This window comes from Lissotriton vulgaris, chromosome 9, assembly GCF_964263255.1.
Source record: "Lissotriton vulgaris chromosome 9, aLisVul1.2, whole genome shotgun sequence".
Lineage (NCBI taxonomy): Eukaryota > Metazoa > Chordata > Amphibia > Caudata > Salamandridae > Lissotriton > Lissotriton vulgaris.
In genome coordinates this window covers 517,962,714-518,034,802 of record NC_141697.1, presented here as the reverse complement: position 1 = coordinate 518,034,802, position 72,089 = coordinate 517,962,714, and the positions used below count along the sequence as shown (strand labels likewise).

The window sequence follows — 72,089 nt, the reverse complement described above, 5'->3', positions numbered from 1 at the left end:
GTTTTGTCACATAAACTGTTGGTGCTAGTACCCCATGCGGTTGATGCCCTTTTGAATCAGACTAGAACGCAACATTTAACTAGTGCGAGTTGAAACTGTTAGCCCCTCACATTACATTGAAGAGATGTGCCACTCTGAACCCAGCTACTTTATTGCCATATCCGGCGACTCAGACTCAGTCATAGGAGTGTCACAATTGTATCTTCCTTACTGAGGAACAGACAAAGGGTTGCGTCAATTTGCAAGATACGCCCCTTTCAGATGTAGATGGGGAATTGTGGGTTGATGGGTCTTGTTTGAAGTTACCAGATGGCACGACTTCAGCTGCATATGCAATCTCGACACTTGAGACAGTAGGGGAGACAGCTCGTATACAACAGAAGTGGGCTCAAGCAGCTGAGTTAATAGCTTTGACACAAGCGTGTGAACTTAGCACTGATTTGTGTGTGAACATCTATACGGACAGCTGCTATGCTTTTAGAGGGGCTCATGATTTTGGCTTACTCTGGAAGGAAAGAGGCTTTCTAACATCCCACAGGATGCAGATAATGCACGGAGAACTGGTGCATAATCTTTTTACTGCTCTTACATATCCAAGAAAGTCATTGATATGACATGACAAGGCAACGCCTTTGCAGATTGCGTAGCTCGTGAGACTGCGATGCAACGAAGCACTACATCCATGTACGTAGTGAAATCACAAGCTGAGCGTTGGCATGATGCTAGAGAAGAAGTATTAGATATACAGTGATCTGCCTCTATGGAAGAACTTGAGCAATGGTCTAAAGAAGGAATGTTAGTCGATGAGGGCTGTTGGCGCAACAAAGAAATGGATAAGTGGAAATTACCTGCCACTTATTTACAGCCTATGGTTCAAATGGCACATGGGCAGCACATTTTGGAGCTCTAGCGATAACGAAATTGCTCACACAAGTCTGGGAGCATACAGAGATTGCCGGTACAGCTAAAAGAATAGTACAATCCTATTTGATGATCTATTGGCAGTATAATCCTGGAAAAGGGACACTGACTCCTACAGGAGGGTTTGCTACACCAACTGCACCTTTTGAAGTTTTGCAAATGGATTACACCCAACTTGAACGCTGTAACAACCTAAAGTATGTTCTAGTAGTGGTATGTGCCTTCAGTAAATGGATAGAGGCGTACCCTACAAAGGATAATACAGCTCTTACTACAGCGAAGGTGCTTTTAAAAGAGTTTTCCCCTAGATATGGTGTTTGCAAACTTTTGTGGCGTGACAACAGACCTAATTTTATTGGGCAAGTTGTTGAGCATGTCCTGAAAGGATTAGGAATGAATCAAACAGAAATTCCATGCAGTTTTCCACCCTCAATCAGCAGGATTGGTGGAAAGGTATAACGCTACGTTGAAATTGAAATTAGCTCAAATACTTGCTTCCACGTCTCTGAAATGGCCAGATGCACTACCTTTGGCATTGTTGTCCATAAAACTAGTGCCACATTCACGATCTGGGCTTACTCCATATGAAGTGGTATTTGGAAGACCGATGAACATTTGGGGAGTTCCAAAGCCACGCCCTGTACATGATGTACCTTGTGTTCTGATGAATGATTATTTGGCACAGTTAACCGACAGTTTGATCTCTATCCATCAACAGGTTTGAGAAGCTCTTCCTGACAGATCTACAGGTGAGGCCCACAAACTCCTGCCCGGTGACCATGTGATGGTCAAGGTCTTCGAGAGATCAAACAGCTTGGAGCCGAGGTGGCCAGGACCGAAGCAGGTGCTCCTAGCGACAAGGACAGCAGTTCGAGTGACGAACAGGAAGACCTGGGTCCATAGCACTCACTGTAAGTGAGTGTCACCTGCCTTGGTGGAACCTGCTGTGCTGACTGATCATCGAGAGATCTTGGAAACGGAGAAGGGCCATGCTATCTCACCTGACGAATCTGAGGGAGTTTTTCTGGACCACGCGATTACTGGAGTATCACAATACCAACTGAGGCAGAGGAAAGAATCTGCAGTGCTGAAAAAGACTGGTTGAGCAACCACCCTGGGTTAGTAAAACGGAGTGCCGATGTGGCAAGGGGGGGGATCAGTCCTGCGAAGTGACACCCGTCTTGACCCTCGGTGAAGAAATCAACGGCTGCCCAGGGATAAGAGCTCCAATGATTGTTTTCAACAACAAAGTGATGATGGCTGCAGAAAGATCAACTGTTGCTAAGATCTGTAGTAAGAAGATCATTTGTGCTATAGGATTTGTTGTTGCTATGGTGGCTATGGCAGCAATAACTTGGGTTGTTGAGAAAGTGGCTCCTGCTCGACAATTGCTGATTGCCACTACTTCTGCACCAGTTAAGCATTATTATTGTACGCTTCCCTACCATGAGCAGAAGCATCGACAATCCTACCTAAATAACACCTTCATCCAGATGTTGCATCATACGCATAATGCCACAAATCCCACCGATTGTTCGGTGTGTGGCATAATACCTGCTCACCAAAAGAAAGGGGGTACACCTTTTATTCCTCTTCCCTTTTCCCATAACGGTTCTTGTCATGCTTGGTTTGCGCTTTTGATTGCTTCAAAGAAAGCGACAGTCGGAAGGATTAACTATCATCTTAATAAACCCTGTTACCCTGATGAAGATCGTTACCCGCAAGCTAAAGGAACTAAATGGGAATGGGAGGAGTATCGACCGGACAATAACTCTATACCATATGTTTTCACAAACACTAGAACTCTAAAGAACAATGGACCATTTGTAATTTCTGTGACCAGAGCTAAAGCAGATTTATGTATAGAAAGTATTGGGAAAATTCCAGTGGGAAGGAGCGAATGTAATGTGACATTAACTATTGAAGGTTCTAATAATAGTAGTTTTACGTCGTCACATAATACGTATTTTGTATGTGGTAATAAGTGATAGTATCAACTTCACATTGGATGGTCTGGGGTGTGTTATGTGTCATTTCTGTTACCCCCTGTGTTCCTAGCTCCTCCATCGTATCACCAAGACTTGAAACTGTACAACAACATTTCCAAGAACAGATACAAAACAACAATAAGTTCAGATGAGGATGATCAGACTGACACCACTTTGGAACAATATCTCGACTTTAATGTGGGCTTGTTCTTCTTTGTGGGTGCTGCATTGAACAGTAGAAAAATAAGGAGATTAACTTGTGTAGTGGAAGCTGTTACCAATCAGACAGCAATGGCACTTGGGAACATTACAGAAGAACTGCAAATTGCAAGAATTGTAGCACTCCAAAATCGTATGGTTCTTGATTTGATTTTGGCTGATCGAGGTGGTGCATGCCGCATCATCGGTAGCAGCTGTTGTGTATTCATACCGGATCACTCACCTTCAGTGTATGACGCAATATAAAAACTGCATAAGATTGCTGCAGAAATTCACCCAGAGACTGGTACATGGTTCTTGACACTCTTTGCCACTTGGGGCTGGAAACTACTGACTATCTTATGTATAATACAGGCAATACTATTTACATGCTGTGCATGTATAAAATGTGGTCCTATGCTTTGCTCTATGTGCATCACTGCTTGTACAACTACTAAGAAAAATGTTGCAGAAATAAAAGCACACCAAATGCTGAATAAAGAGGTCACTGAGATGATGAACATCAATGTACAGGATACCTCTTTAGATTACCCTAGATGAACGAATGTCTTCAGCTAATGCTAAAAGGGTTGCCTGTTGTAATTTGGCAGCGAACTGGGTTAGCATCTAGCTGAAGCCATCTTGGTTTTGACAGCCATCTTGTATGCCATGTGCTACCACGTGCTCACCATGTGCTCTGTCCTACCTTTCTGTCGTCTGCCCTCGTATTCTACCTAGTGAAAAGGTATATTTAACCTCTTCTGCTTTGCACATGATCAGATGTGTTTACTAAAATTACCCACTGTTAGCTCCTCCCACTTCTTGATTGTACATTTTCTGTATGACCTTTTATGTGCCTAAAACCTTCTTCTTGTACTTGTACCGCCTTCATTTGAGCCCCTGTGTGGGTATAAAAGGACCTTGCTCCTTCAGTCCAGTGTGCCACTTCATACACTACAGAAGGGTGTTGTGTAAATGTGCTTTCACCTCATGAGGTTAATAAAGTACTCTGTTTTATATTCAAGTTTCCGTGCCAAGTTCTTTCCTATTGGTCTGAGGACTCTGTGCAGAGAAGGGCGAACCCCTAGCACTCGTGGGCCTTGCTGAGACCCACCACCACAGTTTAGCCAAGATTTTGGCCTCCACAGTTAACAGGGAAATGGGTCGGTATGATGTGCACTCGTCCACAGACTTACAGGGTTTGCAGATGACCACAATGGTGACCGCGCGGATATCGGCAGGGAGGAGGCCAGTCTCGTAGCATTCATTGTATAGATTCAGTAAGTGGGGAGAGAGCTTCATAGCCATGGGTTTCATCAGGTCAATCAGAAGCCCATTTGGGCCCATCGCTTTACCAGCCCGGATGCCTTGAATGGCTTTATGAATCTCTTCGAACGAGATATCTACGTCTCGGGCCTCCCTGTCTTGTTGGGAGACAAATGTTACCTCGATAGTAGCAAGGAGGTCTGCCGCCCATGGTGCTTGTGAGTGCTGTGTTGTGGTGTAAATTTGCTCATAGTATTTCGCGAATGTCTCCGCAATGCCCTGAGGGTCAGTGATCAGAATGTCATCAGGCCCTTTATTCACGCTCACCCACCTTGCCGACTGTTCCTAGCATTTCAGCCACGCCAATAGTTTGCCGGTTCGCTCGCCCTGCTCGTATATTCTATGACGGATGGCGAGAGCACGCCTGTTGGCGTCCTCTAAAAGCAGTTGTCTATAATCCTGTCTCTTAACATTGAGGTTATATTGGGTATCCTGATCAGGGTCCTGCAAGGTGGCGCGTTCACAATTTAAAATCTCAGTTTCCAATTCACGCACTCGTTGGTTGCATTCTGTCCTGTGGCCCACCCTCATAGACCATGCTCTCCCCTTTATCACTGCCCCATATGTGCCCCAGAGCATTATCGCTGACTTCACAGACCCCATACTCTCCTCAAAATAGTAGTCAGTGTCCTTCCGTGAATTATCTCTAATGTGTGGGATCTTTAGCAGCAAAACACACAAGATAATGGACGGAATGTTGCACAATGGCAAAACTTTCAACCCCAGTCACAGATCTGGGTTTAATCCATCGTTATTTTGTTAACCAAGCACCCCAGTTCAGACATGGCCATATGCAAATCAGTCTTGACCGTGTGCCTGATGGGAACAGTCCAGCCCGAACTGCCAAGCCATATCTTCCCTGGACCGGAATCAGGCCTCCTAGGAGCGGTTTCTGGCTATCAGCCGTCTTCAGCCAGGATAACTTGACTCCAGGGGCTTAGTGAGCAAGGGACCCACGTCTGGGCATACCCTTCCCACATAGGGTGAACAGCAAAACACACAAGATGATGGACGGAATGTTGCACAATGGCAAAACATTCACCCCCAGTCACAGATCTGCGTTTAATCCATCGTTATTTTGTTTACCAAGCTAGCCCAGTTCAGACATGGCCATATGCAAATCAGTCTTGACCCTGTGCCTCATTGGAACAGTCCAGCCCGAACTGCCAAGCCATGTCTTCCCTGGACCGGAATCAAGCATCCTAAGACCGGTTTCTGGCTATCAGCCGTCTTCAGCCAGGATAGCTTGACTCCAGTGGCTTAGTGAGCAAGGGACCCACGTCTGGGCATACCCTTCCCACATAGGGTGAACAGCATGACCCTGTGGTTAGCTGGGCTGCTTGCACTGTTTCCTTAAGTTCTAACTATTGCAAGGACCACTGCACCAGGAAGACAACCATACCAGAATAGATCTCCTAGACACAAGCGTGTCTATTGGCAAACGCCTGTTCTACATAACCGTGTCGGAGTCTAACCGCATTACCCGAAGTCTACAGAGAATACCATTCTCTTTTTGACAAACAGGAAGCAGCCCAACTACCCCCACACCGAGTTTATGACTGCTGCATCGAGTTGATACCTGCAGCCCATATTCCTTGCAGTCGAGTGTACGCACTGACAGAACCCGAGACACGTTACCTAAAAAACTACCTTGAGGAGAACCTGCATCTGGGTTCATCATGCATTCCTCTTCACCTGCCTCGTCCCATCTTTTTTTTATTCCTAATAAAGACTGTGACGAGTTGAGAACTTGTATTGACTATCGAGAGATACATTTTGTAACAGTAAAAAATCGCTACCCTCTACCCGTGATTTCTGTACTCTTGGACCAACTCAAGGGAGCTCGTTATTTTACCAAGTTGGACTTGAGGGGGGCATACCATCTGGTAAGAGTGAAAAGTGGAAATGAACGGAAGACCGCCTTCCGGACAAAATTCGGGCTCTTTGAATACCGGGTGATGCCCTTTGGGCTCTGCAACGCCCCGGAGGCCTTCCAATACTTCATGGATGAGGTGCTACGGGGATTGCTGGACACGTTCTGCGTGGTCTATATTGACGATATTCTCATCTATTCGCCCAGTCTTCAAGAACATATCACACATGTCAAGGCAGTGTTAGACCGTCTTCAAAGTCATTCCCTGTATGCCAAGCTGGAAAAATGTTTGTTTCACGTCCGAGAGGTAGCCTTTCTGGGTTACGTAATCAACGCTCAAGGCTTCCAGATGGATACAGGCAAGGTGGAGGCAATCACACAGTGGAAGACCCCACATCATGTGAAATCTGTACAGAGCTTCCTGGGGTTTGCTAACTATTACAGGCGTTTTATAAAAGACTTATCGAGGATAATACACCCCATTTCACGACTGCTGAGGAAAAACACCCCTTTTGTTTGGGAAAAAGAGGCTGAACAGTCATTTCAAGACCTAAAAAACAGATTCACACAAGCTCCCATTTTGTGGCATCCGGACCCTCTTCTCCCTTTTATCCTTGAAACAGATGCTTCTCAGTACTCCATAGGGGGTTGTTGTCACAATGACACCCCAAGACAGTACAACTACACCCTGTAGCATATTTCTCTAAAAAACTCCCCCCCAGTGAAGTGAACTATTCTATTTCCGACAAAGAATTACTGGCGATTAAAAGGGCTTGCAAGGAATGGCGACACTACCTCTTGGGTGCACGCCATACCATTGAAATCTACACAGACCACCGGAATCTATTGTTTCTAAAGACAGCTAAAGCCCTCACTCCAGGACAACTACGATGGACACTGTTCTTCTTTGATTACGACTTTATCATCAAGTACCGACCCGGACCACAGAACGGGAAGGCAGATGCCCTGTCACGCTTTGAAGACCCCGAAGATAATATAAGACAAGAGGATTCAGATCCTCCCTTGATCTTAACTGAGGGTGCTATCCAAGATACGTCCATTGCACTACTCACCTCCAAGGATTTCCTAGAGGACATCAAGATATCTTTAGCCAACGTCGATGCTTTGGCCTGGATACAAGAAGACCCCGAACATCGAGTAGAGAAAGAAGACCTATTATACCATTATCATGCGATTTACGTACCGACCTTTGATCTGCAGCTGCGAGTACTATCATGGTGTCAAGGCCACTTCTTTTAATCTTGCGCAGGAACAGAGATACCTATCTCCCAACACCACCTCCATGGAACCACCAACGCACCACGAATAAACAATACGTTTATGTTTCCAACAGGAGGGTAGGGGAGTGGATAAAACAACAAAGAGAGAGAAGAGACTGCTGTTGGACTCTGCTTCCGCTCCAATCTTTTACTGCTTTCCTTATCTTAAATGGAGCTACTGGAGACTAGAAGATAACAACATTCATAAGAATCTCTCCTATCTGGTATCTTCTCTTAATTTAATATACTCTATTTATTCTGGGCATAACATGCCAGCTTCTCCTACAGCCTGTGCGTCTCTTCTATATTTGTAGTGAATTAATGTTCTGTTTCAGTCTATTCTTTTCTGTCAGAAAAAACATCAATATCGTAATTCACATTGCTTAACTGTCTGCCTCTTTGATGTTATGGGCCTGGGAGACCCTCACAAGAGGAGGCACCTATGAGCCTACTTAGGCAGGCACCACGTACACATAGCCATACTCCAAGAAACGCACACTGCCACTGTAAACAATCCTACATTTGCTGCGCGATGGGCATCACATAGGTATTTCTCATCATACTCAGCCTACTCGCAAGGGACTGCAATCCTTATAAGGAATAGCATGCCATAAATTGCAGAGGGAGCTTTAAATGATCCACAAGTGAGATATAGTGTGGCATGGGGAAGGATGGCATTGCAATCGGTCACATTGCTCAACTGTTACGTCCCAAGCATAAATGACTCATTCTTTACCACAATGTGAAGAGTGGTTATCAATATAGGATCCACACATATTATCTGGGGAGGGGATTTTAACCTTACTTTAAAACAAGACCCTGACCGCTCTCACCCCAACCACACCATTATACCAGGGCTCAACATCAGATGCAACAGATTATCGAGGACCACGGATTAGTAGATGCATGGCGGTTTGCTCACTAGACATGCAGGAAGGGGACATGCCACTCCACGGTACTCTCCAGCTGGTCACGACTTGACTTTTGGCTGGTATCCAGGGGAATGGCAACATGGATAACAGATACATGACATCTAGCACAAACATATTCGGATCATTACCCTGTATATCTACAGATCACCCCTCTGAGGAACCCATTAAGGAACATGTCCTGACGTCTCCCAGCACGATTGCTACTTGACGTCCCCTTTAGAACTGAGCTGGGACAGGACGTGGAGGATTTCCTCAAGCGTAACATAGATTTGAGGACCTCCTGGGGAATAGTGTGGGAGGCACTGAAAGTAACCATGAGAGGTGTATGCATAGCCAAGGCAGGGGACGTACTAAAAGACATCATACAAGCTCTGGGGAAATTGGAAGGGGAACTCCGAGACCTGGAAGGCGTACTTCACACTGACAAGGATGGGACAACACCAGCAAGAATAAGAGACACACTCACTGAGTAACAAAACACAACTGAAAGTGAATGCCTCTTTCATGGAAAATATGACAGGGCCATGAACTACGTGGAAGGGAAAAGGCCAGGAAAAGCTCTGGAGGAGCTAACACATGCTCCCCGATGCTCCAACTATATTATGAAAGTTTGAGATGCAGAAGGGGAGCCACAGAAAGACACAGATGCAATAATGCAGGCCTTCAGGGAATATTAGTCTCTACTATACACCACTCGATGATCTACTTCTATAGAGGCAGAACCTTACCTGAACACAGTAAAGTTCGGATGGCTAAGTGACTCGCACCGAGAATTTCTCGCGGCTGAGTTTGAGGAAGATGAGATCAGAGCTGCCATCATGCAAATGAGAGCGGGCAAAGCCTCAGGTCCGGATGGTCTACCGGCCAAATTCTATAAAGCATATATTGATATACTGGTCCCCTTTCTCAAGCAAGTATATGAGGCGGTACTGCAGTGCAGAACCCTACCGCACACCATGCATGAGGCCCTCATTATCTCTCTCCCTAAGCCAGGCAAACCAGCTGACAGCACTGAATTCTATCAGCCTCTATCTTTAATAAATTGTGATGTTAAAATACTTGTTAAATGGTTAGCCAACAGGCTAGGCCTACTCATGGTCAGCCTGGTACGCCCAGATCAGTCTGGCTTCATACCAGGCAGAGCCACATCGCACAACTTGCGTACGCTGTTTTCCATCATTCAAGACATAGATCCAGAGCGTAATGCTATGGCAGTTCCCTGTAATTGAGACTATTTGATGGTGGTACTAAGATGCATGGGCTTTCCCCCACAATTCATTCCGTGGGTACGGTTATTATACCACACACCGAAGTCAAAACTACTGATTAACAGCACGCAATCTCCCACAATCGCCATAACCTGGGACACCAGGCAGAAATGCCCATTTTCTCCCCTCCTTTTCGTCCTTGCGGGGGAACCATTGGCAGCAATCCTTCAGCAACATCATAAGGAGTGGGCACTGAGGTACACATCCTGCCATATATTAGTGTCACTCTATGCAGATGACATAACGCTATACCTTATAGAGCCCCAGATCAGCCTTAATGATACAATCAGTGAATGTATTAGGTTTGGAGGGATATCGGAATCCCAATTAACTGGGAGGAATCTCAAATCCTCCCACTCACCCCGAACACCCCCCTTCCAGTCAGAATATCCATTGAAGTGGTGTGAAACGGAACTTAAATACCTATGCGTAGTAGTTACCAGAAACAAGAAAGAACTGCTGATTGGCAATTATGGTATGATATTAGACTCCATTACCAGTTGGATGGCAATGCCTCTGTCCCTTGCCGGGTGCATAACGCTAATGAAAACGGTTATCCTACCTTGATTGTTGTATCTGTTCATGAACATACCATATACCACGGGGTTCCAGTTTTTTAAGAGCCTGAGAACCCAGCTGACTTGCCTGGGGGGGGGGGAGCAATCCAGAATCAAATGGGATACCCTCACGAAGCCCTTTGCTACAGGGGGATTTGAAGCACCAGATCCAGAGCTATATTATCTAAGTGCACAAGAACATTAAGCAATATATTGGTATAATCTCCTTTCCTTCATGCCGCACCTGGCGGTGGAAGAGGGGCACATGGCACCTATACCGCTCACCGGTTTTCTTGGTGTGGACCGACGGACAGCTGGAGGAAAGGAATCCACCGTCACATACACAAACGAAACATGGAAACGCATTGCGAAGAAGCTGCAGGCGTCGTTGGTGTATTCCCCAGCATTGCCACTGGAATACCAACAATCTTCCGGTAACGTATGAAGCATTGTGCTGCTGCATGCTACGCCAACATAACTTGCACACATGGGGAGCGCTTTATGTTGAGCGAAGGTTTCGAAATAAGGAGGAATTCTTTGGGGACAACACTCCCTTACCACTTAAGAGCCTTATGTGCATATGGCTAAGGTAGGACGTTAAAGCGGCTACCCCAAACTTCCCTAACGAGCCACCTGTATGAACCCCATGGCATAATATGCAACTGGCCGACGGCCCATACACGCAGTATCAAGACTCGATAGAAATTTCCTCACATCGCAAGGGGAACCTATAGTGAGGCCAGACTGGGTTGGGAAGGCAAATTGGGGCACCCACTAGAAAGCACGCAGTGGTCATATTGCTGTCAGCAGACCAAAATATTAATGGCTAGTAGCAGATTAAGGATCATCCATTTTATAATTCCTACACAGGGTGTACTACACTAAAAACCACTGATTGCTGTGACAGGTGGGGGAGGAGGTTGCAGACTTTCTTCATTCAGGTGGACGTCCAGTGTGGTTGCTAAGTACTGGAGAGAAGTAGGAGAAGCCTTGTCCAAGAAGGTGGGCACGCAAATAGGCCTTTCCCCAGTTACTGGGCTACTAGGATTTACAGAAAAAATTGAAATAACAACAAGACATTTGTCACCGCTTGGGTTGCCATGGCCACACGTAGGACGGCATGTTTATGGGGAAGGGGCAGATTCCCTAAATTTAAGGAATGGTTGCGAGATCTGATATTTTGCCAGGGTCAGCTCAATGCATATGCAGAACTATTTCCTCTGAATTCCAGAACCTGAGACATATGGGAACCTCTCAGGTCATACCTTCTGCAATATCCAAAGGCAATAAGGAATATGTTGGGACCCCTTCCCCCTGCTACCCCCCCCCCCCCCCCAACACACACATAAACAAAAAAAGTCAAGAATGCCCAGGCAGTCTAACGAATGGCACTACATCATGGCTGACAGACAGCCTCAGCATAGAAATGCCGACACATGGGTGCATGTCTTTAATGTGAAATATACGAAATGTGGAAATGATATACAAAGAATGTTACTGTTCTTGAAATATGACAAACGACATTTACTTGCTAATTCGCTTGTGCTGTATGTTAACAAGTTCTTAATGGTGAGAATGCAAATAAAAAGAAAGTAAACAAAAAAATGTTACATGAAAAATAGGAGTTGCAGCAATCATGCGGTTAAGTTATGAAAAGGGGGGGTAGAGGGTAGTATCCGTGGCAGCCCTTGCCCACAAGTGCATTCACCATAATGCCAAAAGTAGAAGAGAAGGTTATGGAGCTGCCACAAGAAACCTGAATACCTCAATAATAGTGTGGAGCAGCAATTAACAAAGAATGAACACCCCACTATTTTCCACATGAAAGCAAAGGAAAGGACCAATGACTGCTAAACTATAAATAATCAAAAGCAATAGAGGCTAGCCTGGAGCAGTCTCATGGTCTCCAAGCTGCAAACAGACACACAGTACTCTACCTAAAATTAAGAGAGAATAGAAAATCTATTATAAGGGAATTGAAGTTTTGTTTCCCAAAAAGAACCACAAGTATTGTGGTTCTTTGACTTGAGGTTACTGTGTTTTTTAATGTTTTAAGATGGCTGATGTTTAATAAAGGCAAGGAAGAACATGCAGTCTGCAAAAAGAAAATCCTGAGCACAGGCCTCAATGAGCATCAGATCACTCACTAAAACGGTATGCAAACTGTCCCTCACGAACCTAGCACACCAAAATAACCACAGAGTGCAAGGGAAACAAAATGATCAGCTCGAGGACTCTTCCCTAGAAGAAGAGGCTTTCCTCATCTCATTAACAAGAGAACTGAAACGTCGCACGAGACCACAACCGACATGTGTCGTGAGTGGTGGGATCGAAAGTGAAAGCCATCATGGACACCTGAGCCTCTGTCAATGTAATGGGGATTCAACAGTACAACTGCCTTCGACCCAAACCCCAGCTGGTGCCGTCACATGCAGGGGCGGCTGGTGACATTTGAAAGTGGTGGGCGCAAATATTTTGCCATACTGCACTGCAGCAAACTAGCGTAGCAAGCAAGCCTGAAAAACCTACGACGGGTTCGGGGGGGGAGGGGTCTTCCTGAGAAAATTTTGAAAAAAGAGTGTATAAATGGTACATTACAAGCAAATTTGAGGAAGCAGGAAGGTTAATAAAGCAGTGACAGGCTGCTACAGTTTGTCGCAAACCCTTGCACCAGCTTCTCGAATGGTCACAGGAAGGTGGTCAAAACATGCTGTCCATCTGCTCTATGACAATCAAATAAGCACAGCTTCTCGTGATCAAGCCAAGGAGGTGGTGTTACGTTTTGCCTGACTTTGAATTTCATCGCCAAATATCGAAGTATACAATGAGTGGCAGCTCTAAAGTTGAACCCAAACACATAATGCATAAAAGCTGTGAAGGAACAGTAAATTATTAAGTTCACCCAAAAAAACATCAGAATGCAAGATCCAATCCACACAATGTCCTGCCAGACAGAATTGACACAGATGCATGGTGGATTGACTGAACTATAGCCGACGGTTCAAGCAAACAAAATCTTCAGAGTATTCAATACCACAGTAGAGCCACTCACACATGGTGTGTTGCAATCTTATAGTACGCTCAACAGTAAAATGGTGATGCAAGAAGTGCACACACCCTTAATTGTCTTCATTCAAGTGTGCTAGACAACTTGGGTTGGAGTAGTAAATGTCACTGTATATGTTTCCTGTATGCGTACACATGCCACTATGTCCATGTATTTTGTTCATACTCATCAATTAACTAATTAATCAAAGAGACCTGCACCACTGGAATACCACTTAATTAAGTTTCACCCAGTGACTCACACTCCTAACAGCAGCTGAAATCTTTCGGTGAAACACCTTGGGCATATGAGAAATTACCAGTGGAATTAACCTAGGTATTCCTGATTCCCACAGTAATTCCTCATTTGTCAGTAGACCCCGGGGTTCCACTTGTACTACTTGAGAATTCTGTACGCCCAGAATAAGCAGCACCTTAGTATTTCTAAACTGAAAGTAGAGCGCAGAGTTACCGGGTGAATTACCATGGCACTGGGAATGTGGCTCTTTGCAGTCCATCTAACGGTCCAGCTTGTCTGTACTTTTTCAGCAAAGTCTTTTTCCTTTTTTTTTATTTCAGTAATTTTTTATTGAAGAAAGAAATGTATATATACACAAGGCACAGCATACAGGGGTACAGTTATCAAACGCCTGGCATAGCGAAATATGACAAGAATTTGTGGGCCGGTTCGGTTACATGCAGCCTTTTCCGTAAACCTGGCGGTCGTTGTCTGTGTCCCCCTCGGCGGTGAGAAAGTAAAGATAGAAAGGAGGAAGAAAAGGGTCTCGTGCTGGGTCGGTCACACTATTTGCAAGAGTTCGAGTCGGTTGGTCAGGTCTAGGTCTTTCCTGCCTGCTTAGCAGGAGGGTGTGGTTGGCCTTGTGCTTCCCCTTCTAGGGTGGTTTGTGTGAGGACAGGTAGTTGCCTAGCTTGAGCCACATTTCGCCCTTTGTGTGCGTCCTGGGTGAATGGTTGAACGTTATTGTGTCGGCTCCCCGTAGGAAGGTTACCCGATTAAACCAGGCTTTGAAAGAGGCTCTCCCTGTGTCTTTCCAGTTGCTCAGGACCGTCTTGACCGCCGCTGTGAGTAGGAGGTCTATGAGGTCCCTGTCTTCTCTGGTCTGTATTGATGGTGACATGAAGGCTGTGGCCAGGCTGTGGAAGTCTAGTTGTAACTTGGGGATGTCTAGTGTATTGTTTATGAAGTCACTTATTCTGTTCCAGAATACTTTAACTCTTAGAGAATTAAAACTTCACTGAGCTCCATAAGCTCTTCCTGGTAATATGTTGTCAGTCAAAACAGACTACATTAAATGCCCATCTCCGAAGACAATTTATGTTAGCCTAAGCTTTGAACAATTGTGTATGTGGAATATCTTGAATTTATGAACCAACTTAAATCTCTATTGATAGGTAATGTGAATTTCTAAGAAATGGATGAAACCACGAAACTATGTAAGGTCACAAAGGTTGCCACATTGACCTGTGCTCACAGGAGTTCAGAAAACCCAACCTACACCCTAAAATTTAATGATGGGTGCACAGAAATGATAAAATCGGTCTTCAGACAGTCAAAGATCAGAACACACATGTATTTTTTTCTTTTCAGCAACAAGTTCCTGTGACTTGCAATAGCGTTGAAATGAAAAACGATTTTTGGAATAAACCAAAATTAACGCAAGTAATGTATAAGTAAGGTAAAGTCACTTTGCTAGTAAAAAACAAAATAAAGCACCTCCCTCCGATAAAAACAAACGACAAGGCACATTTTAAACTGATTCATCAGCAGCCAACACCCTGCGGTGAGACATCTAAGACAGTCATTGTGAAATGTACACTATTGACGAGCCAGGAGTATAGAGAAAATGCTTTTCATATCCATTGACACCACTGATGCAAAACCTCTTAACAAAGCATGCTCAAGACCATTCTAATATGTACCCCCTATCCCTTCTTCCTCTTTTCATTTCTAAGTGCACTGAATGCAATATCCGAAATAAGCCTCTCTTTCTTCTGTTTTTAAGAACTTGACAGTTATACATATCTCTCCTCCTCCCGCATTATTACGGTGCATAATTTATAACCAACAAACATAAAAACATACCACGCCAGGTAAACAGAAAATGTAAGCAACTTTGGCTCAAGTGTATTTTTTTGTTCTAAGATGCCTCCCGCCCCTGCTTCCTTTTGCGGGCCCCTTCGACCCCCACCTTTGATTCTTCTACGTCCAGCTGTCATGTCTCGATAGCTGACCCGGCGCAGTAAACTCAGCAAGCCTTCCGTCCTGCTGGGCCATTCATGCCAGACATTCACCAGTCCTTTGAGGGAGCATGCACGTGTTATCTTCTGCCCACAGCTGCTCCCTAGCTCAGTGTGGTGTGAAGTGTGAACGGCTCTCGAGATACAAGGCGGCCACGCGACGTGGCCCACAGCTGCTGCTTGCGTTTACAGCATGGCATACTTTCAGACAGAACTGATACAACCTTATTTTGGTGAAATCATTAGGACATTTCATAATCCTCATACCTTTTTGGAAGACGACACGTCCTAGGTGGTTGGGGTGAGGAGTCTCTAATGGGAAGTGCATCAGAAGAAGGTGTCACATCTGGACATGATGGAAACATAGATGTATCACCTTGAAACTTCACCAATCGAGACATACTCCACTTACCACCATTGTGAACAGTGACAACATTCTTGTATACAGCAACAATGACAAAAGGTCCCATGTAATCAGAAATACCTTTCTTGTGCAAGCTTGGTCTCTTGACCCAAACCCATTCTCCAAATTCCCATTGTATAGTTCTGGTGGAGTTTTTTACATCAAACCTTTGTTTATACAACTCTTGATACTTCTTGATCTTACCACTCACCTCCTCTTCACTCAAAATGGGACCCTCAATAGAAGGTGACCAATTTGGATTGAGTTTAGACGAAGCAACCCTGCCACGTAGTATCTGAAATGGGGACCTTTGCAAAACACAGTTAACAGCAGTACGATGAGCCCACCATGTGTCTCTCAAAATTCCTTTTAGAGGAGTCTCGATACTACAGCTCTTTGTACACATGCCTTAACCACTCTGTTCATTCGTTCAGCCAATCCATTGGCTTAAGGCGAATACAGAGCAGTCCTTTGATGTACTATGCCATACTCATTCAAAAATGTATGCATTTCCTGCTAAACAAATTGAAGCCCGTTGTCAGTGACAATTTACTTAGGAACTCCTTCAGTTGCAAACTCATCTTTAAGAAAATCAATTACTGTTCTCGTGTTCACTGAACTGACACACCTGGTAGAGACCCATTTCGAAGAATAGTCCACTAACAGGATAACAAATCTATCTCCAGGGCTTAACAGATCAAAGGGACCCATCAAATCTAAACCTAGCCTTACCCATGGTTCCTTTGGAACATCAACAGGAGAAAGTGGGGTATTGTTAACAATCCAAGATTTATCACAAGTACATTCATTGCACTCCTCAACCACCTTTTCAACTTGTCCATCCATTCTTGGCCACCAATATCTTTCTCGTAAGCGAGACTTAGTAAGATTCCTCCCCAGGTGTCCTTCATGAGCTAAATTAATTAGCTTAGGTCTAATTCCATCAGGAGGAACTACTCTTTCCCCACGCATGAGTTGTCCATGAAAAAGAGTGAGTTCACACCTGACTGCCCAAAAAGGAAGCAGGTCAGGATCTACTGTTTTACTGTCCAGCCAACCTTCAACAATAAAACGTGTTAATATAGGAAACAAAGGATCCTTCGACCTGTAGCTCTCCCATTCACTTTCAGGTATGGTGGATTCCTTGACCCAAGCAACACTGAAGGTATCACTGTCAACCAAATTCTCAGTGTATTCAACAGGTAATCTTGACAAGCAATCTGCCACCTTATTGGCCTTGCCAGGAAGATACTCTACAGAAAAGTTATACCGTACTCTTCAAGACCTTCACTCCATCTTTTTAATCTCGGAGTAAGTCTTTCACTCTCTGTAGAGGAGAATATCTGTACTAAGGCCCGATGGTCAGATCTAACCAGAAAAGGGAAGCCCCATAAATAAAATTTAAAGTGTTTGATGGCCCACACTATGGCTAAGGCTTCCCTCTCAATACAAGAGTATTGGTGTTCCAGTTTCTTTAATGCCCTGGAGGCAAATGCCACAACTTTTTCCTCTCCACACTCCACTTATGAAAAAGTACGGCCCCTAAACCACTCAGACTTGCGTTAGTAGTAAGAACAGTTTTCTTCCTAGAGTCAAAATGACCCACGGTTGGCATTTTAGCAATGGTCTGTTTGAAAGATTGAAAGCAATTCCTGTTAAAATCACCAGACGCAAAAACATCTTATTGAAAACACAATAGTACCTTTGAAGTATTCATATGCTTATTTTCAAACCACCCCATCAGGAACAATGTCATCTTGTAAAGTTATCAGAGAGTCATTACAAGTCATCCTCAGATCATCAGGAATAATGACACCTTCTGAAGTCTGTAGAAAAAATGACCAGCAAGGGATTTTGTTTTTTAGGATCTTTACAGCACCTTTAGGACTTGTTATTTAATCACAGTACCCAAACAAGGTACTGTGATTAAATAACAAGTCCTAAAGGTGCTGTAAAGATCCTAAAAAACAAAATCCCTTGCTGGTCATTTTTTCTACAAACCTTGCCCAAGCCCGCAAGGGTATATTGGGTTGCTCACCCTTTTGTATACCTTCTGAAGTCAGCAGATACTAATTTTCAAGTCCTCCTTAAATCATCACGAATAATGACACCTACTAGAGTCATCAGGTACTCCTTTTCAAGTCATCCTTTAATCATCACGAATAATGACACCTACTAAAGTCATCAGATACTAATTTTCAAGTCATCCTCAAATCATCAGGCAGAGCTTCTGCAGCTTGCTGATGACTTCAAGAGCTTGATGATGTCTGATGCAGTGTAAATGACTTCTAAGGTAGTTGGATGATCATCCAATGACTCTGGGATGGCTTCTAAAGTAATCCTGTTTGACCTGGGCTAGGAGCACCAGGATGTGGATACACGACATCCTCTGGCCAAGCGGGTTAAAATAAAAGTAAGTGGACCACTTGGGGTCTCACTCAGACACCGAGACATCATGTGCATGTGTTGTGTGTGAGCTCTTGAAGCGGGGCGCATCCAAGTGCAGGTCGTGCACTAGGCCTGCACCTTCCAACGCCACACGACTCACAGACGTATTACTGAATTGCAACTTTGGATTTATACATACCAAAATGTTTTTTTGAACTGCCAAACCGCGAAATAGCGGTGTACATCTGCGCCCTAAACCCTTGTCTCGTAATTATGGCGAGCAATGAGGCAGAGAAATGTTATTGATTATCTTGGTAGCGCTTGCTTGCCCTGAGCCTAAATTGTAGCCTCAAGGATTTAGTCAATAGCGTTTGAGCCCCGGCGCATGCGTGTGCCTGCAGATACTACTTCTCCGGCGCACGTAACCGCCTCCCGCCTGTGGGCGGGTTTTCCTAACGTGAGAACCAAGACGTGTATTTTTTCATTGGATGACTTGCTCTTGCCCTGAAACCAGTGAGCCTTATGTCGCGCTGAACAAAACAGGAAGATTTAGTGGTCTGTGGATGCGGGATCGCTGCAGGTGAGAAGACGTTCTCCAGGAAGATTCGGTGTAATCAGATAGTGTTATAGTCGAGGCCCAGTACGAGCGGAGGACGGTGGTTACACTGATGGCCACAGGCACCCGCTTTATACCCACGTGACAACCCACTGGACGGACAGCATGTGTAGACGCAGAATGTCCTTGGCGGTTGCCATCTTAGGTTGGGAAAACCATCAATGTGATAACCGGTGATCTAGTTGGGCTGCCGCTTCACAGGTTGGAGTGATCTTGCAATTCTGATAAAACCCTTGTAATCTTCTAGCAGTTGGCACCGCTCGATGTAGAAAAGTAGCTTTGCCATGGTTGCTTTAGTATATATAGGTGACTGACTTTGTGATCGAAACGATTGGTAAGCGTAACGCATTGGTTTCAGAAACAGCCTGAAAGAATAACCGGCTGACAATGACAGGACACATCACATGAAGAATATGTTTTTAGGTGGTTGGGCACGTTTAAAAACAATTTTAATCGCATAATATCCACAGTTGAGGGCTCATAAATGAGTAAAATTCTGGATGCACGTTTTGTGCTGGCAGGCTCAAGGTTATATATATTCTGTAGAGGGCATTCTATGTTAGAAAGCATTTTGGAGACAGTAGACAGTTCTCCGTATTTACCCACATAGAGCTGTTATCTACCCCCCAAAGTCAGATGACAGCACTGCATTTTCATACCGGTCAACTCACCGGCATTCAGGGTAGGTGTGATTCGATTTTAACTATTTTTTTCACCTGTGACAAACAAAACGACTCCATAGTCTTTAATGGTGTCACACGCTTTTCAAACCCATACCAGCCCCAAGAGAACTGAGAACTGTTCGTTCACCATTGTCCTTATCAGGATCACCCTCTTAAACGCCGTACTTCACCAGCATTTTTGAGGCCAGTGGTTGATGAGCACTTCAAAAGAGTGAGTTTTGGAGATAGTACGCCTGTGCACTGAAGTGGTCGAGCCTTTGTTATGTATGTCTTGGACACATTGTATGCATGATGGTAGGAAGAGCTGTGTCTCAAGTATTCTGGTGCTACACTAATGGTCATAATGATCTCTAGCAAATTAAGATTCTCTCCTCCTGTCATTCATCGCTTCCCCTCTGACCTTATGCATATTGTGGTCAGTCTTCATTCCTATCACCTCTTCTCCCGTCCAAAAAAAAGATAACATGCTTCTGATTCCATCCCTGCTTCCCTACTTAACGCACCTCTTCACATCGCAGTCTATTGTAGGAGAATAATGCAGTGTTACCTTTGTATTCACATCACGGCGGTACCATGCAATAGGCCCACGATAACGCATCAAATGTCTGCGATAAAGTCAACGCGACGCCGTAAAAATGCAAAACACGAACGCAAAAAAAGTTGCAATGGGGGCAATCGTAGTACAAAATTCTGCGGTAACCAGCGGCAGGCCTGCAATTCCCACGCATCAGGCGGGAAAATGCACCAGAAAAGCAGAGGTAAAAAAACGTGAGATGACTATGTACGAACACAACCCCACACCCGTGACGTAGAACAAATGACCATTGTCCCGCATCAAATAAGCATCTCTTCACAAACCAACACAATGCACATTGGCATGCAGTCTGCATGTAAACTGCGCCAATGCGGAAACCTACATGGAACACACTGTGAAACAGCATCTCCCCATCACATTGCGTAGGGACAATCAACGCCTCAGGCGCACAAACTTTTCATATCCATGATCAATCAATAATGAAAGCATGGACAGAACGTAGGTGCAGTGACTCCGACATACGTACATGTTGCCCATGTTGTGGGACTCCAGTCACAGGGTGCATCCCTGCATCATTGTGGTACATGACCCCAAAGGAGCCCTGTTGTCACCTTTAGGTTACAAATGACAGCCAAAATGGAATGATTTGGGACACATGTGAAACGCCGAAGAGTGGGATTCCGTACTAACTGACACACAGAACTGGCAGGTCGAAAATGTGATACCCTAAACAGCCTCACTGCACCGAGGTGACACACCCGCCATCCATTAAGAAATCATAAAATTGCTAGCACTACATGTCGCACTCACACCTGTCTGAGTGATGTGCTTGTACAGAGGAGTGACATGCACCCAGGGAATGTGTCTTGAAATGCATTTATTTGCACATGCTGTGCCTGTGGTCACTTTGTACTGTCCCATGATTGCGAAGGACTGTCACAATGTGACTTGTTCATGTGAAGAAATTGTCAATGATGGTGTTACTACGGGCTACTCCTGCTGTGGCTGCAGTGGGGTGTGGTCCACCTGCCTCATCTTCCTCATCATCGTCCGGTGCATCTGGCACTTGTATCTATGGGGCATTGCTGCGTACACATATGTTGTGCAACACATCATCTTGCACACGATGTCTGGGCTGTACAGGAGCCTTCCACCTGTGATGTCCAGGCACCTGAAACGTTACTTCAACACACCAAATGTGCGTTCCACGATACCCCTGATGTCTTTGTGGGCCGCATTGTACTGCCTCTGGGCCTGTGTGTTCGGGGCTCAGAGTGGTGTCCTCATCCAAGCACATAGTGCATAACCTTGATCACCTGTGACAGTGCAGAGATAGACATGAGTCAATACTTCGTTCTGCATGATGTGTTGGCAGGCTCACTGGTACATTGGTGTGTGATATGTGTGAATCAGTGATTCCTTTATGACATGTACTGCTTGTTGCAAATGAGCGTCCTCAATGTGTATTACGTAGCCTTAGTGATGCTCCTCCCTCCCCCGAGCCTATTCACTAGTGTGCGCAGAGCTCTTGCACCCCTACGGCACACCACTGTCATGCCTGTCTGCGCATGACACACAAGCCTTACTATGACACCGTGATGTTGTGCGCTGAAGGTGGGGGCCACATGTGTGTAGGCCTATGGTAAGGACAGGGCGGTCACAGATGTAGAGTTCATGCCTATCTGAACTCACCATGTGGTTGAGGGTAGACCTTTGGCTTATGCTGCGGCAATAGCGCCACACACAACAGTTGGCATGTATGATAGCGGGCTTGAGCTCTCTCATTTACCCCTCTGCCAGCCACACACTCCGGGGCCATGCTCCATTGCAACATTGAATGTAGCGTGACTGGTGGCACCGACTCTACAACAGAGACACACACATTAGTTACTTCCTTGGCAAGGCCTAAGCTTAACCACACCCAGAGCCACGTATTGAATTACCACACCTCTACGCTATATTGCCGTATGCCTGTCCATTCCGCACAGGGGGGTACGACACAGCTACATGTCCCAGGTCTACCCCACTGCCTGAGGTGACAAGGTTGCGCCCACTGTACACAGCACATTGTAATGTGGTATGGCCCGGGGCTCTCATGCATACATAATGACAACACAGACACACTGAGATGATTTGTGGAAGTGGCTACTGACACGTGCGCCTTGCATCTTTTATTGCCAGGGTCACATGTCCAGTGACTCCTGTACTGGATGGGTGTTGGGTAGTGTAAGCCACCCCTCAGGGGTTGGTTGGTGCTGGCAACAACTACAACAGTGATCAGACAATCAGAAGTTCAAACAGCAAGGATCCATAACTTGAGCTACACAGAGTTAGTGGCCCCGGATGCACTGCTGCCGGCACAGGCACACCGCCACGGCACGGTGACTTGCGATGCACTGAGGTAGGACCACGAGAGCTGAGTGGGTCCTAGTTGATGTCCAAGGAGAATGTCGCGCAGTGTTATGGGGGACAGTGGGAGCTGTCCATCCAGGGCATGATGCAGAGGGCAGAAGCAAGCAGAAACAGGCAACATGGAGTAGTTGAATGCTACAGTCTCCTGTTTACCACCATGTCAGTATCAGCTACATGATGATGAAGACAACCCCCAGGCCATAGACTCAGACACCACCAAAGTACAACCACAGAGTCAGTGGCACCAGAGCTGGAAGGAGATGCAGACTATGATGAGGCCTGTACAATGATATGAACTCAGCCATGAAGAGATCAAGGCTCAGTTCCAATTGTGTGACCTACTCGACCGCAGTGTGTGCCGGAGGCACCGGTCAGCAGTGGCCCACAGCCACGTGTCATTGGCTTGCGATGCTCAGAGGCTCAGAGTTATTGGCACCAGTGCAGTTGGTTGTGTTCGATCACCTCCGTAATAGAGATCCTTTTTCGCTCCGGACAGAACCGGGTCTTCCTCCTCTCCTTGCGTACTGTGATGTGAACTCTGCCATGACGAAATCAAGACTCAGTTCCAAATGTGTGACCTACATGACCACAGTGTACGCCGGAGGCCGAACTCAGCAAGGGCCCACAGACGCGTATGGTTAGAATGCTATGCACAGAGTTGGTGGCACCACATCGAACGGAGTATAGTGACATAAAATCAGCCATAAATATGTACTCTGCCATTGTGTAATCAAGACACAGTTCCAAATGTGTGACCAACTTGTCAGCTGTGTATGCCGGTGGAGTACGTCAACGTGAAAGGAGTACCGCGGGCCATGCTCGCAGATGCTGTGATGGTCTGGGGAGGCTGCCAAGGTCGCAGGCCTCGGCCTTGGAGCTTGCACCGGCACGTGCTGGGCCCTCAGTGACCCACGCCGGTGTCGGCAGGTGAGCAGTGAGGCCTGGGTGCACAGGGGCGGGCAAGACGGGTTCGGGGACCAGCGGCCCGGGGTGCAGCGGGGTCACAGGATCGCAGGCAACACCGCTCGCGGCGTCGGCCTCGTGACGGTGTGACAGGCGCCGCCCTGACAGACCCGTTGGCCATTCCGGAAGAGGACCACGCCCAGAGCTACGTGCTTTTAATTCACACCTGTGCGCTAGCCTAGCATATGCCAGGCCACGCTTACAGGGGAGACGTAACAAGCTACATTTCCGCGGTCTTCCCTACTAGCTGGGTGATATGGTTGTGTCCACTACACTCCATACACCAGCGGTGTAAGTCGACATGGATATGAGTGTGGTCTGCATTCTGCAGTCTGTCCTGCATATCCACGCCACACTTGGCACTGTGTACCTTCTCAGTCAAAGGGTCACTTGCCTCCTTCGCACATGCCTGGTTCCCATCTCTCCCCACAGTCTGTTATTGTGTGGCTAAGGTGCCATGCCGTTGTTGGTTCATGTACATGGCCAGCCCAGGTTACCACATTAAGTTGTGCTGTCGTGTCTGGTGTGTGGGAATGTTGTTTGGTATGTTGTATGTGAGTTTGTAACATGTGCATTCTCAGAGTTGTGATTTACATGATTGTGGAGTTTGGGTGTGTGGTGTGTTCATTTGGTACTTAGCAACGAGCAGTGCATTGTCGTAGGTGCCATTCTGGAAGCTCAGGTTGATGATGGACTGTCGGAAGATGTAGGAATCATGCACACTGCCTGGGTAGTTGGCGACGACGTTGGCAAAGAGTCGCAGGTGGTCCACTATTGCCTGCATATTGATGGAATGCGTGTGCTTTCTGTTGCGCTAATTGTGTGGAGTGTCAGCAGGGTGCACAAGTAGGACATGTGTGCAGTCAATTGCCCCCAAAATGTGCGGGAAGCCAGCTATGGCATAATAGCCTTGCTTGGTCTCCAGCTGTTCCTGCGCAGTGTGGGGGAAGTATAGGTACTGGGGTACCAAGCTGATGATGGCATCCAGGACAGGTGTGAGGAACTTGGATAGGGCTGGCTGTGAGACGCCTCTGACTCTGTCGGTCGTTGGTTGGAAGGTACCAGAGGCCAACAGGTGCAGCACAGCCAGCAGCTTTGTCTGCGGGGGGATGTTGGTTGTCCGCTGTGTTGGTATCATCAGCCTGTGGGCAATGATGTTTAGGATGCGGAGGATGGTTGTCCTTTTGAGCCTGTAGTGGGTAATGACATTCTCTGGTGTTCAGTCTGTGAGGCTGGTGCGTTTCCTGAAGGTCCGCTGTCTTTGTCTGCGCTGCCTTTGTGGTGGGAGGGGGTGGGGGGTTCGGGGGGGAGGTGGTGGGCCTGGGTGTAAGTGGCGTTGGGTGTTATGGCCCTGATGGGGCTCCAAGCTGCATGATCAGTAGCTCCAAGGCATCTGTTCTTCAGGTTTGGCTCTGGGCTGGGCTCCCTGTTCTGGTGCTGGCTGTCGTCCGACTTTACACCAGGTCAGAGCAGGTGTTAATTTCCTGCTGCTAATGCGCCTTATCGCCTGTTTTGTGAGAATGTTGCGGAGTGGTGTTGTCGCAGTTTTTTGAACGGGAACGCCTACTCTGCATCTCATTAGCGATCGTTGCCGGTGTCATCTGTGGCGATGTTTGTTTTTTTGCGGCTACTATTGCAGGTAAACTCGTGATATGGGCTGTTAGCACCAGCTTGTGAATGGGGCGATACATTTATCGCCGCTTTGGCTGCAATGAAGTGCTGATAACTCTGCGATGAATCCTTGAGAATATGCCCCACAATACTTTAGCCAATTCAACATGGCCCTTATCATGTTTTGATAGACACTGTTGCTTTCACACATACTCTCTACTACTCTGCGGTCTTGGGTCAGACCTGACGCTTGCTTAATAAAAACCTTCTTCACACTCTTTTGCAGAACATCTTATCACTACTGCTCCCCGCCAAATTTTCTCATGCACAATCGGTGATCTAATCACCTTCTCCATTGTTCGGCTCCACTACTTGCAACCTCTCTCCTCTCTGATTCCTCTACTATTTCACACCTGGATAAATAAATCACGCACGGGGGGGAAGGTCTTCTACCACTTGGCCCCCTCTTACTGGAATCAACTTCCTCTTCATCTTTGTGAATGCACTAACTAATTGCAATTCCGATCTCTCAAAGCCGAACTTTTTTCAGACTCCCTCGTTTACTTTGTAACTCCTCTTCAGTCTCCCTACGCTGACCTAATAGCACTTCTATAGCGCGGAGATACCCCTTTGGGGGTGATTCGGGCGCTATATAAAATATATAGTATGTCCTCAGTCGTGTTTTCAGGGGGATCCTAAAGAATGCCACACTTCTGCTTATGCTTGCTACGCGGTGATTGGCTCTGTGCATTTGATTGGTGGTGTGGATGATATCATGAGTTGAGATTTCTTGTCATTTTGCTTCTTGGTTCCAACATATCCTGCTGGTTAGTGCAAGAGGCTCATTCTTACTGAGATGGCATCTGACCTGGGTATTTTTTAGAAGTTATCCAACACTTATGATTTACCTCGAATCCTTATAGCATATTTGGATCACTGAACTCTGTTGTCTTGGTTTTTCTATTGCTTTTTAGGTCTCGCTGAAGCCATCCCGTTAGGGATGCTTTGGCGAGATTAAAGTAAGGGCTTTCAAAAGTGCACCCAAAGTGGGATCGGGTACAGTGCATGTGAGCACAACCACGCGAATTGTGCACAGCTTCCATTTGCCACCAGTCACTTCGTGCACGCGCTCCGTTTCTGCTGCCACACGCATTCAGCTCACCAGGCTGCACACCCCCTCATCCCCCATATGCTCGCTCGCCAATGTCCCTCCCACCCTTCCTTTGATCTCCGCCGCGAGTTATCACAGGCTCCTCTCCGCCCCTTCCTTTTAATGGCCCTCCCCCAGCACAGAGCGCGCATCGCCTGTTCACTCTAGCCTTTACCCAAAGCACTACTCACCTCCCCCCCTACTCGTAACGCTTCCAGTGACGTCGTCTTGTTGTTTTATTAGAGTCTACATAGACTTGGCGATGCCCAGTGCCTGGCAGCCCAGGAGCCCGTTAGTATGGACACACGGTGTGGCGTGGGGGGTCGTCGTGTGTTTGTGCAGCCTGTCCAGCCCACACTCTGCTGCACTTTTGTAACCAGATTAGACAATAGTTTGCTTTCCTGCCACTCCTGTAACATCTGGGAACCGGCTCCTGGAGTCACGCATTCTGCCCTGTCTGTGTTTCACGGGTATATTGGTTTAACAGGTATGTTCATTGTGCCTGTCTTCCCCCAGAGAACACACTACTTCACAAGTTAAGCCTGTCCATGCCGTCGGGACCCTCACATTATCCTACAGCAGTGGTCTTGAAAACATTTCATGTGATGCCCCCCTTACACACATTCATTCTATAGACCCCTTCTGCAAAATAAAAATGTGCTCTCGAACTTAATAATTCACGGGTTAAATGTTTTCAGTTGCTAATTCTTTCCTGTGCGGTCCTTCTCTGTGGGGGGATCTGCCCTCGGGCGGACACAGTCTTGAGGTGAACCTTCCAACTCCAAACAACCGGACGCCCCACTCAAGCCGCGCACCTCCCCTCAGAATTGCAAACCATGCTCACGGCGAGGCCTCGGGAACTAGGCACGACAGTACCTCCTTTTTTGGGGCAGTTTTTTTTTTTAAAGCGCGAAGTCGAGCCAAAGGTGTCACAGGACCACTAGTAGCATTTCAGACAGACACATTGATATTTTTTAGGCACGGAGAGATTAAGTAATTTGTTAATTTTAGAATGTGAGGCTTCGGCCGAAGCTCCAACCCTGTCACCCCAGCTTCAAGGTTGGCCGCTCCAGCCAGTACGCCACATCCTCTGTTAACTTCAAGGTGCCAGAGTAATTTGAGATAAACAAAAGCCACCTGGAAGCCTAGTTTTACAATGTGTGCCCCCTGCAGACTCTGCATTTCTTGAAAGGCTCGCATCCCCCCCCACTGCACTCGCCTGCCCAACCCGCTTGTTTCTGCTTGTCATTATAAACACATTAACATTGTGTGACCGACTGTGAGGGATGCACTGAAGGGGGGAAAAGAAGCAACCTGCAGAAGAGAAGGCGCTCCACTCAGAAGGTTTGATTATAGAGAAGCTGGAGCAAGATCACCGCCGACCAGCTCACCACCTCCCTCAGCCAGAACCCACCTGCCAGCCCACCGGACCCCAACGAAGCAGCCCGCAACTTCATGTAGTGGCTTGATCGCCTGCGCCAACAACCTCGCACCACTGAAGAACCCTCCCAGCAAACCCAGAAGCAAGAAGGCCCCCTGGTTCACCGACTAACTCCAAGAAGACCTGCCGCACCCTCGAGAAAGCCTGGCTCCTCGACCAGACCACTGACAACATGACCGCCCTCAAACACGCCACCCGCAAGCACCACCAGCTCATTCGCACCACCAAGAAGAAATCACTGAAGGATCGACTGGACAACAACGCCCACGACAGCAAGGAACTCCTCAGCATCGTCAAGGAGTTCTCCAACCCCAGCACCGGCAACAATGACATCACCCCTTCACAAGATCTCTGTGACTCCCTCGCCTCGTTCTTCCACTGCAAGATTGCCGACATCCACAACCGCTTCGGCGCACCATCCTCGCACCCAACCGTCGAACCAACGCACCCCACTGCCACCCTCCGCACCTGGACCACGGTGACCACCGAAGACACAGCCCGCACGATGAACACCATCTACCCCGGATCTCCGACTGACCCCTGCCCCCACCACGTCTTCAACAAGGCCGACTCCACCATCGCACCCCAACTCCGAGACGTCATCAACCCCTCCTTCGACACCGCCACCTTCCCGGAGAGCTGGAAGCATGCCGAGCTCAGCGCCCTACTGAAGAAACCAACAGCGGACCCCACCGACCTCAAAAACTTCCGCCCCATCTCGCTCCTCCCTTTTCCTGCCAAAGTCATCGAGAAGATGGCCAACAGACAGCTTGCCGCCTTCCTCGAGACGAATGGATCCCTCGACCCCTCGCAGTCCGGTTTCAGAGCCAACCACAGCACCGAGACCGCCCTCATCGCAGCCACCGACGACATCCGAGCCGTCCTCGACAACGGGGAAACAGCGGCACTCATCCTCCTGGACCTCTCCGCAGCGTTCAACACTGTCTGCCACAGCACCCTAGTCCAACGCCTCAGCAACACCGGCATCCAAGAGAAGGCACTGAAGTGGATCATCTCGTTCCTCGCCGGAAGAACACAGAGAGTCCGCCTCCCCCCGTTTTGTTCCGAGGCCACCAAAGTCATCTGCGGCGTCCCGCAAGGATCATCACTCAGCCCCACCCTCTCCAACGTCTACATGAGACCTCTCGCAGCCATCGCACGCCAACACAACCTCAACATCATCTCCTACGCCGACGACACCCAGCTGAACCTCTCCCTCACCAGAGACCCCGACACCGCCAGAACCAGCCTGCACGAAGGGATGAAAGACGTCGCTGAGTGGATGAAGAACAGCCGCCTGAAACTGAACTCAGACAAGACGGAAGTCCTCATCCTGGGACCATCACCCTCCGCCTGGGACGACTCCTGGTGGCCCCCAGCCCTGGGCACCGCCCCCAAGCCAACAGACCACGCACGCAACCTGGGCTTCATCCTGGACTCCTCCCTCTCGATGACCAGACAAGTCAACGCCGTCTCCTCTTCATGCTTTCACACCCTCCGCATGCTCCGCAAGATCTTCCGATGGATCCCGACCTAAACCAGGAAGACAGTCACCCAGGCCCTCGTCACCAGCCGACTTGACTACGGAAACGCCCTCTACGCCGGAACCACAGCCAAGCTACAGAGCAGACTCCAACGCATCCAGAACGCCTCCGCCCGACTCATCCTGGACATCCCCCGACGCAGCCACATCTCCGGCCACCTGAGGGACCTGCACTGGCTCCCCGTCAACAAGAGGATCACGTTCAGGCTCCTCACCCACGCACACAAGTCTCTCCACAACCTGGGCCCCAAGTACCTCAACGACCGCCTGACCTTCCACACGCCCACCCGCCAGCTACGGTCTGCTAGCCTCGCCCTCGCCGCCGTACCACTTATCCGAAGAGCCTCCGCCGGAGGCAGATCCTTCTCCTACCTGGCGGCCAAGACATGGAACTCCCTCCCCATCTACCTGGGGCTGACCCAGGACCACCTCGCCTTCAGGAGACAACTCAAGACCTGGCTGTTCGAGCAGTAGCGGACCCCTTCCCCCAAGCGCCTTGAGATCCTTCCGGGTGAGTAGCGCGCCATACAAGTGTTATGATTGATTGATTGATTGAGGCGTTTGTATTCTGTATGGCAAGATAAAGTCCAACAAAACAGGTTTCTCGGGGTTCTGAGACAACACCAAAAAGGTCCTCAGTTCGGGACGGTTATGGCGTCCTGGTCCGACCGGTGTGGATCCTCTTGCAGCAAGGGGGTCCACGTCTCAACAACTGAAGGTGTCCGGGTCCAAAGGCACTCAAAAGAAAAGAGACCCGGGGTTACTGACGCTGCCTGATTTCTGACTACAAAGGAGGAGGAAGCGGAGAGTGAGGGGGATCACCAGGGACCGCTACCACAGTGCAAACATAGAAACTGCTAGCGTTTTGTGTGCATACAACCGGGGGAGTGCGAAAACGCCTCACACAAACACACATGTCCCGTGACCACCCACAACCACCCCTACCCGTTCCCTCCCTGTGAGAAGACCAGTCCCCTTAACCTGGCCCGTACCTTGTGGAGCCACACTTCTCCTGAAGTGTGGCGGGGCGGAGCGTGGTCTTGTTGGCCTCCCGGCTTTCTCTCCTCTTGGGGCGAAACGGCTTCAAAGTCCTCCGTCCTTGCTTCCTGGGGCGATACCGCTTTCGTGTTCTCTCTCCGCGGCGCAGCCTAGTCTTCACGAGGCTCGCTGGACGTCTCCTGTCCCGTTCGCGGCGTCCTCTTCCGGGTCTCGCGCTATGAGCGCCACTGTTGCTCCCGATTGGAGGGAGGATGATGACGTCACCGGCGGAGTTCCCTCCTCCGGGAAGGCCCACGCTGCCTTACAAGGGACCATATCCATTCTGTAGTCGGGGCAGAAAGGAATACGGGTTAATGTCGTCACCCGACCCGTGTCAGGCAGGGACCCCCTGACACATCCCCCCCCCAGGATTTTCCCGATCGGGGGAAAGAGTAAAGCGGGATAGAAAGTCAGCGTTCCCCTGATCCAGACCTTTTCGATGACGGACCTCAATCTGAAAGGGTTGGAGAGCCAAAAACCACCTGAGGATACGGTCGTTGTGACCACGGCTCCGTTGAAGCCAAGTCAGTGGGGCATGGTCTGTATACAAAACAAAGGGCCGTCCCTCCAGATAGTGCCTGAGTTTGTCCACACTCCAGCGGACCGCCAAACACTCCTTCTCAATGGTAGAGTAGGCCAGTTCTCTGGGAAACAGTTTACGGCTGATATAAAGAACCTGTCTTTCCAACCCGTCTGCGTCTTCCTGAGAAAGGACCGCCCCGATACCTACACCTGAGGCATCCGTCTGGAGGATGAAGGGTTTTGTGAAGTCCGGAGATATCAAGACCGGTGCCGTGGTAAGGACAGCTTGTAATGCCTGAAAGGCATTGGATTCTTTGGGTGTGGGGGCAGGTAACCTAGGAGATGACTGGGTCTTTTTTTTTGTAAAATCTTTATTTATGGTTAGGAATACAAAGAAAAACAGCGGAGGCCCCGCACAATTCCCCACACAGGGGGCACAATCCAGAAAATAAAGAGCAGCAGCATTCTATGGTAGCAGATGTGCATAGAGTCCGAACTCAATCAATGCCATAAGCAGTAGTGCAATAGTGCTGAAGCAACTGCTACAGGGCAATGTACGCTAAAGAAAGCCAAAGATTAAAAATCTTCCTTGCCCACGAGTCCTCGTATCTAGATTGAAAAGCCTTGGACTCTCCTGTGGGCACCGCAACAGACCCAAGAACCAAGAAACTAAACATTCCCTAACCTCCTACACCCCCCCCCCCCCCCCCCCCCCCCCAGGGTGGTGACTCCAGACATACCATACAAACACACAGAACTCGCGCTAGACCTGAAAGAGGTGCAGTGATCGCAATGAGGCTGGGCAGACTGCAGAAGGCAAACCTTTAGAGAGATAGTTAACCAAGGGGCCCCACCGAAACTGGAAATTCTTGAAATTACCTAGGAAGATGTCCGCCACTCTGTCCATGCTAAGCAGCCTCCAGAGCCGTGCGTGCCACAAGGAGATTGCTGGCGCCTCCGTCTTTTTCCATGCGGCGGCTAGAGTAAGCTTGGCTGCTCCAAGGCAGAGCCACAGGATCTGTTTGTCAGCGCGTGTCTGATACTCAAGGTTCGGCTCACGAAGGCCCAACAGGACAGAGGCCATAGAATCCTCCACAGGGTAGCCAAGCATATCCCTGATATGCGAGAGAATCTCCTCCCGGTACGGTCGAATTCTCGGGCAATCCCACCAAATGTGGCGAAAATCCCCAAGGAGGCCACACCCCCTCCAGCACCTGTCAGAGGTGGCCGGGTATATGCGATGGAGTCTGGCTGGGCATAGGTACCAGTTCATGAGCGTCTTGAGGTGGGCTTCCCTCAGATGTAACGAGTGATTAAACGCTGCTAAATCCCTCCACAATGCCGACCATTCTTTATCGGAGATATCTCTCCCCAAAATCTCTTCCCAGTGTCCCATGTAGCGAGGGCGAGGCGTCACCGCTGAGGTGAGCAAGAGCTGGTAAATAAAGGAAATGACCCCTTTCATGGCAGATGTCCGAAGTATGAAGGCCTCAAAGGGCGATGGGGGTCTCGTAGCCGCCTCCAGCACCCCAGGCGATGTGGCCCAGTGAAGTAACTGGATATGGCGATATCGTTCCGACGGGGGGACCCCGTAGTCCCTCATGCAGTTAGCAAAGGAGAGGGGTTCCTGGCCGTGAAATAGATGGGTCAAAACCCTGCAACCACCCTCCCTCCATACATCGAAAGCCCCCTCTCGCAGCGCCGGCGGGAAGGCTGGGTTAAAGTGTAAGGGCGTGAACGGGGACGTGAAAGTATAAGTTTAAGAGGAGCACTCAAAAATGTAATCACTAGAGCACCTGTAAACTGATCCTAATCTAAGGGTGCAGCACTACTGGAATGTGTTGGCTAGCACAGACAATAAAACGACAACTAAGTAGGAGGAAACCTACTTGTAGTGCGCACTGTTCCTAGTGGAAAACGCCTTTTTCCAACAATTTAAGAAAAACTACTTTTCAATTTAATCAATACTCAACAAATACTGTATAGTTTCTCGTTCTATTATTTAATTCATAGAACTTTTGTGGAACATGTATACATTAATACATACTACTCATGTAAATAGATATTTATCTATTCGTTCTACAGAACAATAAGTCTCTGTTTCCTAAAGAATGAGCTTTTGTATACAGCATATATACTCTTTACATGTCTCTGCACATTTCAAATGCATTATTCATGAGTAATACACAGAGTGGTATAAGTTGATAGTCTTGAAAGTCGAAGCCCGATGCATTTCGGGACCCGGAGGTACCCTTCCTCAGGGGAGAACTCCTAAAACATACAGAAGAACTAATCAGTATAAAAATATTTACAACTTTATATGCGCTATTTATCAGTTGAAGGACACTAAAGGGGAAACAATAAAATATGGTGGTATCAATCATTCTGCATTGGAAATAGGATTAAAGCCTGGATATGTGCTCTAACAAGATTGACCTACACATAAAGATATAAATCATAAAACACATCACATGGTGTATTGATCATCTCAAACCTTTTTAAAGGGTATCGCGTTCATATTACAAAAGAAATCGTGCAAGGAAACAGATATGAACTAATTATGATGTTGACATGATATGGGACCCAGTTTGGAATGCGCATAAAATACTCATCATTAGACTCAAACAAATATCAGGCCTACATGATAAAGTATGAATCATCAAACACATCACATCATGTGTTGATCACCTCAGACTTTCTAAAGGGTATCGCACTCATTTTACAACAGAGATCGTGTAAAAAAACAAATATGAGCTTAGTGTGATGTTGACATGATCTGAGACCCAGTTTGGAATGCACATAAAATACTCATCATTAAACTCAAACAAATCTCGATGTCATAAATAGAACGTATTATAACATGCTGGAGTAACATGAATATTACTTTAAACCCAGAGAGAGTATACAGAGAGGAGAATAAATCATGAAATGCATAGAAAACATCATATTATGTTAATTAATGTAATGATTTGTTGGTGATCACTGTTTCATGTATGCATCTGTGGACTGAACGTTAGGGAAATGATGTGATACTACTGGGTTAGCTTCACTCCTGGTAACGAAAACCTGTGAAAGAATGAGATGGGGGCATTGTCCTAATCGTATAACGACCAAAAACGTATAGGGAAATGAGTGTGTGCCTATGACATACAGAAGTGCTTGGTGGCAAATGTCCTAGGACTCAATGTAAATAGCAATGCATCAATGTATGTGCATGAGCGTAATGCTACTATGGAAAATGGACTGTACTCTAGACCTTTAACTTGCTCATAGTTCCATAAAAATGCAACACATACCTTTTGCTGGGACTCAGTCCCGAGAATGGCAAGAGTAGAAACTACGGGTGTGGTAACTAAAAGCTTTTCGTGGAAGCTTTTCGATGAGTCCCAGCAAAAGGTATGCGTTGCATTTTTATGGAACTATGAGCAAGTTAAAGGTCTAGAATACAGTCCATTTTCCATAGTAGCATTACGCTCATGCACATACATTGATGCATTGCTATTTACATTGAGTCCTAGGACATTTGCCACCAAGCACTTCTGTATGTCATAGGCACACACTCATTTCCCTATACGTTTTTGGTCGTTATACGATTAGGACAATGCCCCCATCTCATTCTTTCACAGGTTTTCGTTACCAGGAGTGAAGCTAACCCAGTAGTATCACATCATTTCCCTAACGTTCAGTCCACAGATGCATACATGAAACAGTGATCACCAACAAATCATTACATTAATTAACATAATATGATGTTTTCTATGCATTTCATGATTTATTCTCCTCTCTGTATACTCTCTGTGGGTTTAAAGTAATATTCATGTTACTCCAGCATGTTATAATACGTTCTATTTATGACATCGAGATTTGTTTGAGTTTAATGATGAGTATTTTATGTGCATTCCAAACTGGGTCTCAGATCATGTCAACATCACACTAAGCTCATATTTGTTTTTTTACACGATCTCTGTTGTAAAATGAGTGCGATACCCTTTAGAAAGTCTGAGGTGATCAACACATGATGTGATGTGTTTGATGATTCATACTTTATCATGTAGGCCTGATATTTGTTTGAGTCGAATGATGAGTATTTTATGCGCATTCCAAACTGGGTCCCATATCATGTCAACATCATAATTAGTTCATATCTGTTTCCTTGCACGATTTCTTTTGTAATATGAACGCGATACCCTTTAAAAAGGTTTGAGATGATCAATACACCATGTGATGTGTTTTATGATTTATATCTTTATGTGTAGGTCAATCTTGTTAGAGCACATATCCAGGCTTTAATCCTATTTCCAATGCAGAATGATTGATACCACCATATTTTATTGTTTCCCCTTTAGTGTCCTTCAACTGATAAATAGCGCATATAAAGTTGTAAATATTTTTATACTGATTAGTTCTTCTGTATGTTTTAGGAGTTCGCCCCTGAGGAAGGGTACCTCCGGGTCCCGAAATGCATCGGGCTTCGACTTTCAAGACTATCAACTTATACCACTCTGTGTATTACTCATGAATAATGCATTTGAAATGTGCAGAGACATGTAAAGAGTATATATGCTGTATACAAAAGCTCATTCTTTAGGAAACAGAGACTTATTGTTCTGTAGAACGAATAGATAAATATCTATTTACATGAGTAGTATGTATTAATGTATATATGTTCCACAAAAGTTCTATGAATTAAATAATAGAACGAGAAACTATACAGTATTTGTTGAGTATTGATTAAATTGAAAAGTAGTTTTTCTTAAATTGTTGGAAAAAGACGTTTTCCACTAGGAAAAGTGCGCACTACAAGTAGGTTTCCTCCTACTTAGTTGTCGTGAACGGAGAAGGAAATGTGGTCCTGTGCTCATCAGCGGCCAACGTGTCCCAAACCTTCAGATTGGTACTCGTCGGAGTACTAATGTAAGCGTTCAGGGGTCGGTCCTTCTTGGGCTTCCAAGCCAAGTCCCAGACCGATCTGCCAGCGACACTCCGGTCCATGTGCAGCCAGTGTTTCTCCGACGTTTGTTGGGACCACTCCACCAGCACTCTCAGTTGTGCCGCTTTGTAATAAAGCTGCAAATCAGGAAGGCCCACGCCTCCCTCTTTTCTCGAACGTCGCAAGACCGCAAAGGAGAATCGCGCCCGACCCCCTTGCCATACAAACCGCAACATCTGTGTCTTGAGGCGTCGGAAAAAGTCATTGTCGAGTGGAATGGGCAGTGCTTGGAAGAGATAAAGATATTTAGGCAGAAGGACCATCTTAATGGCATGGATTCTGCCCAGTCACGATAATAATTTAAGTTTCCACCGTTCTAAGTCCGCTCGAGTCTTCGCTAATAAGGGTGGGAAGTTAGCCGAGAACAATTTCCCCACCGTCGGCGTCAGATGGACCCCTAGGTAGACAATCGAGCCGGTGGCCCAGGCCAAAGGCGTCAAAGGGCGTACTCGGTCCACCTCTGACTGTGAAAGCGTAAGATTCAGGACATATGACTTGTCGTAGTTGACTTTGAAGCCGGCCACCTCTTTATAACGCAGCAAGGCCTCCCTGATACACGGTAGCGATTGTACCGGATCCGCGACAGAGAACAAGATGTCGTCCGCAAAGAGCGTCATTTTATGTTGCTCTCCTGTGAACGGAAGGCCCCGGATCCCTTCGTGCTCCCGCACCGCCATCGCCAATAGCTCAAGGCTCAGCGCGAAGAGCAGGGGGGAAAGAGGGCAGCCCTGTCTGGTGCTGTGAGAATGCGGGAAGATCGCCGACAGATGGCCATTCACCACTACCCGAGACCTGGGACTGCAAAAATTTGCTTTCACCATAGTGATGAACCTATCCGAGAAACCGAAAGCCGTCAGAGTATTGAACAAGAATCCCCAATCCACACGGTCAAAGGCCTTTTCGGCATCCAGACCCACGAGGACCGCCGGGATTCGAAACCTGCCTGCCTTTTCTATTAAGTGAATCACCATTCGTGTGTTGTCATGGGTCTGGCGCCCCTTAATAAACCCTGATTGGTCTGGGTGTATAATCGCCGGCATCAAATCCTGTAGCCTATGTGCTAGGATCGCGGAGTATAGTTTGGCGTCGATGTTAAGAAGAGCTATGGGGCGGAATGAGGAGCAATGGGAGAGGTCCTTCCCTGGTTTAGGCAAAACCGATATCACGGCCTCAGCAAGGGAGCCAGTGGAAGAACCAGAACTGGCCATGTCATTAAAAAGGGAGACAAGAAAATCGCAGATCTCCGCGGCATACGATTTGTAAAAAAGGGCGATGTAGCCATCAGGCCCGGGTGACTTGTGAAGTTTCAAGTCTTTGATGGCATCAAGTACCTCCTCTCTGGTAATCGGGGCCTCCAACAGTTCGTTCCATTCCTTAGATACCTGTGGAATGGGTAGGCGCCGCAAGTACTCCTGTTGATCATCCGTGTTGAGCCCATCCCCCGCATAAAGATTCGCATAGTTTCATCTCGGTGCTGAAAATCGCCCGACGCATCGCGGATCCCTCCGATATACTCTCGCTCCCTCCTATCACGCAGTTGGCGAGCCAGGTTTCTTCCCACCTTATTCCCATGAGAATATGATTGTCTTCCCAACCTCAATAATGTAAATTCTGCCCTGTTATTATAATGGGCCCTGAATTTCCCCCGAACCGCCGTCAATGGCCGGAGGGTCAACCTCGAGGGGTTAAGCTTGTGGGCCTGTTCGAGGACCGCCAGCTCTGCCTCCAATTCCTCCCGCTCCCGGTGCCGCAGATGATTGAGATGCGCATTGAGGGCCAGGCAAGTGCCCCTGATCGACGTTTTAAAGGCGTCCCAGGTAGTGGAGACCGAAGTATCAGACACCGGGTTGAGATCAAAAAAGTAACTGATGGCTCTTGGCAGTGCCTTATTAGAGGTATCGTCCCTGACCACCGAGGCTGGGAAATACCATTCCTGCTGCCCGGCGCCAGCCGGCGACCAGCGTAGGTTGAGCACAAGCATACTGTGATCAGAAACCGATAACGGAAGAATGGTAGAGTCAAGGACATCTCCCCTAAGGGCTTGACTGAGGAAGATATGGTCCAATCGTGAATAGGAGTGGTGAACATGCGAGAAGAATGTGTAGTCCTGGGACGTAGGGTGTGTGGAGCACCAACTATCAAACAACCCCAGTTCCCCAACCACCTGCTGCGTTGAAGCAGAAAACACACCCGTGTCGGCCCTGTTGGCACCAGAGCTGTCTACCTTTCTATCCCACACCAAATTAAAGTCCCCCATTAAGAACAAGTGTCCCTCAGCAAAGTCACCCACCTTCTGCAACAAGCTTTGTAGAAACTCATTCTGACCGGCATTGGGGAGATACACCACTACAAATGTACACAGCCTCCCTTGAACAAGACCTTTCACCATCAGCCAGCGGCCCTCCTTATCATTGCGCACCTCCAGAGGTTGAAAGTGCAGCGCTTTGCGGAAGAGGAGAGCCACCCCCCTATGTTTCGTGGATGCCGAAGACCTGTATATAAGGGGAAAGGCCCTATGCCGAAGGCGCAGCTCATCCTTGCGTGCCAAATGAGTCTCCTGAAGACCCACAACATCCAACCGATGGCCATTCACATATTTCCATACCTTCTGACGCTTTTGCGGGGAATTCAGGCCCTTAACGTTCCAAGTTCCAATACTAACAGGCATATTGAAACCACAAACCCGCCCTCTCTACAATCACCTCATGAGTCCCTCCTCCCATGCCTCCAAGTCCACCAACCACAGAAAATGCAGGATAACGTCCCAGAGAGCCCTCCCAACCCCCACCAATCTGATAGGAGTTCGTCAGCGACCTTGAGTCAGACCTCATCCATCCCATGCACACCACAACCTCCCGCACGCGTTCCAAACACACACTCCACCGCTCATCCATGTCACCACCACCGTCCCCCCCTCCCCTTCCCCCCCTTCAACTCCCCAACCCCTCCCCACAGAACCCCCCCCCCCCAAAGGAACCCCAACACAGTTCCATACCCAACAGAACAAGCAAAAAGTGTAAAGACCAAACCACCCGTGAAGATGACAGTCCAGGAAGTCCTCCAGGGGGCGAGAAGAGGACACCTGTCGGTGCGTCCCATTGACCACATACCGGGGTGTCTTCCCACAAAGTACAAATAAACCCACGGTACCTGCATGATCATGTCCCTCCGGCGCCAGTCAGTCTACACTCCGCAGCTCATGACGTCCCGGAGCCAAGCTGTGAGGCCGCCAGGGTGGCCGATGCGACAGAAGCCACCGCCTCATCTCTTTCTTGGAGATTGGTCGCTCGATCCGGCATTCTCCGCTGTACCTCTCCGCCCACTCTCTGCCAAGAGGGGGACCGCCGCCGTCCCCGCGAAGGGGAGCCACGCTTCCAGGGGAAGGATCCGTATCGTCAATGCCCAAGAGGTCCTTCGCCACCTGCAATGACCTGATCTGCGCAAGCCTGTTTTACCATCGGAAAATGATGCGAAACGGATGGCCCCAGGAGTAAGCAATGTTACGGTCCCTCAAGAAGGCAGTCACAGGTCGAAACTCACGCCTCTTCCGAAGAGTGGATGCTGCCGGATCCTGATACAGTTGAGGATGATGACCCCGGAACTGCAATGATGGAGTCTCCCGTGCCTTCCGCAGGATGCGCTCCTTCAACTGAAAATCGTGGACACAGACCAAGATGTCCGGCGGAGGGCCCCCTCCACGCCTGGGCAGCCCGACCCTATGTGCCCTGTCCATCTTGATCTCGCTGATTTCTTCATTGTCCAATATCTGTAGAAACAGCGCCAGGACATAGCCCCTCAGATCGCCAGATTCCCCGTCCCAGGGCACCGACCGTATGCGGATGTTGTTCCTTCGGGAACGATTCTCCAGATCCTCCGCATGCGATTGAAGGTCCAGGTTTTGCTCTGTGAGCCGAAGCACATCTTGCTGCAACTGGTGCACATCGTTCGCCACATTCAAATCATGATCTTCCAAGGTGGGCACCCTCTCGCGGATACCGTCCACGTCCCTCCTCACCTCGCGGAGGTCCGACGCCAGCTGGGCACGCAGTTCAGATATATCTTCCTTAATGTAGGTGAAAAGCTCCGTCATGAACGCCTTGGTGGCTGGGGCCTCATCGTCTCTTGATGCAGACGAGGCGCTCGTCCCAGGAGACGGCGGCTGCTGGGATCCCTTGGATGGGCCGTCCTTGCCAGGCTTCCCTCTCGGCTGGTTGGCCGCCATCTCAACCCTCCTAGCCGCTGAAAGTTGCCCCTGGTTGTCGTGTGTGTCCACCCCAATGCGCAACCTGGCCGACGTTCCTGATCTCAGGATCACCAGGAGGGAGCCCCTTGACCAGGCCACAGACTATACTCCGCACAAGGTAGGTGCCTCCGTGCTCCGCCGCGGCCCACAGGAAGGTAGTTCTCCGCGACCGGCCACCCCCCGTCGTGATCAGGCCAGAGCCGTTCGAGTTCAGCACCCAGCTCTAGACCCTCCGTGAGCTAGATGGTTGCAGGTGTCGGGGCTCCCCAGAGTGTATTCAAGGCCAGGGTCACCCCTGCCGGTCCCAGCTGCAGGTCAGAACCCGTGTTGCTCTGCAGGCCGATACCTGCGCCAGGCCTCAATGGCGTTTCCTCGCCGCAGCACTCAGACCAGCCAAGCGGGGGGAAGGGCGCCCCCTCTAAATCCGCGGTCCCAGCGAGCCGTGTGGCACCCCGCTCCAGGCGCCCTCAGACGTGGTCAAGGTCCGAGCGGGACACTGTGGAGCAGCCCGCACCGCCGGGCAAGGCAAATCCTTCCCCCCCCCCCCCCCGCCCCCCCCCGCCTTGCGGAGAACCGCGGCGGCAGATAGTGCAAGTTCAAGAGGGGGTAAGGCGCTGTGCGAACGCGGCGGGCCACTGCAGGGTCCGACCCACCTGCGTTGCTCGTCCTTTACAGGGGCTGCCCCCAAGCTCATGCCCCGGTGCTATTCAGGGTTCGGGGACCTCCAGGCTGCTCACCTCCTCAAACGGCCCAGCGTCTCCGCTCCGTCAAGCCAGTCCCAAGGTCAGGCAGGGCTCCGCTCCACAAGTGATGGGGGGGGGGGGTCGCCTCGCGGCAGTGCTGAGGACTCTCGCAGGGCACCGCTAGTCCCAATGGAGCCCGGTCCTTCGCCGCAATTCTCTAGCCGCCGGCCTACTCCTCAGCTCCAGCGTCCGCCCCCTACGCTAGGGCGGGGATGTCTAGGCTGCTCTCTGCTGCCGCCGCCGCGGCGGTCCCGCTCCTTCCTGCCGCCGCTCGGAACCGGGCTACTCAGCCAATTTGCTCTCCGGGATGGCGAGAGCGGTCCTGGGGAGGGAGCTCCCAAGCAAACTCACTGCTCCGGATGCTAATCGAGGCTTTGCAGAGTTCGGCGCCGGAGGGACCGCAAAACGTGTCTCACTCATCTTGGCCACGCCCCCCGACTGGGTCTTTTTTAACAGATCTGTAAGAGGTCCAGCCATATCCGCAAACTGAGCAATAAACCGCCTATAGTATCCCACCAGGCCCAGGAATGCTCTCAGGTCTCTTTTGGTTTTAGGATAGGGGACTTCCAGGATGGCTTTCACTTTCTCCAATTGTGGTTCCATCATCCCATTACCTAGGAGATAACCTAGATACTTACCTTTTCTGAAGGCGACTCTAGTCTTTTTGGCATTTATGTGGAACCCTGTTCTTCTCAGACTGGTGAGTATCTTCTCAAGATGTTTTGCATGGTCTTCCCACGTCTTACTGTAGACGACTAGTCATCCAAGTAAGCGGACGAATAAGGCTGGTGGGAAGACAAGACTTTGTCCATTGCCCTTTGGAACGTCGCCGGAGCGCCGTGCAGCCCAAACGGTAGTACAGTGAAATGGTAGTGGCCAGAGGGCGTGGAGAAAGCGTTTTTCTCTTGATCTGCCGGGTTTAGAGGAATCTGCCAATACCCCTTGGTGAGGTCTATAGTTGTGATATACCGAGCTTCACCAAGGCGTTCTAGCAGCTCGTCCACGTGAGGCAGTGGGTAAGCGTCCTGTTTGGATACCCTGTTCACAGCTCTGAAGTCGATGCAAAAACTAATACTACCATCCAGTTTGGGGACGAGTACTACTGGAGAACACCAGTTGCTGTGTGAGGGTACGATCACCCCAGAGCGCAACATCTGGTTGATCTCTTCCTGGAAAGCACTTCTTCTGGCTTCGGGGACACGGTAGGGATTTTGTTTAACTACCGTCCCGGGAGGAGTAGGTATGGTATGCATCGCTCTGTTTGTTTTTCCTGGTTGGTCCGAGAACACGTCAGAAAAATGGAGCAGAAGAGATAATACTTCTTTCCGTTGCCCTTCTGTTAAGTCTGGGTTTATAGGAGTGTCATGAACAGTGTGAGGGACAATTGAAAGTGAATGGACCTCCTGGGGAGGTTTTCCCAACCACTTTTTCAACAAGTTTGTGGTACATCTGGGGTTTATTACCCCTAACGCGCAGGATATACGTGGTTTTACCAATTTTCCTGCATACCTCGAAAGGTCCTTGCCATTCCTTCCTGAGTTTATGCGTTGTGTTAGGCAGTAACACCAAAGCCCAGTCACCAACGTCAAGTTCCCTCCATTTTTTTCCTTTGTCATAAAACGTCTTTTGTTTCTTCTGGGCTATGGCGAGATGATCATGAGCCAGTGTTCTAAGTTTGTGAAGTCTGGTTTGGAGTTGTCGTGTATAGTCCAGTAAGGCTTCTGCCTCCTGTGCTCCTTCCTTTTCCCAACTGTCTTTGGTAATTTCAAGTGGGGTTCTTGGGGTCCGACCAAATAACAGCTCAAAAGGAGAGGTGCCTAAGCTGGCTTGTTTTTGACTCCGAAGGACAAAAAGAGCCAAGGGCAATAACTGATCCCTGTTTTTACCATCCCCAGTCAAGAGTTTCTTTAAGGTGAGCTTTAGGCTACCGTTGTATCGCTCGACCAATCCGTCTGTCTGGGGATGATAAACAGACGTCTTAATAGGAGTGATTCTGAGTTGTTTACAGACCTGGGCCATTAGGCGCGAAACAAAAGGTGTTCCTTGGTCCGTAATGATTTCTCGAGGAAACCCCATCCTAGAGAAGACCTCGACGAGCTTCTGAGCTATGGCTGACGATGTAGCTGCCCGGAGGGGATATGCCTCGGGGTAGCGAGTGGCATAGTCCACTAAGACTAAGGCATACAGATGACCTCTCGCGGATTTAGGCAACGGGCCTATAAGATCCATTCCCAACCTTTCAAATGGTTTCCCTATGATGGGTAACAGGTTCAGAGGAACCGCAGGGGGAACATAGAGGTTTCGCCGTTGACAGATCTGACATTCTTGACAATAGCGTTGTATCTGTGCATACACTCCCGGCCAGGAGAAGTGTTGTAGAATGGCCTGCCCGTTTTTTTCTGCGCCTGAATGTCCTGCGAGTAGGTGTGCGTGTGCAAAAAAGAGTGTCTGGTCCCTAAAGGCAACAGGGACCATAAGCTGGGGGACTGCATCGGGTTAAGCTACCCTATATAACAAGCTGTTTTTTTTTCGATGAAAGTAGGATAGGTTCTCTTGAGGGGGTCCTGCGCTGAACGGGCTATGTGCCAAGCGTTGGTGAGAGAGGCATCGTTTAGTTGTGCGGTCCTAAAATGGGTATCCCTAGCCCAAGGTTCAGAAGCAAGAAGATTGTTGTTTGGAGTGCATTGTAAGGCATCAGACATAAGGGCGATGAAGCCCGGGTTTTCAGTCCCTATTATCACTGGTTCAGGGAGCGTTTCCAAAACCCCAACCACTACTTCTGTTGTAGTCCCTGCAGTGGTACAGAGGCTTATTTTGGCTAATGGATACTCCCTAACGTCCCCGTGGACGCACCTTATGTGAACACTTTTCCCTGGTATTAGGCAGGAAGAGGGAACCAGTTCTTGTCTGACTACCGAATGTCTACATCCTGAATCAAGTAAGGCACTAACCACCCTCCCATAAATGTTCAGACTCATATAGAACACTGGTCCTGTCTCCTGGGCGTACAGAAGAGAATGTGGGGCGTAGCTCACATCCATAGGATCTTCTTCTTTTTCCTTTAGTTTTTTTCGGCAATACCTAGCGATGTGTCCCCACTCGCCACAGTCATAACATTGAGGACCAGGGTTAGGCTGGAACGCGGAGGCTCTATCAGTGCCTTTGGGTATTTCTTGTAGGGTTTTCCAGGAATGTTTTTACTGGTTTTCTCTGGTTCTTTTAAGGGGGGGCGTCCTTGGGCCCGGGCATAGGAAGTAGCCATTTCGATGGCATGTTCGAGTCAGGCCTGCGTGTTGCTTCAACCAACGTTGTGTCCCGTAGGGTAACGCCTCCAAAAATTGTTCAAGATATATTTTATTCATCACCTCCTCCATGTTCCCTTCCTGTGGTTTGAGCCACAGGTCAGCAGCTGCTTTCAGTTTGTAAAAGAGGGTCTTGGGGAGATCTCCTGGGGTTCCGCGTTCCTGTCGGAACTTCAGTCTGTGGGTCTCTTCATCCACACTGAGACAGTCGAGGATGTACTGTTTCACTACGGCATAGACCGAGGTACCGTCTTTATTGACCATCTGGTAGGCGGCCTGGGCCTCGCCTGTTAAGAGAGGAGCGAGGTAAAAGGGCCACCTGTCACCGGGCCAAGCACTGGCCCTAGCAGCTCTCTCGAAGTTCAAAAAGAAAGCCAAAGGATCATCCCCTGGGGTGAACTTTTGGAGAGGGACGACCGTTCCCGGGGGAGGGGCATTGGGTCTACCTTGTCCCAGTACTGTCATAAGTTGGTTTTGGCCCTCGGCCAACTTCAAGAGATTGTCCGCTTGGGCTTGTATAGCAGTGGTGAATTCCGTGCGGTCCGCTTCAGCCTGGCTGGATGTCTGTCCTATGGCCCATTCCAGTTTATCCTGGCCCTCTCATTTGCTGAATGAGGGTCTCCATCTTGTATCAACAGGCGGTTATGCTCCTATCTGGCTCGCCACTTGTGAGGGACGCACTGAAGGGGGGGAGGGGGGGGGAGAAGCAACCCGCAGAAGAGAAGGCGCTCCACTCAGAAGGTTTGATATAGAGAGGCGTTTTTATTCTGTATGGCAAGATAAAGTCCAACAAAACAACACACACACACACACAACCACACACACACAACTACACATACACATAACCACACCCAACCAGAAACACAACACACACAACCAAACTTCAGCGCACACAACCATGCACACAACCACACACACACACACAACCACACACACAACCAACTACACAACCACACATACAACCACACACACAACCACACCATCAGTGCACACTTTCACCAGGCACAGACACCACCAGCCGTCTGTGCACGCTTTCACCGGGCATAAACACCACCAGCCGTCAGTGCACGCTTCCACCAGGCACACACCACCAGCCTTCAGTGCACGCTTCCACCAGGCACACGCACCACCAGCCGGTAGTGCACACTTCCACCAGGCACACACACCACCAGCGCACAATTTCTACAGGCACACACACCACCAGCCATCAGTGCACACATCAATTGTTAACGCATCCACAATTAACTATTGTAGCAATCGCAGTATGGTGCACTTTACTTTTAAACGTATTCATCAAAAGCGCAGCATCCCGCCATTGCTACAAAAATAAATACACATTTTTTTGGCCTACAATTTATAGACTTTTGTTGCAATTGGTGTTGCAATATTTAGCAATGCCAAAAGTTCAAACTTAATTAATGCGAGACCTATTGCATTGCAAATGCTTGTTTCTTGATGTTTCTGCAGCTACTGCACTCCATTAATCAGAGGTTTCATGTTCACACACATTTACGGTGAGATGTTCACTAGGAAAGGTGACTTTTGTTATCATCCGTACAATTTCTGATGCAAGTAGTTTGTGTGTTGACATACATGGTGTGACCTCTGTTTTTCCCCCCCACAATAGGAAAACTGAATAAAGCATGGCTGCGCAAGGCGTAGAAACAGAGCAGATTAAACAGGTAATACAGCTTTAATGATATTTGCTTGCTATGGTTTTTAATATTATGCTTTAAAAAATATATTTATCATGTGGTTTATTGCTTTTGTTAATGACCGAGTTCGCTAATTGGAACCCTGATCATTTAGAATTTTCAGTCATGTCAGCTGTTGTAATATTCACCTCACTATATGTACTATGACTTTTTATATTGTTCAGAAACCTTTAAGACTGTCTTTGCTGAATCAATATTGCCTAATGCAAAATGCATGCCCTTTTTGTATTCAAACTTTGTTGATGGTATTAAAATGGTTAGTAAATGAATATAAAGAGCAAGAGAAATGCATGTAATGCACAAGGTACCTTCATCTGCCATATACGTTTTCTAGCTGTCCCACATTCAACACTCGTTTTGGCCCACAGGTTTTAGTAATCTGAAAATCCCTCCTCAGTCAGTCTCTAGTTTATGATTTTCAATCCCTTCTCTCTGGTTTCTCGAACAGTAAATCGTCTGTATCCAGTTCATACCTATTTAGAAGTTCAATGCTATGTCTGGCTAGGTAAAGGTGTATGTCTTTTACTTGTAAAGTTTACACTATTTATTTCATACAACATTTCTACGGCCCTCCTGCAGAGCTCTCTCTTTTTTTGCTTGGTCTCCGAACACAGATCCAAGATATGGAGAATACTTGCCTTGCTGGATCCCTGCCTGTCTTCTTATTAAGGTGTGACCCTTATTAATCCCTCAGGTAGTCACTCGACCATCCCTTCTTTTTGTGGCCAATGTGAAGTCTTCAGCAACTTACACTGGTGTGCCATATCCCTCCAGTTGACATGATGGCAGTCATTCGCTGTTGTATCCTACAGTGTTCCTTGCTTCTTCCTCCAAGCATTCCCCAAAACTGAAATCTTCTGCTGCATTTCATATGAAGCTGCCACAGAACAGTGAATGACGCAGTGAAAGGTTTCTGCAATCTTGCAGTGGGCAATTTGCTTTTGTTGTTTTTAACTTTACCCTCAAGTTAACCCAGTGATTGCTTTGTTATAGGTACTTTGGCAGAGATTGTCTCAGTTTTCCCTCCTTGTTCGTCGCTGTGCTGGGAATACTGTCAGTCTTTTATGCTGGAATTTAATGGAGTCAAACTCTGCAGCATCATCCTCTTTGGCCACTGCCATTTAGCATGGATTAGAGTGGTGTATGATTTCAAATTTCTGAGCCCCAATTTCCTAATTACTATTTGTGGGTTTTCATCTTTGTTCGAAATGAGGAGTACTTCCGTTTTCTCTTAATTAAGTTTGAGGTGGTTGGTTGAGAGCCAGTATTGGACCTCCCTGAGTGTAACATTAAGTCTGTGAATGTCTGTGATCAATGAAGTTTCCAGGTTGAGTTGAGTGTCGTCCGCGTAGAGGTGGAAGGGGATGTTGGAGTTCCTTAGAAGTGAGGTGAGGGGTTCCATGTAGATGTTGAAGAGTTGTGGGGAGAGTACTGACCCTTGCGGAACTCCTCTGCTGATGGGGAGGGGGTCTGATTCTAAGCTGTATATCTTTATTTTTTGACTGCGGTTGTTGAGAAAAGAGGAGAACCATTTTAAGACCGTCTGTTCAATGCCCGCTCTCTCGTGGAGGACATTAAGTAGGAGGGTATGATCCACTGTGTCGAACGCGCCGAGAGGTCAAGGAGGATGAGAAGGACACATTGGTTGGAGTTAAGTGACATGTGCATATCGTCTAGGACATTTAGGATTGCGGTTTCAGTGCTGCAGCCCTTTCTGAACCCTGACTGGTGTGGGTCAAGTAGATTAGTGTTCTCAAGATGTTGGGTTAATTGTGAAAGCACACATCTTTCAAGAATTTTGGATAGGAACGGAAGGTTCGAGACCGGTCTGAAGTTGTTCATGACCATGGGGTCAAGGCCAGGTTTTTTCAGAAGTGGGGTGACTTGTCCTAGTTTAAGGCAGTCAGGAATGGAACCCTCGCTCAAGGAGCTATTGATGATCTTGCCCCAGATTGGGGCTAGAGTGAGCTTCAACTCCTTGGTCAGTCTCGAGGGAAGTTGATCGAGGGAATGAGATGAGGGTTTAGCAGAGGCGATAAGATTGCTTATCATTTCCTCCTTGACCGGCAGGAAAGATGACCAGCTGATAGATGGGGTTTTTGGGGGAATGTGTTTAGTTGCAGAACTCCGGGTTTCTGTGCAAGAGGAAAGTTTCAGGCTGAATGAACGATCAATGTTGGCGATTTTTTTCATTGAAAAAGCTAGCAAAGTCGTCGCAATGGGTTTTGGACGCAACTAAGTTGGCTGCCATTGCAATGGAGGTTTGGTTCCTAACGATGTAGAAGAGTTCTTTGGGGCGGTTTCTGGCATTGTCTAATGCAGAGCAGAAAAAGGATGACTTTTTGCTCTTGATATGAATATAGTATTTTTTGCGTGCTGCCTTGAGTTGTTCCCGATGGAGGGAGGTGGGGTTGTTCCTCCAGGTTCTTTCCAAGGATCTGAGGTGTCGTCTTTCTTCATTAATGTCAGTCGAGAACCATGACCTAGAGGGAATGTTTCTGTTTTTTTTTAGTTTTAGGGGTGCCAGCTGATTCAGAGTGAGCTCCAGGTTGGAGTGATAGAGCGAGGTGAGTTCCGCGGTTGAGAGGGACTCCGTCGTGTTCGGGAGGAGTGTGTCGAGTCCTTCTTCTAGCTTGTCTCGGGGGACTCTGGAAGTGTTCCTGACCCACTTAGGGGGGGCTTGAGTGGGTGGGAGGGAAAGGGCCAGCTGGTTGAAATGGAAGAGAATGATGTGGTGGTCTGACCAGTCGACCGGGATGATGTGATCAATCGAGACTGCATTTTTGTTCGCAATGATGGCATCCAGGATTGCTCCTCTGTAATGCGTTTCCTCTGAGCAGTGTTGGATCATATCGTTGTCTTGCAGAAGGGTGTTGAGAGATTGAATCTGCGGGTTAGTGGTTTCGTTCTATCTTAGGTTTAGGTCACCCAGAATTAAGCTGTAGTCGCTATTGAGTGCTGATTGGGTGATCAGATCCGAAAGCTGAGCTCTAAATTCGTTGGAGTTGCCTGGAGGGTGGTAGGAGAGATGGCATTGACGAGAACTATGAGAGTGAGATTTGATGTTGACCGACAGGCATTCGAAGGAATTGTATATGCAGGAGGGAGTTTCAGAGATGGAGAGGTCACTTTTGTGGATAATAGCTATGCCGCCACCTTTGTGTATGGGCCTGTCTTTGCGGATGATTGAGAAACCGGGCGGCACCAGCATGTCAATAACGGGGAGGGATAGGGTGTTTAGCCAAATTTCCGTGATGAAGGCTACATCCAGGTCATGAGAGAGGATGGCTTCAGCTATTTCCATTGCATGTTTGACTGCGGACTGGCTGTTGATAAGCATACAGTTCATGGGGGTGTCTTCTTTTGAATTCAAATTGTCAGGCTTGGCTCTGTGTATGGAGGAAAGGAACAATGGGGGTCTAGTGGCTCTGCGTAGGGGCCTGTCCCTACCCACTCCGCTGATGACTTGGATCGAGGAGGTGAGAGTCGAGTTCAGGAGTGGGGCCTGGGCTGGCTGGTTCAGGGGGAGTTCATGATATGCGACGAGAGCGCTCACTTCCTGGGGGGAGAGGGAGGTTATATTTCTTCTGGGACTGATTGCTCGTGACGCAGTCATGGCTTTAGAGAGGGGGTCAGGGAACCAGGGGGGGGGATAGGCCCAATTGGTGGGCGGAAAGTCATTCCTGGGGAGAGGCGGAGGGATGTGAGGTGGTGCGGAGGAAGGTAATGGGCAGTAGCCATCTTGAGAGAGGGGAAGAGCGAGTCAAAGAACTCTAGGTTCTCGTTTTTCGCCTGACTTCGAATGGTGCCATTGTCATAGATGGTGATGGAGATGTCTCCTGTCAGTGACTGTTGGTTCAGGGGGGCGATTGTTAGATTGCGGTTAAGTTCAGTGAAGGTGGTTTTGGAGACGGGGAGAAATGAGTTAAATATGGTGACCCATACGTTGGGTCTATTGGTGTGGAAAAGGAAGTCCATTTTCCTCTGTCCTCTAGTTGCGCAGTGGTAAGTGTCAACAACTAGCGTTTCGGGGTGTTGCCTGATAAAATTCTGTTTGAAGCGTTTCTTGGCTTTATAGGAGAGGATGGGTGGGAATGTTATGGCAAAGGTGTTTTGCCCTTGCGGAGATAGGTGGTTCGGAGAGGGGCAAAGATGCATGTCCAGTTGAGGCCCGGGGCATCCTAGCTGGGCTGGGGAGGGCAAGAGGACAAGATCTCTGGGGCAGGAAGGGGGGGGGGGGGAGTAGGACGGGGAGGTGCTGGGTTGATTGAATCGGGGCAGAATGTAAGTTCGTCCTAAAGGTGAGAGGTAAGATAAGCTCTGAGGAGGTCAGCGTTTTCAAGAAGTGGGTAGTCTGTTACGAATTATGGTGCAAGGCGCTGTTACTTAGAGACCTCTGCTGTCCCTTGGCTGGGAGAAATAGTTGTGTTGAGGCTAAGGCATTAGAAGGTCGGGTTTCCCTGCCCATTAGCTGCCCAAGGAGATCTTAGCTCGCCAGGGCTGTAGACTAGAAACTGGCAGAGCATGTTTCGAGTGTCTCGCTCAGATGAAATCAGTCAAGTCAAATCACGTAGAGAATGTAGTCTAGTGCGGGCAGAGCAAGTCCTAGTATCTCGCTCAGAAGAAATCAGTCAAGTCAGATCACGAGTAAATTCAAGTTAGAGTTCCCAGATCAAATGATGTCCCAGGTGTCGGCCATATTAAGGTCAGGCGACTCTTAGTGAGAGAAAGTGCTCGCCGGAGCTGAAGGCTTGAAACCGGCAGATGCCGTAGTCTAAAAGCGGGTAAAGTAGGTCTGAAAGCCCTGCTCAAATACTCAAGTCAAATCAAGTAAGAGTAGATTTTAATCGGGCGGATCAGGTCTGATTTCCCAACCTCAATGATGTCCCTAGTGGCGGCCATCTTGATGTCAGGCAGCCCTTAATGATAAAAAGTGACCGGTACCTGCATGACGGGCGGGGGGAGGCGTCCCTGTGGGTTGACGCTTGGGTCACTGGGTGCGGCAACGATCTGGTGGTGCAGGAGCCTTTAATTCTCCTGAGTTGGGCTCCCCTCGAACTTTCGTGTCCCATGTCGTATTGGGCGGTCGGCCATCTTGGGGCCAGGCAGCCCTGTTTGTGAAAGAGCGTCGGGACCGGTGCGGGTCCACCGTCCAACGCAAGGCCCAATCTGCTTCCTGGACCCAAGCAACAAAAATTAAATCGCTTTCCTCACATCCTTACTCACATTATTGCTTGCATGCAGTCTCAAAAGATACAGTAACTGGGGCAAAGTATTTGCAGTGGAGAGCTTCACGCCTAAAAGTCGTGGTCTTCTCAGAAAGTACAACATTTTGTCTGTAGTAACTTGCAATAATGGATGGGTGTTGGTTTTAGACAAAGTTACCTTTTCATTATTAATTCTGGTTAAGGCATGGCCTTATTGTCATGCCAGTCATGCTATCTTGCATTGTTTCATTAGACTAGCATATGTGTCACATGTACTATACAAAGCTCTGAAGTCGAACCATTGCCCATACTGAAGGAATGGGCTTTTTTTTGTGTGACCGACACATTGATCGAGGACCATGCAAATATCTCTACGTCCAATTGAGAGAAAAGAATTAGGAACAAACTGTTTCAGTCAGTCTGCTACAGTAATTGAAAGGCTTTGAATATTATGTATTTGCTCTGAACAGATGGTACAGTAAAGTCTGCTATTACCATTGAATGTATGATGACAATTCAAATTACCTGTTGTAGCATTTTGGAGTTTGTTATATTGCACTTATGGGGGTTAGTTAGAGTGTTGATGGGTGCCACAGTAACACTCTTGATATCCAACATTTAACTTTCCGCTAATTTTAGATTGAGCAGCGAACCCTATACTGTATCACTTTCTCTCAACTCTTTCTCGAAACAATAATCATCACTTAGACAAGTTGCTCACCTTCCTATCTCCCCTCCCTGGAAAGCAAATCCCTTAGACACCATCCAGAAATGTATTGGTCCAGCTTACTATTATTTTTATGTCACTTAGTGGTACACATGTTCTTTAATTCCTTTTTATTGGAATGTACTCCATGCTTAAATCTGTAACTGGAAAGTTTTATGGATGGTTCTGTATGGAAATAGTTTGGTGCAGTGATAAAGGGCCAGATATGTCTTCCAATTGTGTTGCTGCAAACTGATTACTGAGTTAATGTGCTGGTACCACAGAAAGATTAAACACAAATAATGTAGTGCTGTCCTGCTTGGGTGGAAGTAGCATGGTTGATGGTGCATTATAGGTAAAACGTTGTGTAGAAGTATCAGAAATGTGCTGTCATTTTGTTTCGACAAAGGTGATGTTTCAACATTGTGTGCTGAATATACATGAATATACAAAAAAAATGTTGCACTATAGTGCCAGGGTCCCGGTGAGGATGATTCTGAGGCTTCTTTGGCTCCCACTTGTCAGTTGGCACATGTGGCTCTGCTATGTAACCTATCGTTTCAGTCGGCTACGAGCTGGGGTTGCTTCTCTGATGCTATTTATATTTCGCAAGAGATGGCTTGGGACCTCATTTGGTAGTAGACTATTGCAAACCTGACATTTGGTAGACCACTTTCCCTTCCCCACCCAGATGTCACAGTTGGAATGGATAGGTTGTCACTGGGGTTGCGGAGGCCATTTCGGGATTTGGAGATGGGGCCTCTTGTCTCCAGCGGAGAGCCATCTCAACATCAACCTTTTTGGAGCTTTGATTGATCGGTCTGGCTTGGACAGCCTTCCTTCTGACCATCAAGGGAAGGCTGCTACAGGTCCGAACAAACAACTTGACCACCATGTGGTACAGCAACAACCAGGGTGGGGTCCTGGATGTGACTGGACCAGCAGAAGATCTTTGACGACAAGTGGCATCTCAATCCTGAGTTGGCACATGGCACCTTCTGTCAGTGGAGAATACCATGGTTCAATCTATTCTCCATTGTCCATGCACAGTGTCGAAGCTTCTGTGCACTGGTGTGTCCTCCAGAAAGGTGATTGGGAGACTCTGTGACAGAACTCTGGTCTCTGCCAATACCTCTTCTGCCTCGATATAATCAGGACAGACAAGACACAAGTCATCTTAAAAAGCCCGGACTGGGTCAGGAGGATGGCACTTAGTGCTCTTAAGCCAGAGTATTTTCTTCAGATCCAGCTGTCCCCTTTAAGAGGACCCCTTGTCTCGGTAACCAGGGAGAATCCTTACCCTGAATCTCAACAACCTACACCTGCATGCATGGAGATTGAGGGTCAACCGTTCAATTCTCTTGAGTTACCGCTTGAAGTGGGAGATAGACACCTGTTGACCAAGTCCATCTAATTTGGGTGCTTGGAAAAGTTTGTGGCCTGGTGTGGGGTACATCATCTCAGTGCTCTACAGCCCAGACTTTCTAATGATTTGTTGTTTGTTTTGTCATTGACCGAGTGCTGGTTTGCAGTGTCATTGACCCAGTGCTGGTTTGCAGTGGACACCGTTGTGCATGATGTGTTTTCTGAAAGGTCGACACATGTTCTTGCAGTCTAGTCCCGACAGTCCCTATATGCATGCCGATCGAGTCTATGTACATTGGCTTGCTATAGCTCGTGACACTCAAGGCGGTCTTTCTTATCACCTCTCTTCTGCCCACTGCATGAGTGAACTACAGACACTCTGTTCAACATCTGTACAAAACTAAATTCCTAAACAAATTGGTGCAGAGGACTATGGCTCCCTTCTTGGTCAATATATTATCTCCTTTCATTCGTCATTCTACCACACCCATCGAACAAGGAGGAGGGGTTTGATCCCAGTAAGCCTTGAATTTCATTCACCATAAGAAACCATCTTGTGGATGGTCTTCATGGGGTTCACTGGGACTGAGAAACGCAAGGGGGTCCTGAAGAGGACTCTGTCATTGTGGATAATACTCAGTATTGAAATCTGCTACACACTAGCTAAGAGTGAACCCCAAGAAGACCTGAGTTGTTCTACCAGTGTCAAGGCTGCCATGATGGCAAGGGGTGTGGCAGTTGTGGATTTCTGCCTAGTTGCGATGGTCTATGGCAGAGCTATGTAGACTGGCAGTAGCTCGGAAAATGTTGCATTAACACCACCTATGATGATCGTGACATTTTTTGTCTTAAAAACCTTTCATTTTTATCCGGCTCAAACTAGTTCAGCTTGACCAGTAGATTCCAATGTAATATTACTGGTATGGTGGCTATCGACCTGTGGCCTGTGTTCTGTCTAAGATGTGCGGTTGGGCGCCCGCCCACCCTCTCAATTCATGCTGCGCATAGAGATAAAAACTGCTAGCATCAGCAAAGAAGTCGGGGATGGAGCCTTGCTGGTTTAGGGCAGTCCCACCTATGCACTCACAAAGACAGCACATTAGCAACTGTAAAGTATGGGCCCTGCATGTGTAAACAAGACTTTTTAAAATCAGCAAATTCAAATGTGAAATTAAATGTATTCACTTGTTTATTTTCCATGTATGCAGAGACATATAAAATCACAAATATAATATTAATTACTTTTGCTCATGAAGCCCTCAAAAAGTTTCCACGGAAAGCATAGCTGCTGCTGCTTAGTTCATTCATGGCATTTCAGTACATTCCATAGCGCATTGTGTTTAGTTAGTAATGGTGAACTACACTATAGACAGGAAATTAGTCTTGGCTGCACACAACAAAAATGAGCTAAAACTAAGGAGCCTCAGGGGGAGTGCTGCCCCTGAGTTTGAATCACCAATTGGGTGCTGATTTAGAGTCATCCCGTTTCTGCCACCTCAGTTCCCTCCATGGAATATCTGTCATCATTTGTGAGGCCAGATCAATGTGGTTAGGGAAATGTTGTGCAGTCGAACCTGGCTCGAAGAACATACCGCATATTATTTCCCATTACTAGTAGGAAAACTCTGAGTAGAGTGCTAAAACTGACCAGGTACAGTACATTAACTGTATTTTCCTTGGAGGGTGGGGGAATATTATGCAAGATTTCCAAATTCTTTTCACATCCAGGGTCTAAATTGTACATTTAGAGACCTGTTCTTGGTGGGAAGTACAACCAGAGGATGTACTTTCCTTTCTTTTGCTGTTCTATTCATACTTGCTTGGATACACTATTGTAATGTTGGAAGTCTCACTCAGAAGGGATGTTTAAAATAAATATCAAATTAAGCACCCTTCATTTTGCCAGATTTTGTTTCTTTTCAACGCTCTTCATTTTTATTCAGCTTTGTCAAATTCAGATTTGATTCACTTTCTGACTGATTTTTGTTCTCAGTTCAAAGAATTCCTTGGAACGTATAATAAGCTTACAGAAACCTGTTTCCTGGATTGTGTTAAAGATTTCACTACAAGAGATGTTCGTCAAGAAGAGGTATGAAGTTATTTGTCCTTTTTATTCCTATTCTCACCCAGTTAGTGTTCACATGTGTTTTCTCATAATGGAGCTAATTGGAGCTAGAAATATCCTAACACATACAATAAAGATGTCTTATTAAGTGCTTAGTGCTAACCACAACCAAACCTTTGGGTCAACAATTTCTTCCAAAAGCAGAGCAGGAACCTAAAGTACCTATTGCTAAGCGTCTTGGGGCAATTACGTTTGTGTACTGTATAATAATGGTCCTTAGCATACCACTCCACCCTGCCAAACAATACAGGTCTTCTTACTAGTCTTGAGTAGAGTGCATCCTGATTTTGGGTGTAAAGGCTTATGGTGGAGGTTTTGGGGTACCCGGGACAGGACACTGCTTGCCTTTACTTGAAAGAGCCATATTGTGCCAGTTTGACCTTTTCCTCAATACACATTGGCAATTTTTTAAATGTCATTACAAGACCGGAGGCTACATTATGCATTATCCTTTAATAGCAACCCACAGCAGCCGCACTACATCATAAAGGATAAAGCTCTAGAGTTGACACAACAGTGAACAAAGGATGTATTCAGGAGATGATCTGCCTCTTTTAAAAGTGGCTCGCCAGCAGATAAGTCACTACTTCCTTGTCCTCTCTGTTTGCCTTCATTATGGGCTTAAGCTTAAATTTGTATATTTGATGCTCTTATAACTCTGCTTTTATACTGTTGTGATTATATTGTTTAATGTATTATTACATTTTACTGCTCTTATCAGCCTAGCCTTTGCTTATGTCTTGTTTATGTGCTCTTATGAGCTTCAAACACTCCCTTCAAGGGAGGTCTGTTGTTCTGAAAATGGACAACATTTCTGCTGTGGCCTATATCAATCGTCTTGGAGGAACGAGATCTGCAGATCTCTCCAATCTTGCCAGGAAACTTTGGATGTTCTGTCTGGAACACAAAATTTCCCTCAGGGCGGAATATCTTCCTGGGAAATCAAACATTTCTGCAGATTGGAATTCGAGATTCCTTTTAGACTTCTCAGACTGGAAACTCAATGTGAACGTCATCAATGCCCTCTTCCATTTTTGGGGTCCCATAGACGTGGACTTATTTGCCAGCAGGCTAACCTTCAGTTACCCAACTACTTCAGTTGGATGCCAGACCCGGGCGCACTTGCTGTGAACGCCTTTCTCCAACCATGGTCACACTTCCTGGGTTATGCCTTCCCTCCTTTTGCCATGATTCAAAGAGTCCTTCAGAAACTCAGGAGGGAAGAATGCCTTCTGATCCTAATAACTCCTTTTTGGCCGTCCCATGCTTGGTTCCCGACAGCCCTGGAACTAGCATGCGACATTCCCTTTCTGATCCCAGCGTCTCCAGGCCTGGTCTCAAACGCAGACGGGGAAGATCATCATCTTATTCTCGAGGGGAATTTGAACCTTCTTGCCTGGAAAGTGTCAGGCAATCTAACGAGTTGTCTGGACTTTCGTCGAAAGCTCTCTCTTCTCAGAGAATCTTGGGCAACCTTCAGTTACCCAACTACTTCAGTTGGATGCCAGACCCGGGCGCACTTGCTGTGAACGCCTTTCTCCAACCATGGTCACACTTCCTGGGTTATGCCTTCCCTCCTTTTGCCATGATTCAAAGAGTCCTTCAGAAACTCAGGAGGGAAGAATGCCTTCTGATCCTAATAACTCCTTTTTGGCCGTCCCATGCTTGGTTCCCGACAGCCCTGGAACTAGCATGCGACATTCCCTTTCTGATCCCAGCGTCTCCAGGCCTGGTCTCAAACGCAGACGGGGAAGATCATCATCTTATTCTCGAGGGGAATTTGAACCTTCTTGCCTGGAAAGTGTCAGGCAATCTAACGAGTTGTCTGGACTTTCGTCGAAAGCTCTCTCTTCTCAGAGAATCTTGGGCAACCGGAACACACCTTCGGTATAATTTCATTTGGAAAAAATGGTTTCATTGGTGCCTGGAAAGGAGTCCAGGTCCCGTGGAGGCTCCTGTCGTCAATATTGTAAATTTTCTGGTCGAACAATTTGACAGAGGCCTATTCTATCGTACTATTAATTGCTTTAGATCCGCAATCTCCGCGGACCATTCCCCTATCAATGGTAAATCGGTAGGTAAAAATGCTATCATTTGTAGAGTCCACAAGAGTATAAGGCTAAGGAGACCCCTAGACCTAAGTATCAGACCCTTTAGGATGTCAAGTGTATTCTAGACCTTTTTTGTTCTTGGCCAGATAACTCTTCCCTTAATAGAAAATTTCTCTCCTTCAAACTCGCCACTCTCTTGTGTTTAATCTCCTGTAGGAGAGTATTTGACATCAGAAGCTTAGATATTTCAAATAGATGTTAAGATATATTTGGTGTCAAGTTTGAATTACTAAGAAGAGCTAAAACCATGTCAGATTTTATCTTTTATCCTCATTTTGACAGTTTCCCTAAACTTTGTGTGGTTGCTTGTATGAGTATGACACGAGGATGTCTCTCCTACGTCCTAACGATGCAATTAACTTTTAATTTATTTTGTTAAACCTTTTAAACCGGTTTCATCCACCTACATAGCTAGATGGGTTAAGTCTACCATGAGCCTTGCTGGTATTGACCTCTTTAAGTTTCAAGCACATTCTATCAGAGGAGCTATGGCCAGTAAATCCTTCTGGTCAGGTGGTAAGCTGGATGATATCCTAAAAGCTGCTGACTGGTCAAATGCTAACACCTTTGCTCGTCATTATTGTAAGCCTATCGAGCATATATGTCTGATGTTGTCCTTCGGGGCTACGAACATGCATAATGTAGCCTCCGGTCTTGTAATGAAATTGCGATTCTCCTATTAACATGACCAGAGAATCTAGATTTCATTAAAGACACGGAGGCTGACATTATCCCTCCCTCCTCCCTTTTACAACTTTTGATATGTCTTTTATGAACTTATTGATTACTTCAATTGTTGTTACTCTATTATTATGCCTATGCTTCTGTTATCTTTATTGAATGTAATGAAGTCTTTTGGCTCTCTAGGCTCTTCACTATGGATTTGGTTCTTAATCCTTTCTTTCTCCTTTCAGGTAATTCCGTTTAACTGTCTGATCCTTTCCATTTGAGATACTGAAGTTTTCAAGCTCTACTTGGATTTCTCCGTTTTATGAAGTTCTTTCCTGCTGCGATTCTTTTAAAAGAGGCAGATCATCTCCTGGATACATCCTTAGTTCACTGTTGTGTAAACTCTAGAGCTTTATCCTGTATGATGTAGTGCTGCTGCTGTGAGTTGCTATTAAAAGATAATGCATAATGTCAGCCTCCGTGTCTTTAATGAAATCCAGATTCTCTGGTCATGTTAATAGGAGAATCGCAATTCTCTTGGTGTCCTTTACCAATTGAAGTGTATATTCAGTGCCATACTTTAATCACAATGGCTTCATGTGAGAAGTACTTTTAAGATACAATGAATACATTTCCCACATATAATTTAAAAAAGTTAATGTTAATAGAGTTTATATAGCGCTCAGCTACCCCAGTGAAGTGGCGTCCCGGCGCTTACAGCTACAAGGTAAGAAACGCATAGAGGCCGCAGACAAGAGGACACCTAAACAGAAAACCACCGGTTTAGGCTACCGGGAAGAGGAAGGTTTTAATAGCTTTTCTAAAAGTGAGTAAACAGTCCATGCCACGGATCTGGTCTGGCAGGGAGTTCCATAGCCTGGCTGCCAAATAGCAGAAGGAACGCCCTCCCGCCTGGCTGCGCTTTACCCGAGGGACAGTGACCAGCTGCCGGTCTGCCGACCGTAGCCTGCGTGTGGGTGCATGCAAAATGTAAATGTAGTGTATTTTGTAAAGCGCACAGCTGCCCCAAGGGGGCGTCCCGGCGCTGTATAACGATGTGGAACCCTTCCTGGCTCTCCCTGTGAGATGCCCCTCATGGGCACCCCCAAGGTGAAGCCAGGCATCCCAGTGTTGTAGGGGCCGTTGTGGAGATTAAGCAAGCTATTGCCCAGAGTTGCAGCGTGGGACCCATGATTAGAGTAGGCGCCGAGGCGAGAATTATCGAGTCCGCAGACATTGAACCCAAGACCCTGCCGCGTCGGGACTTGAACCCCCGGGCCTGATCTCTGCTTCAGAGTCTGCCGCTCTTACCAGTGAGCCACGCTTCTTCACAAAATGAGCAGATTGTTCAATAGGCTGGGGCGGGTGGACTTCACAATTTTAAATGAAAGGCAGAGTGCTTTAAATTGGACACTACTCTCCTTGGGGAGCCAATGCAGCTTCCGGATAGTATCAGCAGCGGAGCAGAAGCATGGGAGACCTACAAGCGCTCTGGCTGCAGCATTTTGAACGCGTTGTAGCCTGCATATTTCGGCCTTGTTAGCCCCAAGTAGAAGAGAGCTGGCATAATCAAGGCGTGAGAGAATGGTAGCCTGTACAATCAGCTGGCGTGTAGTGGGGTTGAAAAACTTGATTAAGGGCTTGATCCCTCGCAGCAGGCCAAAACAGGTGCCGGCAACTTTCCTAGTGTGGTCCCGAAAACTATGGGGAGCGTCCATCCAGACCCCAAGATTTTTTACCAAGGTGTTAGGCGTAGGGGCCGTGCCCAAAACAGTTGGCCACCACTGCTCGTTCCAGAGATCAACGTTCTTCCCCAACAGCAGGACCTTGTTTTTTTTGGTGTTGAGCTGCAGACAATTGGAAGCCATCCAGCATGCCACAGCCGCCATCCCCTCCCTAAACCTGCAGGCATTAGGTGATGAACCTTCCACCAGAGTAACCACCAGCTGCTTGTCGTCGGCATAGGAGACCATGACAAGGTCCCATTGCCTGGCGACCGCAGCCAAAGGTTGGACATAGAGGTTAAACAAAACCGGGCTCAGGTCAGAGCCCTGGGGAACTCCCTGATCTATGGGATGTGCCTGGGAGAGGAACGGAGGTGCAGACACTCTGAAGGATCTCTCGGTCAGAAAAGATCTAAACCATTCCAGCCGTCATCAAGAATGGACTGCAGATGCTCACAGGTAGCCAGGAGAGCGGTCTCCGTGCTGTGACAAGATCGAAACCCATTCTGACAGACATCCAGAGTATCGTCAGATTGTAGGAGTTGGGTAAGCACGTTGTTAACATGGGCCTCTGCAACCTTCGCCACCCAAGGGAGCAGGGAGATGAGTCTAAAATTCTCAGGTTTAGATGGGTCCACTGTGGGTTTTTTAAGAATGGGCGACACGTAAGCCTGCTTCCAGAGAGCCGGTACATTAGCAGTGGAAAAGAAAGCATTGATTATGTTGCAAAGCGGAGCATGAAAGATGGAAAAAGACTCTCTAAATTGAGAGAGCCTCAGAGAATCCGCAAATGAGCCAGTTTTAATTTTGCCACACAGCCGGCTAAGCTCCTCCAGCGGCATATGTGGAATGACCGAGGGAGTCTGCCGTGGTCTGGTCTCTGGGGGCACCAGGATGGGACAGGAGGAGGCTGAGGAAAAGGACTGATAGATGGCACATACTTTTTCAACAAAAAAGGTAGCTAAAGCGTCACATTGTAATGAGGATATTGCAGGCATTGAAATCTTCTTAGACCTAAGGTCTTGAAAGATCTTAAAAATGCATTTGGCGGGGGAGGAGCCAAGATGGCGACCTGAGTGGACGCTCGATTCCCGGCTCCGCAAGCTTGTGCGTTCTGCACCTATATCCTGTCCGTGAATCCGTGTTTAAGCCGCTGCGGAATGCAGCCACAGCCGCACTGAAGCCCTGGGTGTTCCTCCGGAGTCCCTGCCTGCCAGATTCCCGGAGATATCGCCGTGCCGGGTGTCGGCCGCCATACCCGGGCTCCGAGACCAGCGCCGCTCCCTGCCACCGTGGACCCTCAGAACGGCCGCCGCCCACTGGAACCCTGAAAGCGTGGATTCCCTGTTTCCTGACGCCGTCACAGGGGTTGTTGGACGGATTTCTTTCACTGCACTCGAGAGCCCCGTTTCGGGAGATCGGCGTCTTGGGGAGAAGGGTTTGCTGCAGCTATTGTCCCCCTGGTCGGCGCGGAGACTGACCTGCGGTGGCCATTAGACGGACCGCCCTATGACTCGCCCCCGACTCGCTGCGAGGTGATAATATATCCTCGGTGCAGCTCTCCTGAACCGCCTGATCCACGCGGCTGGAACCTACGCTCTCAGGGGCTGAGTCGGCATTCTTCCTGTGTGTACCCCCTGATCGATCGGAATGGCGGCTGCCCTTTCTACAGTGGCGAGGGCGATCTCGCCCTCTAATAGTGTCTCCCTGCTCGGCGGCGGGCTGGAAGCTCCACTGCAAGCCCCACCGCGCACAGAGAGACAGCCTCGCGCCCAGAAGGAGCTGACCTGCCGGGACATTGTTACTGCGCTCGTCGAGCTCAGGGCGGAAATGCGATCACTGTCCGGTCAGTTAGGGGAACGGCTGGACGTAGCAGCTCAACAGTTGCGGCGGACCCGGGTGGCTGATCCTCGGCATGGAATGGATTCGACCTTTTCAGTCGCGACAAGGGAGTTTGACGAGCCGGATGCTGAAGGTGAGGTGGAGATTGCCCTCCGATGCAGCAATTCCTGCGCTGGGCGGATCGGTGGCTCTGTTGGGGATACATTGTTACAGTCATCCACGGAACTTGAGACTTTGTTTTCGGGACTGAAGGTGGGTTTCCGACCCTTGCTGTTGCTACAAATGTGTCCCCTTGAGCCTACTGCCTCCCGAATGTCCTCTCTCCATCTACGGTCTGGATTTCGAGTTTGGTGTTTGGGGGTACTTTTCTTGATTGCCTGCTGCTCGGCTGCTGATTATGGACGTCCATTTTGTCCCTACCTCCCTCTTCTTCATCGATGGTGGCCATTTTGTTTTCCGGCACTATATGGATCTGGCCCCCCTCGGACGCCGTGTCTGCGGGGACTGTCGCGCTCTGGCCAAGGCTGACGAACTGTGTATTAAGGCTGGGACTGAAGGGCTGGCGGGGACTCGGTTGGAACACATATTACTCTAAGTTAAACAGTGCGAATTGGTATGCCTCGCCCCGTCTTATAATGTAACTGATGTTGATACTGTCCCTTTTACTTCACGGGGTGGTGGTGGATCGCATGGCGGGTTTACCTGGGAATACCTGTAATTGGCCCTCCTCAGGCTTTCTATGATGATTCCCTTTTTTCCTTTCTTCCTTTTTCTTGTCTCTTGTCTCTATATTTCGGGTACTCTGATGGGCGACAGACACACTGCAAGGGGGGGGGGTAGGCCGTAGCCTCTGCATGCGTGTAGGGTGGGGGGATTATATGTTAATTTTTCGTTTCTATGGGCCTTGTTCTCTTTTTCTTTCATCTTTTTTGCCTATTTCTGTCCTCGGGCTATAGTTTGGCTTGTAGCTGGGTGGGTTCCTGTTTGCATTCGTCGCAGTGCTTGCTTCCCTCTCCTGTCGTTACCTTCGCGATTCTGATGTTTTGATTGCAAATTTCCTGTGTCTCATGAAACTCGCCTGCTGAACGTTACTGCTTACTTTTGTAGTGAGATGGACTGGACTATGGCTCTCCTTGACTTAACTCTTGTTCATGTGTTTTTATAAAATTTAAAATAAACCTCAATCTCCCTGCACGTCGGTGGTACAGCATGGTCCAGTGTAATTCCAAATGCTTGCTTAGTAGTGTCGCCTTGCTGCCGATGTACCGTATTGCTCGCAACAGTGCTCACAGTTTTGTGGCCGGCCAGGTGGTTGTAGGCCCGTATTTGTCTGCTATTTCTGCACAATAAAGGTTTTCAAAAAAAAAAAAAAAAATGCATTTGGCTGGGTTCTGACTCATCTTAATCTGACTCGCGTAATACGCAGCGCGAGATTTACAGATAGCTTTATGATATATCTTGATGGTATTAAGATAACACACTTTTTTCTCTGGATCAAAGTCCCTTCTCCACTCCCGTTCGGCTCTTTTACAAGTTTTCCTTAGAATACTCAAAGAATCGGTATACCAGGGACTAGCGATGGAGGAGCGCCCCTTGCACCATTTGACAGGGATCAGAAAGTCAAGACCGAGTTTTATCCAGTCACAGAATAGGCCGTAGTCCGATTCTGAGTCGGATAGAGGGACCAGGGGATTCCTGATTAGGAAGTCATGGAACTCCTCAAGTTTCAGTTTACGCCAAGAACGTTTGAACACAGGTTTTACAGCATCGTTGAAGCGAGCCCATAGGAGTACGCCTGTCTACCTTAGGGAACTGGATATTGGAGAATATAGGGTCTAACAGATGCCCTGCTGTGTGGGTGGGACCTGATACCAGTTATTTTAACTGAAAGGCCGCCATATCAGCAATAAAGCTGCAGATTTCACTATCGTGGGTTAAGTCAAGATGTATATTCAGGTCCCCGAAAATACTGAAGTTGGCCGGGCCCACAACCAGCGAACCAAGTCTATCCAAAAGCGCACTTTGAAACTTAGCAGCCGGCCCAGGGGGTCGATATATCAGGAGTCTGGAGAGAGTTAAGTGAGGACTAACGGAAATCCTGAAACGGGCACATTCGCAACCCACAATAGATTCCTTAACCCCTTAAGTGCTGCGTCGGGGCGTTGGCCGACGGCAGCACTACCTCCCCAGTGCTGCGCACGACCATTGGACGTCCATTCAGCACTAGTTCCAATGGACAGCGCAGCACTGGGGAGGGATGTTTACGAGCATCTATGAGGTTAATGAACAAACTGGAGTAACAAGATTTAAAAATGACTGCGATGCCCCCTCCTCTAGATTCCCTGTTGACCAAACAGATAGAGTAACCGGTAGGTAGAGCTAGATTAGGCTCTACCACCATATCCTCACTTAGCCAGGTCTCACATAAAAAAGCATGTCAGGGACCTCTTTCATAACCCCACCATAAGTCCCACCATATTGCGTGGGGCATTGCACCCCTGGAAGTTTGTTTTATGCAATGATAAACTGCTAAGTTGAGCTGTCATGCAGCACTTTGTTATAGTGCAGAACTAAACAAACATTTTATTACATTTTGGATGGATGTGCTCAAATATTTTTTACTAATTTAACCTGAATAGTGGCAATATTTATTCGAACTACCCTCCCGAAGATGACTCCATCTGATTTCTGAAAGTTGGGGTCAAAACGTCAGTGAATTAACACCATATGATTGTCTCTATTCCTAGTGGTTTGGCTAAGTGTTCATAAACAATTGGTTTTTTTTTTATTGTTCCGGCACTCATTTTATTCATGTTCTCCACTGTTGCTTTGTATTAAACTGTGAACAGAATGCTTGGTTTTGAAAACTATCTTACATCTGAGACAATAGCCTTTAAATATTAAACTAGCTATTCAATAGCTCCACTGCCCATATTGGTCATTGATTGAATAAACCACTGATTTACTTACACAGAAATGGTAGCTTGTTAAATTAAGAAAATGTGTATTTAGTAGTGTAGCCTTGATGGAAGAAACCTTGGTGTCATCCTATTACCCAGAAGCTCGCTGGGCATTCTTGTCTCTCATTTAAAGAGATTCTGTGTGTGACCAAGACATCCATGAGAAGAACTTCTTTCCAGATGGTTGTTAAATAGAGAAATCTCAAGAACGTGTGTGCAATTGCTCTGTGTTGCTTTTTGCACATCAGTTGCAATCCCATGTCCTCTAAGCTGCAATAAAATGGAAGAAGGGATCTCTGCTATTAAATAAAAGCATTCTGACAGATTAGACAGACATATTTGCATTACTCTTTCGGGCAAATGTGTCTGACAGTGCAAGCTTTTGGTGTGAAATGAGCAAAGCTATAGGCTGCATCCCAGTTTAATCCTCTGGGGCCCCAATTTCATAACCATAATTTCAAACGGTTATTCAATGCTCAGCTGCTGGATGTACAACATATTCAAGAATTGGTTTCAGAGAAACCCATCTGGCCAGGTCTTTACTTTGTTTTAACCCGAGAGAGAGAAATGACAGTAGACCTGTCCTACCTTTCTAAATTCTAACTCTGTTACTTATTCATGATACTCCTCTTTGCACACTACTGTGCAGAGGTTCCACCCATGATTTGATTATTCTCGGCAGACCTACATGATGCCTACCTACATATCCCTAATGGAAGGCTCTTTGGCAAGCCCTTAAAACTAAAGTAAGCGGTTGTTACTGCCAAAACCCTGATCGTACTCTTTGCCCTAAATACGATCCTGGAAATGTTTACCAATATAGAGTACATTGGGTCTGACGACCTTTATCTTCAGGACCTTAATTTACAACCAATATAACCAAATGTGTTTTATTTCTAGCTTCCAGTGGACGAAGAGCTTCCCTCAGAGTTTGTGTTTAACCAACAATAACTTGTACTCTGCCTTCTCCATTTTTTCCAACTGGCTGGTTTTTGCCTTCTCCAGTAAGCAAGGCCCAAAAATGTTTTTTCATATAAAAGATACGTGATCACTGTAAAGAATTGTTGAGCTCTCTGACGATTTAAGCATCTGTCTCTCCTTTTGTCAACTAATGCCACAGCCCGTTAGTTTCCTCTTCACCCTTCTCCACATTTTCTAAATTCTTCCCTCATCTATTCCTCCTTCCACTCATGAAAAAATCTCATCTTATTACTATGATCTCCCAATAAACACTTTCTATACTCTTCCGTGTTCTATCCTCCTTTATCCTTTTCAATCCAACTAACAGACTCGCATGTCCACTGCACAAATGAACTCAAATTTCCATGTACTAATTCACCACTATTCCTTTTTGGGTTCCGGAGTAGCGTGCTACTTGCAAATAAACGCTTCAACGCCTCGTCAGGGGCAGTTGGCGCTACATGAATAAAATTACAATCACCCTGCCACAATCGGGAAGGATGCAGGTGTTGCCTTCTCATATGATTCTTTCTCCACCCCTTCCCCTTTTTCGGTTACACACTTGGATGTAGAGCTGGGATTAGAAGGCAAAAGACATCCTTACTACTAAAATTAGAAGATTAAGTACAATAAACAAAGGTAGCTAAATTTGGGACCAATACTTACAAACCGCAGATTGGCCTATTTTCCTTCTGGTAGCCCTGGCGGTCATTTTGATTTAGATTCAATAAAGCTTCCCTCCAAAGATTATATATACTTCATAATCTCAGAAAGACAGAGGCATCATAGGCTGATATTACATTTGGCATACTGACTCTTATTAGTTGTTGGTGGACAATTTTCAGATGGTAACTCTTACCTCTTGCTTCCATGTTGTACCCATGCCTCGACTTAGGATGAGGGTCTGCAGTTATATCTGGCTCAAAACTGCATTTAGCCTAAACTCCATCTGTCTAAAAAGTTGCTGGACATGAGTTGGAGTCGCTTATCTGGTGGACCCTAAAGTACAACCCTTTGAGACTAGATGCTTTTCAGGCTCTGACCCTGTAGATCACAGTGGCATAATACACATTTTGGGGTAGCTGATAGCGCAGAGGCTATTGGACTCGTCGTTTCTGCAATCTCTAGGACAGTCGCTCACATGTCAATTACCTGAAGCTCAAATTCTTCAGACTCTGGGGAAATGGTTGTTCAGTCCTCATCAACAACACTGCTGAATAAAGTTAATCTCTATCTAATACTGTGTAACTAATCCATGCAGTGGGACTGTTCCTTCAGCAACTCCCTACTGTTATCGCTCCTTCTGCAAGAAAAGAGAAAGGTTGAGTACTATTTTCTCAACCAACTGCATTATGACTGGAACTATTAGTATACAGCAAAAGGTATAGATTACTGTTTGTTTTCACCTATGACCTCCATATCACCAGTATGGAGGTCATGGGGTACATGATTGAGGGTACAATGTTTTTTTTTGATGACTCTGATAATTTGTCTAATGTGGTGGAATAGTGATTTAAACTTAAGGGTGAAAACTGTAGAGCGAAAATAGTCCTTCCTGATCATAATAATAATACTACTACTACACTCACCACCACCGTTCCCCTATAAATTAATCTGCCCTCTACTCTTACCTCGGTTTCAAAAGTTTTTGTTTTGCTTTACTCTTGCGGAGGATAACAAATAGCCTGCTTGACTTTTTCCCTGCCTCAAAAATCACTTGTATCCATTTTCACCTGGAGGTACGTTGCCTAATATCCATTGCTTTAATCTATACCCTTAAAGCCACCACCTTTCTCCAGAGGTGTTGCAATTTATTTTTTGAGCCTATATGTCGTTTGCTTTGCATAAGTTCTCTTTGAACTTTTGCATCCGTGTTTCCCTTATTTTCTTGAAGCAGGCTACTTCGGCTAACCTGTGTCTTTTCATCACTGTATTCAGGGTGTCCCATACTGAAACTGTACTAAATTCCACTTTGTCATATCTTATGCACAGGTGCATAGAAGACCTTGCAATATGGGGTGCTTGGGCACCAGATTCTCTTCCAATCTCTCACCCTGTATTGAGGCTTGTCCGATATAAACAAGCATTTGCAATGCAACAGCTTACTAAAAAACATTACATTACTAAAAGTTTGAGCTATTGGTATTGCATTATTATTAGCAATGCCAATGGCTCATACTTTCAGCAATACAAGACCTATTGCACTGCAAATGCTTGTTCGTATTTGCACTCGCTGTCATGGCAACTCTGAAAAGGGGACCTTTAAAAGCAACAGTGCAACCGGAGTACAGAATACACCTATTTTAGTACATGAATGAGCCTCTTTGTAGCAGCTGCAATGTTCTTTTCAATGCTTGCAATGCAAAAATCAGATGCTGATACATGTAAAGATAAAACGCGGTGTTTCGATATGCAAAACCAAACAAAAGCTGGCGATTGTCATATTCATTCAAGGATGGGGTGGGAGTGGCCGCGCAGACTGCTGTTAAAAAGAAGATTTAAGTAAAGATCATGAAGTGTAAGCAGGAACAACATGGTTACCTTAACGCGCTTGAACCGACCAGCAGTGCAAAAATCCAATCCTGATGCATGTAAAGACAAGCGTGGCGGTCACTAATTTTCACTTAAGAATGTGCGCTACCAACAATTGAGAGCGGATCTCAGAATTTGTGTGTAATATTCCTTTAGAATAGTGGGTTGCTTTATGCTGCGTGATCCCTCTCTGACCTATTTCTCTTTTTATCATAGATGACCTGTTCTGAGCACTGTCTGCAGAAGTATTTGAAAATGACACAGCGAATCTCAATGCGATTTCAGGAGTACCACATTCAGCAAAATGAAGCACTGGCAGCTAAGGCTGGACTTATTGGACAGCCTCGATAGTTTCTCCATTGGCCTTTCTTAATGCACTGACAATATTTTGTTATTTTTTTTACCTCAATATGGCCAGTCAAACAGTGTTGACTGTGCCGGTGTCCTAGACCACAGAACGAAGACAGGATGCTTGACAAGTGAGTCCACCAATGAGGAATCTATCACAGGCTAGAGTAAAATTGGACCACCACAGATCATTTAAAAGAAAAACGGAGGCACCTTTTTTAACGTTTTTTTCCAGTGTAAAAATTACATTTTAAGACTTTTCTTTGAGAATGTCTTAAGTTTATACCAAACTCTGTGGCCGTATCAAAACTAATTTAAAATCAAGCTTGTTTGTAAGGAATGTGCGCACGTTCTACCATTAAAACATTTATTTAGTATACTTTACAATGCAAGGTGGTGACATTTTATTTGTGGGATATATACCATTTAGCCTAGCTTTGGAAAGGTATGGCCTCCTCCACAAATCTGCAGATTTGCATGTGTAGTGATAAAGGGGATGACGTTTGAATTAGGTTTAACATTGTTTTGATAAATGACTATACATTTTTTTAAATACTGAGCACAGTCATTTAAAACTGTTACTTCTTATTCATTTTGAAATGTTCTTGTATATATGTACACATTTATTACCCATTTTCCTACATACCTCTGATTTGCATCCATACTGGAGTGGCTGTATAATCAGTTTTTTGCATACATGATGAGCGTCCTTATTTTATGTCTAGCTATACAAACGTTTTTATCACCTCCGTCAACGAAGTAGTTTATGGGAATTGTTCAAGACTTAACTTAGTATGCATTTATTTCTTGATTGGGAGGGGCAGGAGGAAGGTTGGCCAGCTGAGCTGCTGGTTGTATGCTCTTGTACCAACCTAGTCAAATAAGGCCCGGAAATGCTGTGAGCATTTGAAGTTAAAGTACTAAGTACTTTTAACACCTGGGTGCTTTAACATATTTTCGTAACCAATGCCTTATGTCTGATATGACAGATTTGGTTACTTGTATTTTTCCTTTGTGTGACCTAGCTGACTGCTTTGCCAAGTAGCTCGGCTAAACACAGGGCGACTGCAAGGGAACCTTTACTGGCACAGTCAGAATCAGTGTATAGACAAAGGTGGATTTAGCGACAAAGGTGGACTGGCGAGGAGATCATGCGAATTCACCCCTGTTGTAGCTTTGTTTAAGAAGGTCTCTTAAGCTATTGCAGTTTGCATTTGTTTCAATCATATCTCTAGGATCCCTTTTCTTCTGAAGATGCTGAAAATGGTAGCCAGGGCGGACTAGAGGTAGGGTTTCAGAGCTCCATGTTTGTTCCTCTGCCTCGGACGTCCTGGGTAAAAGGATGTATTTTTACAGGAATTTTCTGTATCCTCACACAGTTATGTGTATTACACAGAGATCATCATACTCTCATTTTCTCTTGGACAGGATCTGGGTTTCTTGGAGTTCACATTCTGTTCAATGAAAGCATGGATGAGTGATAAATAATTTAGTCCTTAGTCTTACTAAAACTGAATTCCTTTTACTTGGCCCTCCTAAAACAATAGAAGATAAAATATGATCACTGTAACAGCAGGTTACTATTGCAGATACTTTTTCTCTTTTCTGTCTGAAGTTAAAACTCTGTAGTCTGGCAAATGCTTTTGTGCCTTCTCATAATTTCAATGAAAGAATCCGCCCATTCTGGCAAGAAAATGTATGGACTCAAAACTAGCGTATTACAATGAATTGTAGTCTGCCATGTTAATGGAAAAAAAATCTTTGAGTGTTGCAGAACACTCCGACTAGGGCAATCGCTAATATTCTAAGGAGAGAGCTTGCTGGGATGGGTATGTCTCCAGCATGGTAAACAGGCATGTTCACCTGTCAGACTGCATGTGAAACTGGTGTTCTGAAATATATTTTTACCTTGGTGTGACGCTAACCTAGTGCATTTGCTGAAGCCTAGGCTTGTCCCTGAAATATATACTGCAGGAATTAAAGGGCTGCACCACGGGTGCCCTCATAGTAGGGAGTGGACTACTGTCTGTCCTTTGGGTAACTCACAAAGCAGTAGTGACAACGTGCCAGGTTTTGTAAATCTGTAGTTGACCACCACAGATAATAACTTTTGTCCTCTGTGTCTTGGAGAGGAGATGTATTGACTCCCGCCATTTAAAAATTCCACTGATCAACTATGAAAACCAAAACCTTGAGCTACCATCTTGTGCATGTGTGTAGCACACGTATGGTAGAAGAAGAAAAGTGTGTGTGTGTGTGTGTGTGTGTGTGTGTGTGTGTAGGTATGTGTGTGTATGTATACATATATACATATATATGTGTGTGAGTGAGAGAGAGACTGTGCGAGCCTCAAGACTGTGGTCATTGGGATCCAATTTGAAGGCCCCCGGTTTAGTATGGCACCAGATGGAGTATGAGATTAGGTTGCCCAGACTTTCGAAGTGTATTGTGTGCATTCCTGTGACTAGAGTATGAAGACCCAGGCACTAAAGTGGAGAGGATGGAAATAAGGCTATGTTCAGAAATTCTACAAGGCCCTTGTTAGCAAAGAACTTCTGAATAGTTCTACCTGAGCACTGCCATTTAAGAGATGGGTATGGATGAAGGGTAGGGTTGCTGATTATTCTGGTGTTCAACGTGAGGATGTTTCTGGACAAGGCCTACTTTTTTTGTCTTCAGGAAGGCTGATGACAGTCAGGTGCAAAGATCTCATACTTCATTGTACCCTTGTATTGGATATCCCTGCTTGGAGCCATCCCTATTGCTACCTATTGGGAGAACCATCACTTCGTCCAAAGGCTGTGTCTGGAGAGCAGTCTGAAAGTGACATTTGAAAGGGAACCAAAACCTTGCTGAAGCCTTAGATCGGGTCTACATCTCCTGGCTGAATAATGTGTATACAAGTGAAACCCAAGCAACCCGATTTAATTCCAATCCCATATGTGTCTTGGCCAAGGAATGGAGTGTTCCACTGAGTACTCTAAAAGCTCCTTCCAACCAAGTCTAGTGTCTCCCGGACAGTCTCCCAGAGGTTAAGGGATATTACATGAAGTTTGAACTTTCTGCTAGAGGAGCTTAGGGTCTGCATAAAGTGCCTAGAAGCCTTTCTACTGAGAGAGGGAAGAAATATGTCTAGCCCTGCAGCAGGACTTCCATAAGGAGAAGCCTAGCATTTTCCCTGTGTGAGGAGCACCCAGAGAAACCCATAGTGAGCAGCCAGGAGTGACACCCCCCGTCTTTAGTTGGGGTCTTCAGTTGCTCTACACAGTTTCTGTGTAAGCAGCATGGTAGACTCGACCTGAGCAACTTCTCATGTCACCTGGCAGAATGCTGTGGGCTGAAAGAATGGTGCAGCCAACCCGGCAAAAAAGAAGGATATCTGAAAGAAACAGGTTAGTATTAGATTCCTTACCTTAGAATATCCCCAGGCGTCAGTCTGGATCCGGAAACTTTTGCGTAGCAGTACCCCTGTGCGTCGGTAGGCGTCGTCTGCAGGCGTCCCCTGCGGCTCCGCGTCCGTCGTCGGCGTTGTGCGCCGTGATGACGTCGCTGGAGTATATAGACGCCGCCTCCGCGCGCTGACGTCAGTTCTTCT

The 72,089-nt window shown here is 47.0% G+C and overlaps 1 protein-coding gene across 1 annotated transcript; it reads left to right on the top strand.

The window, feature by feature from the left end:
• The first annotated feature begins 18,877 nt into the window (after nt 1–18,877).
• On the top strand, nt 18,878–68,881 carry TIMM9 (translocase of inner mitochondrial membrane 9). Its single transcript, XM_086937985.1, has 4 exons — nt 18,878–19,018; nt 45,853–45,912; nt 55,217–55,312; nt 68,363–68,881. The coding sequence occupies exons 2-4, from the start codon at nt 45,874–45,876 to the stop codon at nt 68,495–68,497; spliced, it is 270 nt and encodes an 89-aa protein (XP_086794111.1). The 5' UTR covers nt 18,878–19,018; nt 45,853–45,873; the 3' UTR covers nt 68,498–68,881.
• The last annotated feature ends 3,208 nt before the right edge of the window (nt 68,882–72,089 follow it).

Coding starts and splice junctions, on each gene's coding strand:
- TIMM9 (XM_086937985.1), top strand. CDS start 45,874: ATGGCTGCGCAAGGCGTAGAAACAGAGCAGATTAAACAG. Junction 45,913..55,216: donor AAACAGAGCAGATTAAACAG/GTAATACAGCTT, acceptor TTTTGTTCTCAG/TTCAAAGAATTCCTTGGAAC. Junction 55,313..68,362: donor GAGATGTTCGTCAAGAAGAG/GTATGAAGTTAT, acceptor TTTTTATCATAG/ATGACCTGTTCTGAGCACTG.